Below are 72089 nucleotides of genomic sequence, written 5' to 3'. Positions count from 1 at the left end.
AGTACAAGAACATCGCCAGATTTACAAAGGATCTTTGGAATTGCTCACTTGATAACTTCCGGAAGTCCATTCATGGCAACCTAATCTTTAGTACAGTAAACTGCGATCGCCGTTTAATATTGTTTGTGGCTTTTTGTTGAAAATGGCAGCCAGAAGGAGATTTTGGGGAATTTAGGAATTGTTTAAAGGCAGAAATGGGAATTATTTTCATTTTCTAGGGACAGTCACTGCTCCTCTGCTGTCGCAACTTCACACACATTTTGTGAAAAAAGCACAACTAGGCGCCGGATTCTGCAATCTTCATCCAAATATTCAAAAGTTCAATGTGAAGTCCTTTTTTTTTTTGACATTTTTGTCCAAAATATGGACACTCCCATGCGCCACACCACATGGGCCAGATAAGAATATCACAAAAAAGCTCAATTTGGATGACCCTCCCCAGAGTCCCCACCCCCCCAAAAATATAATCTAATTATGAAAATATAATGCTTTTCTTGCGCATTTAAAATATTTCCTTGAGAATAAGCAAGATATTTTTTCCAAATTTAAGCAACTATTTCTCTCAAAATATATAATTACATTTTAGTAAAAAAAATACACCAAAAAAAGAGAAATTATATAAGAAAATTAAAACATACATTTGTTTTAATTCAATTTTAAAAGAATGTTGCAATATATAATAATAATAATAATAATACATTTAATTCATAAGCAGCTTCCAGAAAACCCAAGGACTCGTTAAAATATACAGATAAAATAATTAAAAGATAATGATAAAAACAATATTTAAAAATTAATTTGTTCTTGGGGGAAAATATGTTTGTGAAAATGTATTTGTAAAGAAAAGTTCTAAATGAAATTTAAAATAATAAGTTGTGTTTTTTGTTTACAAAGAAAAGTGATATTTTTGGTAGGGATTTTTTTTTTAAGTGGCACTTTTCAGGGAGTTGTATTTTTGCAAAAAATCTAAAGTATTTTTGGTGAAAGTATTTCTTGATCTTAAAAAAATATAAATATTTTGGGGGTGAAAAGTTTTATTTTTGGCTTAAAAAATATGTAAAAGCTTGTGGGTATAAAGAAAAGTTTTATTTTGGGTTTTAAAAGTTGTATTTCTTTGGGAAAAAAAGTTGTTCTATTGTTAAAAAATAATTATATAATTTTGATGAAAAATTTTGTATTTTGGGTTTTAAAAACTTGTTTTTTTTAAAACAAGGCTTAAACTTTTTTAGTGATTTAAAAACTTTTTTTGGAAAAAAGTTTTATTTTGGGTTAAAAAAATACATTTTTGGTTAATAAATTAGATTAATTGGTTGAAAAAAGTAGGATATTTAGTTTTTTGGGGGGAAAATGTATCATAATTATTGCAGAAAAATGTACTATACATAAGCTCCTGCGGCTGCTTTGCTAAAAGCTTTAAACTAAAAGTGACTTAAAGGTTATTGGTAAAGAAAAAAAAAAAGTCTTGTTGCTAATGATTGTGTATTGGTCATGTGTCACGGCAGGTATTTATTTCTCAGTGTGCTTGGCCCTCATGGTGATCAGCCTGCTGGAGACCGTGGTCATTACCAATGTTCTCCACAACAACTCCATGAAACACCAAGCCGTTCCACAGTGGGTGAGGCTGGTGGTCCTCAAACACATCGCCAGCCTCATCTGTTACCGTTGGCAGGAGGACAGTCCTCCTCCTTCTGTGGTCCAGGACAAACCTCCAGAAGGTCAAAGTTCATCCATCCAGGCAGCCAGCAGGACATCAGCCCAGAACCCAAGCAGCAATGAGGGTAAATGCACATTTTCTCAAATGTTGTGTAAAACTGGGAACTTCTTGACTGATCCTCGCATGAACTTACCAGGCAGCCCTGCGATGGCCGAGCTACAACAAATCTGTCAGCACCTGAGCGAGCTCCGTGCTCAGGTGAGCTCGACGCAGAAGGAGAGCGAGCTGTACGAGCAATGGTGTCACGTCGGCTACGTCCTGGACTTCCTGCTCTTCCGCATCTATCTGCTGCTCATCTCCTGCTACGCCGTGGTCATCATCACCATGTGGTGCATCTGGATCAGGCAGTTCTAGAAAAACAATGCAAGTATTGTGATGTTTGGACCACCGTCACACATGTTAGGATGCCATGCCATCGGTGGCGCCCCCTACGGGCTGTGGTCAAAGTGCTTTGGAAGACAACCAACTCATGCAGAAATGCTAATAAGTCATCATATATCTTGTGATAATATTATTCCCATTATATTTTCATTTTATAACTTTTTCCCAACCTAATTACCCCAAAACTGCACCTCTGTACTTTGAGTTATTTAATTCTCATGTTACAACTTTAATAAATATTTCCACTCTATTTTACAAATATGTTCTTCCTATACATTTTTCTCACATAATATTCCCATAATATTTTCTCTTACTTTATAGTACAGCAATTTAAAAAAGCAAATATTAACATTAAATGTTGAAAAATTCTAGGGAAAAAAGTCATAATATTAACAGTATTATTAGGAAAATAAAGCCAAATTATCATTGTAATTTATTTTTATGGGAGTTTTGCATTTATATATATATATATATATATATATATATATATATATATATATATATATATATATATATATATATATATATATATATATATATATATATATATATATATATATATATATATATATATATATATATATATATATAGATATAGAGATATATATATATATATATATATATATATATATATATATATATATATATATATATATATATATATATATATATATATATATATATACATTAGGGACGGCGTGGCGAAGTTGGTAGAGGGGCTGTGCCAGCAATCGGAGTGTTGCTGGTTACTGGGGTTCAATTCCCACCTTCTACCTTCCTACTCACGTCCGTTGTGTCCTTGGGCAAGACACTTCACCCTTTGCCTCTGATGGGTGCTGGTTAGCGCCTTGCATGGCAGCTCCCTCCATCAGTGTGTGAATGTGTGTGTGAATGGGTAAATACTGTCAAAGCGCTTTGAGTACCTTGAAGGTAGAAAAGCGCTATATAAGTATAACCCATTTATAGTATATATATATATATATATATATATATATATATATATATATATATACATACATATACATACACATATATATATATATATATACACATATATATATATATATATAATGAAAAATATAATGTATAAGTAAAATATACATAAAATATGTTTGTTTTCTCATTAAATCACACTGAAAAATAACTCAATAAAACACCCATTAAAAAAATAGACAATTGTTCATACTATGACTTTTTACTCCTTGATATTTAAACATTTAATGTTGAATATTAGGTGTTTTTGATTTTACAAGTATTTAAAATTTCTACCCATAAATTATTTTCTCGTAATTTAATATTTCAACTTGTTTGCAATTTTATTCTAGTTTTGTTTCCAACATCATGACAACAAAAAAAACTCAATAAAAGTCCCATTAAAAATAATTACATGCATGTTTGCAGTTTGGAAAGTTGACATTGCAGTTCATCAGCTGTTTACACTTGCACAGTTCAAGGTGTCAGATGTGTGGTTCAATTTCTCACAATCCAATACCTGCATAAAAAAAGAATAATAACCCTCAGTTTTGCTGCTCAGAGGTAGAGAATTGTTGCTATATTTCCTTTATCATATTGTGGTTGGCATTGAGCTGACTTGCATCAGATAACAAAGTCATTGTTATTTTTAAGATTGACATCTTGTTTTTATGAGAATCCTTTAAAGCACTTTTTATAAGAAGATCATTATCTCACCATCGTACGACATAATAAATGAAAATACTGCAGAAAAATCAAAAGGCTGCAGTGCAACACTTTATAGGCTGGAGCACGGCGCAGGGATGTAAAGTGCGACCTGCGGGCATTTTTCTGCTCACATATGGGGTTTTTTAAACCTCAGCAATTAACAAAAAGATATAGCTAAACAGGAAAACTTTTAAAAAACTGGCAAAAAAAAAGAAAAAAGAGCACTAGTTAAATGAGAATATTAGGAGAATAAAAGTCTGTTTTTTTACTATTACTGAAAATAAAAATGTTCTTATTAAATTGTATTTTACGAGAATAAAGTCATAATATCACCAGGGAAAAAGTCATTTTAGAACCATGGAGTTTGAATATTTATATATTGGGGTTTTGTTTCCAGTTGTAATATTTCAAGAAATAAATAATGATGTCAAAAAGTTTTATAAAGTTGGGTTGGTAAAATGTGTTGTACAATAATAAAGTTTAAAATACTCTCTGAGGAATAAAACTAAGGAAAAAACTACCATAGAAATGTTGAAATATTCGTTAAAAAAATAATTTAAAAAGTAGGGAAAATTTTGAAAAAAAAAGCAGTACATCAAGTCGTAATAAGAGGGAAAATTTATTTTAAATCATAAAGATTAAATATTAAAGAAAGAATATGTGTAATATTTCAATAAACATCCAAGTGGTAGGAAATGGATGGATGGAAATATACATAATGTTTTAATTTTTGTAAAGTTAGCATCGGTAAATGTATGATATTACGAGAATAAATTAAAAATATTATGGGGGAAAAGGGTATAACACTACAGGGGTGGAACCTAAGGAGAGGTTAAGTACGAGAAGAATGTTGAAATATCAGTAAAAAAAAAAATTTTTTAAACAGCAACAATTTAAAAAAGCAGTAATTTAACAATAATAAAGAAGTTTAAATATTAACATACCGGTAATAAAAGGTGTGATCTTGAGAGAAAAGTTATTTTACAAGAAAAGAAAATATACTATTACGAGGGGAAAAAGTAATTTTTGAAGCTTTAAAGGGGAACTGTCCTTTTTTATTTTTTTATTTTGCCTATCGTTAACAATCATTATGAGAGTCATGATGACTGTTGGTTTTGAATTGTTAGGTTTTTTTAATGCATCCTAAATGTTAAACAAATGTGAAATCGAAAAGTTCGCTTATAATGGAGCCTAGGGGAGCCGCACAATTCCGCCTACAAAACCCTTAAAAACATCCAGACCCCTCCATTGACCTTTTACATACATGATGTAAGTATATATGTAATGTAATAACGAGTACATTTGTAATAACATTTAATATTTACCTATTTGGATCATTTTAAGCATAAGCCGCACATTAATTTAAAAAACGCATCGCAACGTTTGCTTTTTTTTTTCAACTACATCACTCATTATTACTCATTGCAGACTTCAACAAACATAATAAATGATAAATAATAAATGGGTTATACTTGTATAGCCCTTTTCTACCTTCAAGGTACTCAAAGCGCTTTGACAGTATTTCCACATTCACCCATTCACACACACATTCACACACTGATGGCGGGAGCTGCCATGCAAGGCGCTAACCAGCAGCCATCAGGAGCAAGGGTGAAGTGTCTTGCCCAAGGACACAACGGACGTGACTAGGATGGTAGAAAGTGGGGATTGAACCCCAGTAACCAGCAACCCTCCGATTGCTGGCACAGCCACTCTACCTGCTGTCATCAGGATGCCGACTGATAGGATGTTCATATATTCCCATTTAGATGAAAAATGTCTCAAAATCCTCGCGAAGAAAAGGGAAGTGCAACCAAGCGTCTTTTCGTGTCGTTCTCGCCATTTCCAGGTCTAAATTGGCTGTTAGTGTACCAACTTGTCGGATCACGTCCTCATCCTTCCACTATCCAGGTGAGACAGGTGATTAATGATCTACAATAAAGTTTGACGAGCAAAGAAGCAGCTGATCAGTATATCATGTAAACATCGGCACACAGGAAGTGATCACAAAAGTTTGTCTGCGTTAGCGCTTATAACAATATCACTAATACTTGATTAATATTCAAGTCACCAAAGGTAAATTGGAATATTGTTGGCGCTTTTTGGATGTTTTTAATTGGGTTTTATGGGCGGAACAGAGGACCTCCCACTGGCTCCGCTGTAAGCAGACTTTTATTTAAGAGTTAGAATGCACTAAAAAAAAAATCCATCCGTCGTCATGTCTTTCATAATGATCGTGAACGATAGGCAAATTCCCCCCAAAAAGTGCAGTTCCCCTTTAAGTTGAAATATTGAAGAAAAAAAATACTTTTTTTTTTTTTATAAGTTACAAAAATATACATAAAATTTAAAATTTTGTGGGAATAAAGTCACAATATTACAAAAAAACACATTTACAAATCAAAGATATGACAGCGAAAATATTAAACCGAAGGAGAAAAAGTTAATATGATGAATATCATAATAAAAAGCTTAGAACATGTGTTAGTATACCAATGAAGAATATGAATATATTGTCTGTATTATATGTAATATACAATTGAAACTTGCATCCTTTAATTTTTTTAGTATGGGGCCGTGCTGTAGCTCATTTCTACACGATTTCTTCCTGCATTAAAAAGCAGCGGCAAACACACAGAATCCCTGTTTACCGCTCTTGAGGCGGATTTAGTCCTTCAAAAACTGCTGTCAAAGGTTCTGTGACCTAATCAGCAGAACCATCATCAGAACTGTGTTTTGAAGGGGTGAGTGCACAATTATGGATGATTTACAATCAAAGCTCTATTGAGACTCAAGGTAGTATTGCGCCCTAACCAGGATGAAAAAGACCAGACCTAGACATCATTTAAAACAACAATATCTGCTAAGTTGCTTGTTTATGCATCACAACATATCATAGCACGCAAGTGTGAGGTCGACTGAAGAGCAATCAGCCATGTGAATGGATGATTAGTGATGCTATGAGGTGTCGTAAGAGACATTCCATATTGTTTTCTTTAGTTGATGGTATCCTAAAGTTTAGTTTCAGATTTATCTTCAATCTGCATGTATATGAATAATTCCTAAAACGTGCATACTCCCACCTTTGTGGTTAAAAAGATCGACGTGCAAACGCAACAGTGGCCAATCAGAAGCCCGGAATAGTGTCAGAATAATTGTATCCAAGTTGTCACAAAACTTTGTGTTACATTGAGTTCAGCTCGCCCTGCGAGAGGACAAAAGCTGTCTTTGATCCTACCAAGCAGAAGGCTTGTAAAACTCCACTGTGTACGATGGGAAGCGACATGAAGGCGTCGGTTTCTTACTTCTATTGTAATCCACAGGAATATTTTGTCTTGACCCGAGATCTACAAAGCGGAGAGGAAGCAGGGCCTGACTCCCCTCCAGGCACCTTTTCTTTGAACTGTTTTACGACCTTTTCTTTGAAGTGTTTTGTAACCAAAGGCGATGGCTGTTTACGACCCCCCTCCCTTTGAAACTGCTGTTGCCATGTAATCAGGGAAAGTCCAAATAAAAGAGGAGGCGTACAATCTTTCGTCAGAGCGTGGGACGACACTGAACAAGGGTACAGTGTCTACGCGTTTCTCCTCAATTGAGCTAAATTGAATAATGTCTCTGTTTAATTCCTTGCTTCTTGTCTTGTTTAATAGATATCATCAGTGTTTGAACCTGACAAATAGCAACACATGCTAATGTTTACATTACATTTACTTGTAATATACCCACATTTCTGTATTTTTTGCGGTACGGCGTAGTGGGTAGAGTGGCCGTGCCACAAACCTGAGGGTTGCAGGTTCGCTCGCCACCTCTTACCATCCAAATCGCTGCCGCGTTGTGTCCTTGGGCAGGACACTTCACCCTTGCCCCCGGTGCCGCTCACACCGGTGAATGAATGATGAATGAATGAGTTGTAAAAATAAATGATGGGTTCTCACTTCTCTGTGAAGCGCTTTGAGTGACTAGCAAAGCGCTATATAAATCTAATCCATTATTATTATTATTATTATTATTATATAGGCAAATAGCATTTATGCTAACAGCATGTTGACACTAAGCACAATGCAGTTATTAAACAAAACAATTTATTTTCAAATTAAAGAAATTAAATAATGTAGGTAACAGGAATTTGCTGAGATTCAGTCATTGGGGCTGTGAATCTTCGGGCACCACACGATTTGATTCAATTCGATTATTGGGGGTAACAATTCGATTTAGAATCGATTCTCAGTTCAAAACGATTCTCAACTTAAAATTAATACTTTTTTTTAATAACTTTTGTTGCCAGTTTTATGATTAACTACATTCATACAATAGATAAAAAGATAGATTACCGATCAAATCGGCCCTCTGAGGGCAGCCATAGTCAACATTTAGTACTCAATAAAAACGAGTTTGACGCCCCTGATTAAGGATGTCTTTAGCCAGAGACATAAAATGGGTGATAAAAAAAAAGTTACTGTTAGCGATGATGATGACAGTAACAATACAACAACACATATCAAAATAAACATACCCATTTTTCATTAAATAACATTTTATTTGGCCATAAGCGCTCAACCATGTATGTCGACTTAAGCGGGCACTTTTTAGTGAGAAGAACACAGTGAACCAATATTTGATGAGTTGATGTACGTAGACTGGTGGTCAATGAGGGTGTCACAATCCGATATTAACTTTGGTAAGATAGTAGCAAAAGAAAATCGGATTTTATCAGCTTGCATCTAAAATTGTGGATATAAGCGCCAATAAAAGCAGTCCTGCAGTGTGTTTACTTATGCAAAACTGAACAGCCAGTTAACATCTAAATGTCCTCCAATAAGCACACAAAGTTGGTCTTTTCTTCTAAGTCATTTACATCTGGCCAAAGCTTTTCATTTGGCCCGCCGAACATCACCCAAATAGGCTTGATGAAACCATTAAAACCTGTGTTGGTCATGTATGCAGTACTCTCGCCACCCTGCAGGGGGCAACAGGGAGGCATATGTGTCACAATGAAGCAGCATTGGGCCGCGTAGAACTACTCATTCAACCCTGGACATTTTTAAAAACAAATTGCAAAAATGGGACTTTTAACAACGACTGGACAACAAAGTATAAATGTTCTGCCCCGAACAAGTGCTGGAGTCATTGTTTCCTGTCTGACCTTTTAAGCGAGGGACACATTAAACCAGACAAGCAGCAACAATGGTAGACATCTCAGCGTGTACTCTAAAGGCCTACTGAAATGATTTTTTTTTATTTAAACAGGGATAGCAGATCCATTCTATGTGTCATACTTGATCATTTTGCGATATTGCCATATTTTTGCTGAAAGGATTTAGTAGAGAACATCGACGATAAAGTTCGCAACTTTTGGTCGCTGATAAAAAAAAGCCTTGCCTGTACTGGCAAGGCTGAAGTACTGAAGTAGTCACGCTACTGAAGTAGCGTGACGTCACAGGTTGAAGGGCTTCTCACATTTCCCCGTTGTTTACACCAGCAGCGAGAGCGATTCGGACCGAGAAAGCGACGATTACCCCATTAATTTGAGCGAGGATGAAAGATTTGTGGATGAGGCACGTGAGAGTGAAGGACTAGAGTGCAGTGCAGGACATCTTTTTTCGCTCTGACCGTAACTTAGGTAAAAGGGCTCATTGGATTCCACACTTTCTCCTTTTTCTATTGTGGATCACGGATTTGTATTTTAAACCACCTCGGATACTATATCCTCTTGAAAATGAGTCGAGAACGCAAAATGGACATTCACAGTGACTTATCTCCACGACAATACATCGGTGAAGCACTTTAGCTACGGAGCTAACGTGATAGCATCGTGCTTAAATGCAGAGAGAAACAAAAGAAATAAGCCCCTGACTGGAAGGATAGACAGAAGATCAACAATACTACTATCAGGAGACACTGAACCAAACACTGGACCTGTAACCACACGGTTAATGCTGTGCCGCCTGTCGTAGCCTAGCAATGCTGTTGCTAACAACGCCATTGAAGCTAACTTAGCTACGGGACCTTGTCAGAGGTATGATAAAAACATTAGCGCTCCACCTACGCCAGCCCTCATCTGCTCATCAACACCCGTGCTCACCTGCGTTCCAGCGATCGACAGCGCGACGAAGGACTTCACCCGATCATCGATGCGGTCGGCGGCTAGCGTCGGAGAGCGCGTCTGCTATCCAACTCAAGTCCTCCTGGTTGTGTTGCTGCAGCCGGCCGCTAATACACCGATCCCACCTACAGCTTTCTTCTTTGCAGTCTTCATTGTTCATTAAACAAATTGCAAAAGATTCACCAACACAGATGTCCAGAATACTGTGGACTTTTGCGATGAAAACAGAGCTGTTTGTATTGGGATACAATGTGTCCGAATACTTCCGTTTCAACCATTGACGTCACGCGCAAACATCATCATATCTAGACGTTTTCAACCGGAAGTTTCCCGGGAAATTTAAAATTGCACTTTAAAGTTAACCCGGCCGTATTGGCATGTGTTGCAATGTTAAGATTTCATCATTGATATATATACTATCAGACTGCGTGGTCGGTAGTAGTGGGTTTCAGTAGGCCTTTACTCTAAGCTTAATCACAAAACTTGGTCTAACATATATAAGTAGATATTGTGCATAAAGATATTTAGTCTGTTTTGTATTAAAATTGCTGACTTTGAGATGTATTTTGTCTTTGTGTTATTGTCTGAGAGTAACTACATCGTTTAAAACATGTAGCGCTAAATTTGACCAGTAGAGGGCGATTACCTTACACCTTAGGTTTAATTGTGGTTAGTCACATACATTGTGTGGAATGTTTAGTGTGAAGGTTGTGTAATTTCTATATGTATAAACATTTGTAGTTTATGGTGCGAACATATTAACACAAAACCTTCCATTTTGTTTATGTAAATTAAACAATGGACATAATACTTTTGTCATGTTAATTCCATGTTTATATTTTCAGTCTTGCAAACCTAAATTAGGGAAGTAGTGTAAAGAAATAAACTGAAGAAGGAAAAGAATGCAAAAGAAGGAACATCTAACCTCGACAAAACTTCTGGAGCTACTTTTTCTTCATACTGTTAACTATGTGCACATGCTGGAAAGGAGTAGCGAGGGCAGAATAATACATTTATTGACAGTGCCGTGTGAAAGCCGATGTGTTTACTTTGCAATTAAGTAAAAAAGTCTCAAAGAAATATAACCCGCGGAGGCATTTTCTGACAAAAACATCCACATTTCGATGTCCGGCCCCTGAGCCCTTGGACTCTTGAAACTGCGGCCCTCTTCATTATGTAGTTGAATAGCCCTGTGGTTGGCTACTAATATCAACAATGAGATCTGTTTTGTTTTCTTCAATGAAAGACTGTATTCGTTTTGTACGTTTATTTCATTAACTTCAAGGGAGTAACATCAATGTGACATTTTTTTGACAGCTAGTGACCAGTCAGTGTATTTAATCACAATAACCACCAGCTGTGCTCTTTAAAAGATTAGGCTGATTGTCCAATATTGGCAAAATCTAATAAGATTCCAAGATGAAAATTCTTACTCAAAGACAGCCTGATAAGATCATCCTGATGTCTCTGGCCACAATCACACGTACTTGTGTGAGCAACAGTTAGTTTCGGATTTGCTTATGTCAACAACTGCTGCTTGTGTTGACTAAAGTCAGCTCGTCCGACGGGCGCCTCAAAATGCAGTGTATGACATTCAGGGTGTCAGCAGTAACGTTTACCTGCGTTTGTTGTCCAAAGCCCTTCCCGACCACCACGAGACACCTCTTTCACAACATCTCAACTTGTCACCGTAAGCGTTACCTAAGTGTCGAGAGAAACGTGGCAAATGTTAAGCACATTTTCCTGCTCAAGTAGTGGCGTATTGTTGGTGGTCTGTTGGATTTACCTGAAGAATGATGCTTATACATCAATCGTGCACGTCAGCGCATGTCCAAAACGTGAGTTTCTCGAGTCCTGGGTTACTTACAGTCCATACGAGCTGAACCATTCTGTCAAAATGTGGGATCTGAGCCAAGGATGTTGTTGTGGCTAGTGCAACCCTTGAGACACTTGCGATTAAGGGCTATATAAATCAACTTTGATTGATTAAAAATGAAGATCCGGTTCACAAGCAACAGCTTGTGTGTAAATTACTTTTTAGGCACCAACTCGTCAGTTTCACCTATTTACTTTGTTCTGTTCAAGGACAAAACACAATGAGTACACCTTGTATGGAAGTATTATTGTAGCAAAATTATTTGCAAATGCATATTTCAATCTGTGCATCTGTAATCCACTTCAAATGTCTTGTGCACGAGTGTGTGTCTGTATTTCAATGTGTGTGTGTGTTCTGGCAATGCTTACTTAATTGGGACATCGCTCTGTTTACACAGTCACCTTTAGAGGACCTCTGACGGTATGGGGACAAAAAAACAGGTCCCCTAAAGGGAAACCTTTTTAAATGATAGTCAGATCCATTCTGAAGATGCCTAAGTGAAAAGTGAAACATTTGTTATCCTGGCATTAATAGTACTATGATTCTGTATGGTATCCAGCCTTTGTTAAAACTAATATATTTTTCCAAAAACAAAATCTGGTTTAGTGTTCCTTAGGATGACATTTTCATACAGCATGATTATATAACATTATTACCTTAAAGTATGATTCACATTCAGAATTTTCCATTCTTCTATATATGGTAGTTGGAGTTGCAGACAACTTCATTACTGCTAAATAGCGGTTTTCAGTAATGTCACAGAAGATGCAGGATTTGCTTTAACATTTAAGTGGTGAAACTTCCTATAAGAGGACAGCTGTAGTGCTGTATTCTGAGGATCATGTCATATTTCATTTGAACTTTTTCTTTAATTTTTATAAATGGTCCTCAGTAGTTATGTACAAATTTGTGTGAATTATGCAAAATTATTTAAATTTGGTCCCCATGAACCATATTAACTCTTTTTCCCCAGGGTCCCCAGTAAGAATGATCAGCACATTACTTCATCAATCCAGAGATTTAAACATGTGTATGAGTTAACTGGGCAGTGGCCATTATACCTAAAAAATGTTATGCCTCCACAACCTGTAGAAAAAGGGTGGTCCCCACAGGTGATGATCAAAAACTTGGTTCTCATTCCAAATGATAACCAGTATGTGTGTGTGTGTGTGTGTGTGTGTGTGTGTGTGTGTGTGTGTGTGTGTGTGTGTGTGTGTGTGTGTGTGTGTGTGTGTGTGTGTGTGTGTGTGTGTGTGTGTGTGTGTGTGTGTGTGTGTGTGTGTGTGTGTGTGTGTGTAATCACAGCCACGCGTGCAAGTTTTAAGTTGTCAGTCCGTTTTATGATTTGTCTTTGGGTAAAAAAAAATGTGTTTGTATTTCCAAGTGTGTGTGTAAAAACGTGTGTCCGTATTTGTGTGAAGCAGGAAACTTTCATTGGCTGTCTTTTAACAAGTGACTTTTTGCTAGTTGTTGTGTGTGCGTAATCATATTTGTGTGTGTGTACTAAGAGTTGCATTTGCCTAAAAAAAAATGTGCTTCTGGAATCAGATTCGTGTGAAGCAGGAACCCTGATTGGCTGTCTTTTTACACGTGACTTTTGCGACAATTCTGCCGGGAAATAATTGTGTGTCTGCGCAGGGATCCAAACTTGTAAAAAGACTTGTCTGTTAGCAACTTCACCTTGCCTTTCCCTATACTCACCACTAGTCTGCGTCTTGCACCCACGATTATAATGGACTTTCCATTACTTTATGTAAATAAAAGTTCATGTTTTAGCAGAAACTTAGTTGTCAGAAGTATTTTTGTACTCAAATAAGTTGAGATGTTATGACATGATCGCGTTTCCTCTGTCGGGGGGGCGGTGTTTGAGAAATCTCCATGCTAAATTAACCACAACATTAAAGGCCTACTGAAACCCACTACTACCGACCACGCAGTCTGATAGTTTATATGTCAATGATGAAATCTTAACATTGCAACACATGCCAATACGGCCGGGTTAACTTACAAAGTGCAATTTTAAATTTCCCGCGAAACTTCCGGTTGAAAACGTCATGTATGATGACGTATGCGCGGGACGTCAATCGTTGAAACGGAAGTATTCGGACACATTGTATCCAATACAAAAAGCTCGGTTTTCATCGCAAAATTCCACAGTATTCTGGACATCTGTGTTGGTGAATCTTTTGCAATTTGTTTAATGAACAATGAAGACTGCAAAGAAGAAAGCTGTAGGTGGGCTCGGTGTATTAGCGGCTGGCTGCAGCAACACAACCAGGAGGACTTTGACTTGGATAGCAGACGCGCTATCCGACGCTAGCCGCCGACCGCATTGATGATCGGGTGAAGTCCTTCGTCGCTGCATCGATCGCTGGACCGCAGGTGAGCACGGGTGTTGAGCAGATGAGGGCTGGCTGGCATAGGTGGATAGCTAATGTTTTTATCATAGCTCTGTGAGGTCCCGTTGCTAAGTTAGCTTCAATGGCGTCGTTAGCAACAGCATTGTTAAGCTTCGCCAGGCTGGAAAGCATTAACCGTGTAGTTACATGTCCATGGTTTAATAGTATTGTTGCGTTTCTGTCTATCCTTCCAGTCAGGGGTTTATTTCTTTTGTTTCTATATGCAGTTAAGCCCAATGCTATCACGTTAGCTCCGTAGCTAAAGTGCTTCGCCGATGTATTGTCGTGGAGATAAAAGTCACTGTGAATGTCCATTTCACGTTCTCGACTCTCATTTTCAAGAGGATATAGTATCCAAGGTGGTTTAAAATACAAATCCGTGATCCACAATAGAAAAAGGAGAGAGTGTGGAATCCAATGAGCCAGCTTGTACCTAAGTTACAATCAGAGTGAAAAAAGATACGTCCTGCACTGCACTCTAGTCCTTCACTCTCACGTTCCTCATCCACGAATCTTTCATCCTGGCTCAAATTAATGGGGTAATCGTCGCTTTCTCGGTCCGAATCGCTCTCGCTGCTGGTGTAAACAATGGGGAAATGTGAGGAGCCTTTCAACCTGCGACGTCACGCTACTTCCGGTACAGGCAAGGCTTTTTTTATCAGCGACCAAAAGTTGCGAACTTTATCGTCGATGTTCTCTACTAAATCCTTTCAGCAAAAATATGGCAATATCGCGAAATGATCAAGTATGACACATAGAAGGGATCTGCTATCCCCGTTTAAACAAAAAAAATTCATTTCAGTAGGCCTTTAGCGACGCATAAAACATTGTCGCCAGTAATGCGACATTTCCTTGAAAAAACAAAACAAAACAAAAAACACCTTATGGCCTTGTCCAGCTGTTTTCTGATGTATACTATTCATTTTTAAATAACATTTACTGCAAATGAATATCGGCTTCTTTGACTGCTAATAATCTGTATTGGCCATTAAAAGTTTTGATGGTGAGAAGAGGTGCCAGGAACGAGACAAGGTGAGAGTGGACTGGGGGTGAAACGGGCCACTAAAAACAGCTTTCACTTCACTGTTCGGTCTGAAAAGCACTGACACGGAAAGTTGTCCTGACAATTTTCAGAGTAAAAGTTGGGATAGGGTCGGGCATACCACTAACTTCAAATATGTAGAAAATGAATGCATGAGGTGTGCACGGGATTCTGCTCAATTGTACTCAGATTTCATACTTTGTCAAATTATGGTGAACATAAAGAGCTAATAAAGCCATTTCCCTGGAGTGTTTTTAACAAGAACCTAGCTCTAAATCAGATAGTTTTATAAATGTTATGATATGCAATGGTATTACCTCAAACATAATGTGAATGGACTCCAATAATGATACAAAATTTTTTTTTTTTTTTGTTAAAAAAATGGTTTTGCTATTTTAGAGATTTCCCACCTTCACATTTGACAGCTAAAATATAAGTTGTGTACAGAATGTGTATCCGCATTGTAAAATGTGTGTATCATTGTAGTTTGCAATTGAAAATCCATTTATTAGCACAATTTTAAAAAAGGGTTCCGCTAATGTACGGAGACTTTTTTGTACTTTTAACTTTATTTTTTACTGATTAATATATACATAATTTAAATTATAAACAATTGAGATGACGAAATTGGGGTTTTTACTTCAGTATCCAGTTATGTCATAAAAAAATTATTTCATTACTGAATTGAAAAATAATTACATCATTGTGATATTTTAATTAAAATATTTTCCATTTTGTATGCATTAATTTAGCGCTTTATACATCACATTCACACACTGATGGCGAAAGCCATACCAGGCGCTAACCATGACCCATCAGGAGTAAGGGTGAAGTGTCTTGCCCAAAGGACACAACGGCCTTGACTAGGATGTTGGAAGCTGGAATTGAACCTGGAACCCTCAAGTTGCAAGATGCAATATTATTTTATTGTATTAAACAGAGCAATGTGTTCACTATTGCAGGGATAAAATAAAATAAATGTTTTATACATTGAAATTATACTTTAAAAAAATGACATTACATTTTTGCTAGGCTAACTCTTCTCTTCCATACTTTTAAAATATTGTACTTTAATTTAAAAGAACAAAAAACATTTGTCTGTCCAAGCAGATTTCAAACACTAGATGGCAGTCTTGGAGCTTTTAAAGTTGAACATGAGCTACACCCATGTTTTTGTATGGGTGTGTGTGCAACATGGGTTATGAATATTACAGACAAAAACATTGCGTTGAATAAATAAAATAGGTGTTTGTAGTCATTTCGTCCATAATAATGTAAAAGTCCTTGAACCCTAAAGTGATAAAAGTGTACATTGAATGTGACTTTGTTGTCTCATGTGAATGAAAAAAGCATCCCTCATTAACAGTCTGGCCAGTCTTTTATTGTAAATAGAATTACAAAATAACACAAATAAACAATCTTTATAACAATTTAAATCTCAATAAAAGAAAATAACTTCATCTGCAGTGCACTTGAAATGGTGTCAACACTTTAAAGCCAAAAAGTGTGTGCTAACCACTGAAAAGGAACCGGTCAGCTTGGTTTGCGTCGGTTTTAGGGACTATAGTTTTGGTCTCGTTAACCCCAACAATCAAAGCCGATAAGTGCAGCTGCAAATATGATGCAACTCGAGAGCATGTCTAAACAACCTTACAGTTAGGAAAAGGAGGGCTGGACTTAGGTTGATAGTTTTCTTTTATCGATACTATCGTGTATTTTGAATATCCGTACAGTTGTGCAACCCGAGTGACAGACGGAGGTGTGGAGTAGGAACATTTAAAAGTAAATCAACAAGAAAACAACCTCGCAGTGGCATTCCCCTACCCACACATCAGTGCAAAGACCCGGACGTTCTCCAGGAAGGCCAATAAGTTGAAGTGCTGTAAATGTGTCCTTCTCCCGATTAGGCAAAGTATGACATCACTGCATCAGATAGCTTTAGCTCAACAGCTAAACTCGGTCCCTAATTTAGGATCCCCAGGAGCGTGAACTTTGACAAGGCTCTAGATTTGTCAAAAGATTCCCGTCCAGTTCTACAACTCACCCACTCGTTCTTCTATAGATGAATCTCTTCAGCTAGATTTAGCTGTAGCTTAGCCTGGTACGCTAGCCCTGCAAAAATGTTTTGGTCTTGAGTATCTCTGTGGCTAAAACATTTTAAAACAAAATATTCATTAAAACACACAGTAACTGGCAGGAATATACATTGTAAATCAGCCATAGAATAAATCTTTTTGTAACATGAAAAAAAACAACAACAATTCAGCCATTTTAAATCAAAATCAAACATTTTTGTTACGCCTGCAACGTGTAAATGCAATAGTTGATAGAAGTTAATCACCGTAAATGCTCCAATTAACGCCTCTAATCAACTAACTGTACACAAGCAAATAACTGCAAGGCAAAAACATTAGCGTTAACAGCAGTGGCTGTAGGCAACCTCCTGACGTATTGACTCCACTAGATGGCAGCAGTTGCATTAGCAGTACCATGAGTGGTTTGTCTACCTTTACATTACACATGGTGTGAAAGTCATGCATGCTGTTTACACTACTAATTAGTAGTATTAATGCTGACTCAGCACTTTACTCCTTACCGCTAACACCTTGGTTCTGTGCTGCAAAATGTACTTGTTAAAAACGGACCATGTGGTCCCACTTTCTCATGCACTCCAAACCATTATTAAAGTTATTATATAATAATGCAGTTATTATATAATAAACCAGTTATTGCCTGCTTCCAATTAACGTCCCGGCTATAATTACAGCATTTACGGTATACATTAAAAAAAAAAAAGACAAATATCCAACCTGGGTATTTGATTAGCTGTCATGTATGAGTCTTCCACGGCTAAAGGGGAAGAACTTAAGTGCCAATAAAGTAAGCAATCTTTGGCTATGTTGTGCGCCGCTGCAACATGGCTTGCCCCCGTATTAGAGGAGTTACGGTATCGACGTTGGTCTCACCTGAAACATTTCTTTCCCCCCACATGGGACGCATTCTCCAGTGTTAAGTGCTAAAGCGTCAAAGGTGCTAACAGGGAACACTTGTTGGAAATCAACAGCAGTTAGACACACAAAATCAGGACAGAGTCATTACAATCATGGTCACATTGTGCACTTCTTCTTCTTGCCTCCATGTTTTGGCGCTAACTCCCGCCGCCCTCGTCCTCTTGCTCCTCCATGTTCCTGCGCGCCATCCTCTCTCGGCGCTCTGCCAGTCGTTGACATCGAGGGCATTCCGAGCTGGCCTTAAAGCAGCTGCGGTGGTAACACGCGTGGCACTCTGGGAAAAGAGAGAGAGGGATGATCAAAACTATAAACAGAGCCAAGGAAGAGGGAGCAAAGATCACACGGTAACCAGTCTAACCAGTTCGCCTCGGGGGAACGGCGCCAACCAATCACAACGAGCGGGGCGCTATAAAAGGCGCAGAGGTGAAAAGCGGCGAGGCAGAGGGTAAAGAGGCAGCAGGAGGGTGAGACGGCTGCGAAGCAGGGAGCGGCCGACCACGCCTTTCACTAGTTCAGACACGGAACTGCTACACAAATTCCACGCTTTATGATCCTTTGAGGCACTGACACAAAATGAAACGGACAAGAAAACCATTGCAAAAAATCGTTTATTGCATGCTGAAACTTAAATAACACACACAAATAAAAAATAAATAAAAAAATGAAATGGCTTCGCAGACGGAAAGAACGTGCAAAAAGCTGGAGTGATAAATGTAGGAGTGACGCTGCAGCTTTAATTAACCACCAATTGCCACCGCAGGCGAGTTACCACAACAAACAAAACCAAATAGTCGAGCCACATGACCGCCACCAAGTAAGGAAGTGAAAGAAATGTAAATCCACTCGACCGCCTCAAGCTTGATGGAAAAGCTCAAACTAAAAGGAGCTAAGACAACATAAAGGAGTGCCTCATTAAAAATAACTTATACATCTTATCTGCTACCATTATATAAGATACTCGTTTTTTTTCCTGGATGTCCGTCTGAAAAATAGGAGTCGGTTTAGAGATACAGTGGTGTTGAATATTTGCCTGGGTTTTTGTATACCGTCTTGGTTATTGAACGGCCAAACATTGAACCTCAGGAAAAGCCTTATCCCCGCAGCTATAGCCGCGTACAGCAATGAAAATGAATTTCCCCAACAGGGACCAATAAATCTAAATCTAAAAATCTAACACAGTAGTCAGTTTCCTTCCGGGGAATTTAGTGATTAAACAAAGAATCCCCCACGTTGGTGACTCAGTCTCAGTGCGTTTTTTTTTTATTAGCTGCAAAATAAGCCACCGTGGGGCCAAAGAAAGTTGCGAGTGTCCACACTTTGAATTCAAGAAAGTTGTGGAACATTACAAAGCATAGCTCTGTGCCCCAAAATGTATTTTTTTATCCTTTTCATTTGTTATTTAGATGTATTTTGCAATGTCTTCTACATTTAAAATTTTTCGGCATTAGCAACTCATTTAATTTACATTATTTATTTTGGGCAAAATGGCTTCTGTTTACGTACGATTCGTTTTTTGCATATATGCATACAAACCAAGGGGTGGCACAAAATGACTTCCCTAATGACTTACAGGCAAGTAGGTCTGAGCTTTTCTTCCTGTCACTCACACTAAAGACTTCCCCACAAGTGAATCTGCGCTTTTCTTCCTGTCACTCACACAAATGACTTCCCTTCAAGTGAGTCTGAGCTTTTCTTCCCGTCACTCACACAAATGACTTCCCTACAAGGGAGTCTGATCTTTTCTTCCTGTCACTCACACAAATCACTCGCCTACAAGTGAGTCTGAGATTGTCTCCCTGTCACACAAATGACTTCCCTACAAGTGAGTCAGTGCTTTTCTTCCCGTCACTCACACAAATGACTTCCCTTCAAATGAGTCTGAGCTTTTCTTCCTGTCACTCACACAAATTACTTCCCTTCAAGGGAGTCTGTGCTTTTCTTCCTGTCACCTTTGACGTGCAGCAATTCAACGACTTGCTCAAAAAAAAATCGATGATCGATGAAGCAGAATCATCATTAAGTATTTAAAAATATCAAATCATTTTTAGGTCATTATCAGTTTTTTCCCCCCCAAACAAAATTAATAATACTTTCTTAGAAAAAAACAATAAAAACAAACGGGTCCAGGAAAAAAGATGTGTCTTATAGCCTGGTCAAAACTTTATGTCTAACTATGCTAATAATCCACACATTACTCAAATAACATTTTAGTTTTACCATTAAAGAAAACAATCCATTCTAAACTTAATTTATCTTTCAGATAAAAAAAAAATTGTGCCCGACTCCCAAAAAAGCTGAAGCAATAAATAACAGACAAATCAACGCAAGTTTTTACTGCGTTGCAGCTTTGGTAACACATTCATTTAAAGAACCATCTTTGGGTTCATGTGTTACTACATTTGGTGAATGTGTATCTCTAGCTGGAAATGACACAAGAACGTTGGGTTGCTATTTTCATTATTTTGCTTTTATATTTAAAAAATATAAGTTGGTACGTAGGGGGTGCTATGTCTCCCAGCTGGCCTGGGAACGCCTCGGGATCCCCCGGGAGGAAATGGACAAAGTGGCTGGAAAATAGGGAAGTATGGGCTTCTCTGCCTAAGCTACCGCCCCCGCGACCCAACCTCAGATAAGAGGAAGATGATGGATGGGAAAAAAAATGATACTTCTTAGACAAACATTTTGTACAAAGAATCCTGGTAACTCCTAACATAATATTACCAAAAAATGGCTGTATAATTGCAATAATAAATAATTTTGGCTATGTTTTTTCTGCCGTCTTTAAATACACCCGAGTCTGGTTGCCAGAATATTGCAGGGTGCTACAAACAGCATCTCTAACCTACAAAATGCATTTAAGTGTCCCCCGGATCCTTCGATTTTACTGAATGCGGCCCTCACTGGAAAAAGTTTGGAGCCCCCTGATTTAGAGTCTTCAATTCATTTAAAGTGCATTTTTCAAAGTGTGCGCAGAAACGAGGAGAACAGGCAAATGCCACACAAAGTGTCACTTCCAGCTAAAAGACCAGATAAACATTCTAACCAACTCGAAACGTGCGCTGAGCATGAATTATATTGGGCTTTGCTGTACACAACCTTTATTGCTCGTCTGCACCACCGCCTGTCTCCCCTTCACACGTTTGCCTGCCTCTGGTGACTCTGCGGGCTCGGCGCGTCTTGCGAGCTCGCCAGTTGGTCCGAATGGGAACGGGATCCGCTTGTTCACCTGTCTGCGTCCCCTCCGCCTCTTTTTCAGCTTCCCTGTCGTCCACCTCCAAAGCCCCGCCTCCCACCTCCGACAAAGCTTTCTTGACATTTTTTTCCCTTTCTTCTTCTTTCGCTTCGGCTCTGTCTTCATCCTCAGAGCCTCCTTTAGAGAAAGTCTTGCCTAGCCCGGCTAACCATGTCTCCATTCTCCCTTGTCCTGTTCCGGCGTCTTCTAAACTGTCCTGACTGCTGCATGTCTCGCTGTCACTGCACTTCCTGTCACTCTTCGAGAGGCTCTTTTTCAGTCGCTCTAAATGGAGAATTTTAAGTAAATTCAGCCTTCTTGCCCGCCCATCCTCACTTTCCTCACTCGTTGATCTTTCTTTGCCGCAAACCTCTCCCCCCTCCTTGCTTTCTTGATCACTTTCTTTCCCTTCATCCTTCTCAGACTCGCGCCTTCCGGTCACCTCCTGCTCGTCCTCAGCCTCCTGATGCCAGGAAAACGCTTTTGCTAACTTCCCAGGAGAGAATCCCCAAAAAGCTCCCTCTTTATCCTGTTTGGGGTCGGTTTTGTGTGTGAATGTTTTGTTCCAGCCCTCGGCCCATTCTAAATCCTCCTCGCCCCCCTCCCCGTCCCGCCGGTCCTTGGAGAGGGCCTTCGCCAGCCTCCGAGGCTTAGCGATCTTCCAGTCTTTCCAGATAATGGGAGCGGAGCGGCGGCGAGGCGGCAACTGTAGGCCACCCAGGCCCGCTACCATCTGAGAGGGCTCACCTTCGCAGCGCTGGCACTTGCTCAGTTGAAAGGGGAAGATGATGTCTTTGTCGTTGCCGCAGAATTCGCACACGAAGCCTTTCGCCTGGCACAGCTGGGGAAGATCAGCGGAGACGTGAGCTACAACATTTGTACTGGAAACAGCTGAAAATATGCTTTTGTGACAAATGTCTTTTGCACAACTACAGTGGAGTAGGCGGTTACGTTCAAAGACCAAACCAAATGGCGAAAAAATGTGAACAAAACCCATAAGAAGCCCTAAAAAATGCATATTGTCTATGACCTAAACCATTTAATATGCCTCTCACAGTTATTAAACATTTAAAATTTCAGTATTAAACAATAATGATAAGTCCCGATACAATTTTTTTTTTTTTACTTGTGATACGAAACAGATATAGCAGCCTTTAGTATTGGCCGATATCGATCTCATACTGATTGATCTACATGAGTCATATATACTTGTATTATTTTGTATTGTGGACTGTTAGAAAAAGCTTGATTAAGTGGAATTATTAAAACAGAACAATTGCAGGTAAAATATTAACCTATGTATTATTTACCATCTGGAATGCACTTATGCTGTTGTCAGAAAAATTGTATGTAAATTATCAAAAAACTTTCCGTTCTCTGATTTCCCAGTGAACAGACGAAAGCTGTCTTTGTTGCCCCAAGCCAGAGGCTTGGAAAATTCCGCTGTGTACGATGGGAGGAGACGAGAGGGGTTATCTATTGTGATCCAAGACTTGCCCAAGCTCGATCCAGGACCAGTCCAAGCCTGAGGCATCTTTTTCTTTTGTCTTAATGTGACCAAAAACAATGGCTGTTTACATACCCCCCATTCCTTTAGAAACAGCTGTTGTTATGTAAACAGGGAATATCCAAATAAAAGGAGGAGACGTGAACCTTTTTTTGTTAGAGCGTAATGACACTGTACAAGGGTACAGATGTACACGTTTCTCCTCACTGAGCCAAATTGAATTCTGTCTCTGTTTGAGTCTTTGCTTCTTGTCTGTTTTAATAGATGTCATCGATGTTTAAACCTGACAGGTGTCTTTAAGTTCAAGTGGAGTTGTAATTAATTTTAATTCATTAAGTTAAGTTCATGACGGAGTAAATTGAATGATGTTGACACTTTTTTTACTGGATATTTTTTAATACACCTCTGCCTTGGGAAAAGTTGTACTGTACATTTGGTAAGTTTTTTATATTTATGTTTTAATGCTGTTAAAATTATTTAATATGCTAAACTTCAGGATATTAATAAAAAAGTGGACTGTTACAAAATCCTGCTGATTATCAAGGATGTTAGATAGTTATCTCTCAATTAAAGCTTTTGTTATTCAGGAAATACATTGTGTTTCTCAAGGTAATTTAATTTATATGGTGCTGGGATACCCATGATTTCAGCCTTTCAAAGTTCCTCTTGGACAATCAATTTTTGACCTTGGTATTTGTCAAATCCTAGCTACGTCCCTGAGTACTGCTTGTATCGAAGCGCTTATATTGGATATTTTAGATGCAAGATGATATAGATTGGTACTTTTTTTTCTTTTTTTGCTGATATCGATCGGACAGATATCCGATCTATATCAGATTGGGGCACGCTTAAAATTAGTGCTGTTCAACGACAATTTTTAAATAATCTTAATTGAATTTTGAATAATCGCAATCAATCGCAGAAATTAACTTGCTTGCATAGTTTAAATCAACTTCAAAATACCCACTATATTGACACAAATGCAGTTTTACTGCCAGAATGTGACACACAAACATTTTTTAATTGTTTTACTTGAATGCACGTCATGTCATATATTTGGTCGAAAATTTCTGACAGTTTTGTTTAAAACGTGCATTTTGAAAGTTAGATTTGCCAGGAAGTTCACCAGTCAGTGTTATCACTCATCTTTGCACTGGTGAGGACTGAAAAGCTATGAAATAAAACTACCCAAAATCCTTATGACTTTAAGACCAGCTGTGAGTACTGCCTTGTAAGAAGACAGGCACCATATGGTATCACATAATCAACTGTTCATATGTTTAACAAACTTGACTCACCACACAGCCTGCTACGTGCATGGTGCCGAGTTTAAGCATCTCCTTCATCCGTGGGGCCAATTCCCCGTTGCGCACGGAGGTGAGGTCATTTAGGGAGAACAGGTGAAGGTCCTCTGTCAGGTGACCGGAAAGACTGTCAAAATACTCAAGAACCCTAAAACAGGACAAGCACACAAGACACATGACACAGGACAGCATTTGAACCAAGTCATATAGCAGTTTAACGCTTACTCCTTTGCAAAGCGACAGGTCTTGAAGAGATTTTTCATATGAAACAGCTGCATCCTTAAAACCTAAAAAGGGGAGAAATAAGATGATTTTTAAAAATGATATTTGCTTCACTCACACATTAAAATATCTTTGATAAATAGTAGTACAGAGGAACCTCGATTTACAAACCCCTATATTTGCAAACTTTTTAGATTGCGCCATATATGACTGTGCGCGAACCATGTCTCTGTGTTCATTCATTCATTTGTGTCTGGCTGGCAGCCATTTTGTGCTTGCTCGTATTGAAGAGATTGAGAAAGGTGGCTCTGTACCACAGCAAGTTTTGAATTGCGATGAGAACAGACATTTCTGGAAAAAAATGCCAAAGCAGACTTATTTCACAGCGGAGGTGAAGACTACCTCTTGTTCAGCAACACCTCTTTTTTTTAGGTTTATTTGAAATAGGGACAGATACAGAAACATAGATATCTGAAACAGTCGTCCAATGTATGCATCATAGTGTTTGTAGCCAAAGCTAAATTACAACACAGATTTAACACACACACACACGCACGCACGCACGCACGCACGCACGCACGCACGCACGCACGCACGCACGCACGCACGCACGCACGCACGCACGCACACACACAGCCCCTCCCCCGTACACCTCTCCCTTCCCTCCCTCTGTCGGTCCCTTTTTAAAGGATCAGCTTACAAGAGGATCTTTGCCAATGCTAATTTACTGCCTGTAAGTTGATTTTAGTTATGTAAATAGTTGTTATTATAGCAATATGGCTATTTAAATAAAATATTTTTGTGACTTCGAGTGCAAGGTCACTAAAGGGACTTTTTTCTGTGTGCGCGCGTTGGCAGAGCCGTGCATACAGAGGACAGCAGGTTAATTCATCACCTTCTTGTTATGTTTGTTTAAAATACAGTACTGCATAGCACTTTATATTGTGTTCAAAGTGTGCAAACCTGAACTAAAACATGGACTTTTGTTGAGGCTGAAAAACATTCATATTTACATTGTTTCTTATGGAGAAATTTACTTTACTATACAAACTTTTCGATATACGAACCATGCTCAAGAACCAGCTAAGTTTGTGAATTGAGGTTCCACTGTACTCGTGGCCAAATATAGCAATATTATCTTCTCAGCATCACCTTAAGGGGAACTGCACTTTTTTTTTAATTTTGCCTACCGGTATTGTTCATAATCATTATTAAAGGACGGATGGATTTTTTTTCATGCATTTTAAATACTAAATAAACGGAAATAAAAGTCTGCTTACAACGGAGCCAATGGAAGCGCCACTATTCCGCCTATAAAATCCAATACATAACCATTCAAAAACCGCCAACAATACTCCATTTACAGTTTGTGACTTGAATATTAACCAACGGTTAGTGATATTGTTATAAGCGCAAACACAGACAAACTATTTATAGCGGCGCCGTAATCACTACAGTGTGTCTCTATGTTTACATCATCAAGTGTTCTGATGCTTCCTCGCTTCCTTGGTCTCTGTAAGTTTATTGTAGATCATAAATAATGCATCTTACCTAGACAGAAGAAGTCTGAGTAAGTATTCTGACAAGTTGGTACATTTTGACAGTCATTTAGGACCTGAAAATGGCCAGAACGGCACAAAAACATGCTTGACTATGTGCTCCCCCGGGCCCCACGATCACTTTAATTTAATAGTTAGAATGCAAAAAAATAAAATATAAAAAATACATTCATCGTCATGTATTTCATAATGAATGTGAACTGTAGGCAAAATTTCTAAAAAAGTTAATTTCCCCGTTTAATAACCGCAATCAAGCGCATGAACAGGTTCCTTCACTCTGCTTCCAATATATTTACAGGCCACACAGCTACCATTATTACACGATTACGAACATTCACACCCAGCAGTCGCATTTTGGTCCATATGCTCTTTTCCACTTTAAACATTTGGTGAATTAATAATGCTCAAACCAATCAAATTACAATTACTCACACGGACGGACTCCAGCGCCTTGACCTTCTTGTAGAGACCACTATTGATGTCATTCGGGTTGAAGAGTGGGTCGCCAGCAATCTTGCTCAGCAAGTCACGGGCAAAGTTGCTCACGTAGTATCTGCCGAAGTCCCACTTCATCAGAATTCGACCGGGAACCACAGCCTGGGCGTTCTCGTGGCAGCACTGGCAAAAGTAACGGCCGGTGTACTCGCAGTAGCGCAGTCTCTTGATGTAGTCTGGGCCACAAACACAAGGGTCAGTCGCTCGCTATGGAGGTGTGTGAGAGCGTAAACCTAAATAAGGTAAAAACAGTGGAGTACTGTACCTGGGTCAACACGGGTGCCGCAGCCAGCACAGCGGTAATTCTGTTTAGCCACGATTATCTTCCTCCTGGCGGTGGAAAAGCAAATTATTCTTACCTTGTTGGGTTTCAAATAGGGATGGGCGACGTGGCCTATAATCTGTATTGCGATATGTAATATATATAGCAATACATTTTTTGGCATATAAAATATAATAGAAACATTTCAAAACTCCTATTTTGGCCGCTGACATTTGCGGTAACATATTCTGTCATTTCCAGTTGTATTATTTTTCTAAAAATTAATATTAATGTAATTTAGTTTATTTGCCACCATGAAGGTGAGAATTGTTGACTTAGAAGGGACTTTGCATTTGTCATTAACATGCATTACCATGATATAACGGCCAAGTTTATGTCATTTATATTATATTGTATATCAGCTATATTGTAAGTACATATTAAAGGGGTACCACTGTATGAAGACAGAAGGTCAGTAAAAGCTGGTGCTGACGTACTTGGGTGGCGGGTGAATGTTAAAGATGATCTGCGGTCGTGGCGGCGCCCACTCCAGGTTCCCTCGCACCCGTATTCGTAACTTATAGACGTCGGCATGTTCCCCATCATCGGGTGAGATGGGCAGAGAGTCTGGGATAGGCAGCAGCTGAGGAAACACGGACAAAAAGGGTGTTATGACTTTAGTCGGTGGCATCATCAGCTGTGTAAACAAGAAGGCTTACCTTCTGCGGGGCATCCTGTTCTGGAACCAGCCAGTCGAGCTCGGAGGCTGCGGGGAGCTGCATGCCCTCAAACTGTCGGAGCAAACCCATGGCGACCGACTCAGCTGAGTTGGACTGAAGGAAGGAGGTGGAGCTGCACCAGGAGAAATGATAGAATTGATGCAGGGACGAAAAGATTACTGTACCAATTAGGGACATCCAGATCAGTATTTTTGGCCTCAGATATGATCCTATTCGAGTCCGGATACGATACTTTGACAATAGATAATAGAAATTAAACCGTTTTCTAGCAAGTAACTAAAATGAACACAATAACACATTTTTATAAAGCTTACAGTATCTTATTAAATATAGAATTGGTTAATATTGTTGTGAATCAAGCGTATTACATTTGTAGTATTAAATGTTACATACATTTTTTGACAAAATAAAGTGTTTAATGCACCTATTTAAAATTATTTGGGTTTTGAGCGCAAAGCCTTCCTGTATCTTAGACTTAGACAAACTTTAATGATCCACAAGGGAAATTGTTCCACACAGTAGCTCAGTTACAATGATGGAAAGTGTAAGGATGGAAAGGACAATGCAGGTATAAATAGACTAACTATAGCGATATAAAATATAACATATATACGTAATTTTACATAATATATGTACAGTATATTATATATACTGATATATTATATTATATTATGTTTATATCATATATACAATATATAACAATTACCATGTACAATATTACAGTATATGTGACAGCTGCAGCATAAAATAGAGAGTAAATCCTGCAGAAAATAGACATTAGAAACAAAGAGAAGTAGCTAACATAGAATATGTCAGGTAATAGACAGATATCATCTATTGCTGTGTGGCAAGTGATTATACAGCTGGATGGAGTGCAGAATGAAGGAGTTCCACAGACTTACTCCCTGACTTAGTAATCAATAACAAAAAACACCCAAAAAGTGATTTTCTAATAAGAAGAAGAAGAAAAAGAAAAGGGTCAATCTAATCACTTTAGTATCGGTGCATACTAATACTATACTAGGTATCAAAAGTGTCGACATCTGGATCGATCACCTCTACTTTACATTGAAGCTTTAGCGGTTAGGGTCTTGTGATGTCCTGCTTGGTGAGTTTGTGTCATGCTTAGCCATTCCTTTTTCTCTATGTATGTTTACTTCACGTAGACATGCAAACACTAGGACACAGGTGTGGGCTTTGCAGCTCATCAGCCGATCAGTTAAAAAAGGGCAAATATCAGCCCCCGATTCGATCCCAATGCAAATGCATAAAAACAACGTATTTTTAAAAACAAGTTTTAAGTTTTTTTTAGAGTCGATTTTTGAAAATTATGAATATATTTAGAATTGGAATAAATAAAAATCATGATTAGGATGTGAATCAATGGCAGGGTATGAGAGATGGCTTTAGAAAACATGTTTTATAATGGATTCTTAAAAAAAATATATTTTTCTAAATGTTTTTCTTCAGTTCATTTTTTTTTAATATGAATCGATTTAGAATTGTTAGGCCACTTCCAAACTATTCATGCAATACATCAAAATAGGTCAAAAGTAATGCTCTTAGAAGCATTAATGTAACCGTTATATAATTGTCAATTTATATTGCATTAAATTGAGAGGGAATACTAATATTTTGGTAACCTTAGTGGATCTTGTTAGTTGTGCATGTGTGGCTAATAAACTGTCTGGTGAGCTTCAGGAATGCTCGCAACAGGAGGAACAAAGGCTTTCACTTACATGGACTCTGAGCTCAAAAAGGACCTGCTGCTGGAGCTTACGCTGCGCTTAATGTCTGCTTCTGGAACAAATAGCCACACACCCATCATTGAGACAATATAGTTCATGAACCAGTCAAGTTAATAAAACTGACATTTCAAAAAGGAGAATCAGAGCTCTTCTATACTAACAAGTATCAGCAATCAATCAGCGGAGGATGTTAGTAGTTCACTACTTACTACAGCTCAGCAGCACACAGAACAAGATATTGCAACAATACACACAATATAAAGAGAACTATTTCACGTGCTATGATGAGGACTCTGTTTTGTTCTTCTGAGGCAGAAATCACAGGACAAAAATAAAGGATGGATTAAGTGTGTGAATGCAATGTATGACAGCTAGGGCTAGGCGATAAAACGATATCAATAAATATTGCGATAGGCAGGTAATCAATATCAATAAAAAATGTGTTAAATAAAACGTTAGATTAATTTTTTTCCATTGTCGGAAAAAAATAGAAGTTGCGAAACAAGGTTGGTTGCATTGACAAAGGCACTCGCTCGCTGGTAACCGAGCACAGCAGGAAGTGATAGCCAATCAGGTAGCAGTATCAAGTTTGGTTGCGCCATCTTGTTGTCTCGCGGTTGATTCTTTGCTTGGAGTGAGAAGAGAAACTAAAAAAAACAGTGCTGCAGAGAGCAAAGAAATTGTTATCAGAGGAAAAGTTACCTTGACAGTCTGGCAGATTTTTGGATTTTTTTAAAACGGACAGTAGTTTAAACAATGTGGACCACATTAGCCGCGCTCACCTTTTAGAGCACAGCCGTAACTTCCTGGCACTAAACCTGCAAAAAATATTTTAAAATTTCTTTTTGTTTACATTTTGCACTATTTTGTTACACTTTTTTAAGCCTTTCTTACATATTTGTTATTTTTGCACTTAAATTTTAAGACGTCATTGTTAAGTGTTGTTTACATTGAGTGTTTTCCATGGTTGTGTTGACATTTCCTGTCCTTTCTGCCTTGACAGCCGACGGGATTAAAATCAGAGGAAGGTTACGTTTTAAACAAAACATTTACATTTAATATATTTTTCTACTAATCCTTATTTTTGATAGGTCACAAAAAATAATTATGGATATCGACCGATACAAAACATTTATATCGTGATACCGTTTTTAGCCATATCGCCCAGCCCTACTTCTTGAAAATAAACAGGGTGATCGTGTAGATGAACACGCAGATGGGTGGTACAGCAGCTACATAGATAGACTATCAAATCACATAGACTTTACACAAGCATCCCTAAACACTAGCACAGCACAACAAACACCAACGCAGGCAGAGAGCGGGCTCAACTCCAAACTGAAAACTTGAAATGCGACAATCTCAAACAAATGTTTACTCTTTTACCAGCTGATTGCTGTTAGCCATAGCCGAAAGGCAATTGGCTATGAACTGTTTACCAGGAAGGACTATAAGTTTCAGTTGGGAGTCGAGCAGTGCGTTTTCCTCCAAGAGGAGCCCCGCCCCCTCTTAACAGCCACCCAGCAGATACCTGAAAAAAGGGAGGCAAGTGACAGGGAGAGGCCGTTCTGAGAGACCGCCAGCAGGGACTGACCCTCACAGCCATCTGAGAAACAGAAACTAACACTCAGCACGACCGTCACCAAAAAGCACCAACATTTCAAACAAAGACTGAAGGTGCTGCATGCAAACACACAGGACATATGTGGACAGCACATCGTCACGTGTGGGCCCCAAAGTGCAACAACACCTTATCTGACATGCAATGGGAGATGAGTAAAAAACCTCCAAGAAAGATGTGGACTGAGGTCTACTCCTTTGTACTCCCTTTCGTCACAGGCAGAAAACATTTTACTAAGATAAAAACATTAAAATAGAGCATAAATGCTTGCCTACACCAGACATACCCTATCAAAATAAAACATTCCAAAGTCAGCATGTAAAACTTCACCCCCTGCGAGTCTGCACCCTTTGGGTTACCAGGAAGCACGGGAAATGATTGATGGGGAAACGTTAAGTTAGCAGTATGAAGGCGATGTGGTGATTGGCTTATGACAGCGCACTTATAATTCCAGCTCAATCAGGGTTAAGTCTTTTTACCTCGTAGTTCACACTCCTCCACCTCCTCGGCAGAGTCGGAGTCAGACAGGCCGTGAAGGGAGTCCTGGGAGCTCCTCCTCGAGCCGCCGCTATCGGTGGAGTGGAAAACTAAAACAGCAAACATGGAGAAACATAGTTGAGTATTACATATTAAATTGAATGAGTAGCGGTCTTGGGGTACTTGTAGAGATAGGTACCTTTCACATTTGAACAGATACAATATAAATTCCCGTTACTTTAGTTTGGAGTGTTTATGTAGTAATGAATGTTCATTTGTTAAGAATATATATACCGTATTTTTCGGACTATAAGTCGCAGTTTTTTTCATAGTTTGGCCGGGGGTGCGACTTATACTCAGGAGCGACTTATGTGTGAAATTATTAACACATTACCGTAAAATATCAAATAATATTATTTAGCTCATTCACGTAAGAGACTAGACGTATAAGATTTCATGGGATTTAGCGATTAGGAGTGACAGATTGTTTGGTAAACATATAGCATGTTCTATATGTTATAGTTATTTGAATGACTCTTACCATAATATGTTACGTTAACATACCAGGCACATTCTCAGTTGGTTATTTATGCGTCATAAAACGTACACTTATTCAGCCTGTTGTTCACTATTCTTTATTTATTTTAAATTGCCTTTCAAATGTCTATTCTTGGTGTTGGGTTTTATCAAATAAATTTCCCCCAAAAATGCGACTTATACTCCAGTGCGACTTATAAATGTTTTTTCCCTTCTTTATTATGCATTTTCGGCCGATGAGACTTATACTCCGGAGCGACTTATAGTCCGAAAAATACGATATATATATATTTTTTTAACATTTAATAATGAGCTGATAATGATACTGTGGTGTCCAGTTATAGCTAGTTTTCTTACACCTCATTTCAGTTTGTCAGGAAGTAGTCTTTGCCATTAAAGTTGAATCTAGTAGCCCTGTCTTTTGTTGAGTCCTACAAAGTATTCATACTGTAAGTATTGTACTTTTTACAGACCGGAAGTTTGATTGTAATGTGTATCATAGGCCTTAATCACACTGCAAGTCAATTGCAATATTTTTGGCCACATGTGACCTTCATCAGATTTTTTCATGTCAATGTGAACAGTGCAATTCCGAATTTTTCAAATCCGACCCAAGCCTCTTATGTATGTTATTAATCAGATATGTATCCAGTGTGACTGCAGTGATCATTATTCACCAAAATAGACAGTGGCAAATTATATAGTTGACAAATGAGCAGAAAACAGGGGAAAATAAAGTTTTAGGAACTCACGTCAATTGTCCACCACCTCTGTCTGGCTGCTTGCGCACATGTTCTTTGGAGCAGATGCCGAAGCAAACTGCGAGAGCCAAAATGCTTAAGCCTTTCTTTTTAATCTTTTACATGCAATAACTCGGTTCAGAAGATGTTGACTTTGATTGCATGAAATCTTTTAAATTGCCACAAATGCGCCAGGACTGAGACTTACTAGAATTGAAGCCATTCCATAAACACTGCAGCAGGTGTGACATCATGACATCATTTCTGCATACGGGTCAGATTGTGTTCACATCACACATTGCATTTTCTTTGGTCACGTGAAAATAACCTGAATAGGACATCCTAACCTGCAGTGTGAACATAGCCGTAGTTGTAGTTTTGATGGCCAAATTTGGAGGTTTTAAAATCACCATGTAGCGCTAACGCTAATAAGTAGCATATATATGGCATATCCTATTTAAATTAGCATCGAGCTAGAGCATTTTAAAAAGTGAAGCCTTACTTTGGAGTGCTTTCTATCAGGCATGCTTGCTTTGTCGACATGGAAAACTGCAACATTACTGACAGGCAGCCTGCTACGAATACACCTGCTGAGTCTAGTTCATTTTACGTGAATAGGTTGGTACCGATTAGGGCTGCAACAACTAATCGATTAAATCGATTAAAATCGATTATAAAAATAGTTGCCGATTAATTTAGTCATCGATTCGTTGGATCTATGCTATGCGCATGCGCAGAGGCTACTTTTTTCTTTTCTTTTTTATATAAACCTTTATTTAGAAACTGCAACATTTACAAACAGCTGAGAAACAATAATCAAAATAAGTACGGTTGCCAGTATGCTGTTTTTTTTCCAATAAAATACTGGAAAGGATAAAAATGTAGTTTGTCTCTTTTATCCGATTATTAATCGATTAATCAAACTAATAATCAACAGATTAATCGATGATCAAATTAGTTGTTAGTTGCAGCCCTAGTAACGATAAAAGTACAGTGACCAAATGAACCTGGTTTCTATCTGCAACAAGTCTAGGACTGTATCCAGCAGCGTTACATGTATAATTCAACACAAAATGTGCCTAAAATAAAGAATGTTTTTCCATTAATAGTAGTATTTTTGTAGTTAACATCAACACACTTTTGTCAACATTAAATTTGAAGCACAAAAGGGTAATTTCTATTTAAAATCGGATTGTTTGTCAACATGTTTTGTTATCAAAGCCTTAAGCGTGTTTGCTGATGGAACAAGAATTTCCCCAACATTTTATATCATGTTGATCAACCATGTGTAAGTGTCAGGGGACTGCTGCTTACTGTGCTGGGAGGCCGTGCAGGGCGGCAGGCGGCTGCGTCGGATCTGCTGCCTTCGAAGGCGGATCTTCTGCTTGAGCTGCTGAATCTCAGAGTCACTATCTCCTTCCTCCTCGCCATCATCCTGCTGCTGCCGATGCTGCAAGTTATACTTCATCAGCTCGATGGCCGCGATAAGTGACTCGGAGATGCTAAAATGAGCGTTCTCCTGCAGAGAAAGAGAGTCATAATAATATTAAGACTGACTTCGTAGAGAGTTCTGCTGTTAATTATGTACCTTTTCAAGGTCCGCACAGCTGCCAAAGTCCTGCTCTGACAAGTAGCTGATGAGGCTCTGGCCCTCTGAGGGCTTCCTGAACAAACCATCTGATGCCCTGCTGTACTGAGACCCATCTGATGCAAACACAATAAATAGTAGGAATGATTAAAATAAACGATTGACATCCGATTTGCGATTCTTATTTATTTAGATTCTAAATCGATTCATAATTTTTATAAATCGACTGTGAAAAAAATGAATGAAAACAATTTTCTTTTAAAAAGCATTTTTTAAAATATGTTTTTAGGACATCTCCAATACCCTGTAATTGATTCGCATTCGAGTTTCTATAAGTGACTAAGAGGGTTTCAGGCGATGGTTTCGAGTCCTCTTAGGCTGCTGATTATTTACCTGCATCAGTGCAGATTTGGGTGTAATTTGAAAGGTTTGGAGGCAAATATATAAACAATCATGAAACAAATACTTAAAATGGGATGGAGTGGAGTTACACACTCTTAAGAAATTTTTTTTTTTTTTAAATCACACTGTCTATTTCTAGTCGCATTTACGAGACATAACGAGTGCCGTGCTGCTGTGATGGTGACGCTAATGAGAAAAAGGATACCTTTGTTTGCAGTTGATTTCCTGCTACAAATATTAGTCTCTTAAACAATTCATGTCAGCAGTTGTTTTTATGCTGTGAAGTTCATATTTGATCTCATTATTCAGCTATAAATGTCCCTGTTGTTCAGCAATGTTTGCTAGCGATATCAAGATTCAGTGTATGCTGTTGTGCCTACCAGAGATTTATTCATCTAGTTAATTATTACTATTAAGGATATTTTCTTGATGCTAACAAACATCACCTAAGATGCTATAATGTGGTCATCCGTGTCGAATAAAGCACTCGGCTTTCCTGCACAACAACAAAGCTTTTAGTTACGGTTATGAAAATGGACAGTGAAAATACGGTGGATAGGACCAACAATCACAATACTTATTACTAGGACTTATCATGACAGTTTATTTGCACAAACAGGTCTTCGTAGTTATATATAGGCATAGAAACCACAAAGGAACACACAAAACAATGCGTTCTCTTGTCCTTTCTTTACATTAAGTTCTGCTCTCAAACACTACTAATATAGTAGAGAATAAAATTGATTACATCACAGAATTTTTTTTCAAACAAATCAAATGTTCAAAAATATTTTACAAAGTGATCACTGCAGACACAAGCTTGGTCCGATTGTATTCCACAAGATGATGAAAGTGATTATTTTTAAGAGCCATTTCCTTTGACGCACTTTTGTTTTTTCCCTGACTATATTACCTTTATGAACCACTTCTTTTGTGACTTTATGAAAGCTCTTCCCTAACTCTCTATTTGAACGACTGGAACACCCAAGTATTTTCTGCTCAGACGCTACACTCACTCTCACTTGTTTTAATGCTACGCTTAAGATGCTTGACCGTCATGTGAATTAAGCCGCGAAAAAGAAAAACAGACGTGGCGTCATATGCAACCCAGCAAAGGTGATCCTTATTTATTTCAAATCTAAATCTAAATTACTTATGGAGTTTATTGTGAATAAATTGTGAACAGGAAGTGAACAAAAAGTTTTGCAACTGTTATGTAAAGAAAAAGGGTAGGATTAAATAAGCTCTGCTGGTTCCTACTCCTTTTCGAACATGTTGAAAAGAGAAACTGGAAATTGTGATGATCATGTTGTATGCTTGCATGTTCGAAATAAACTCAAACTCAAACCAATTTATTATTTTAGCAAATGTATAAATATATGTATATACAAAAATTTTAATACTCCAATTAAAAATAAATTCATAATTTTCAAAAATCGATTGTTGAAAAAACAAAAATAAATTTAACAATCAATTTTTTTAAAAACATGTTTTTAGGCCATCTCTCATACCCTGTACTTGATTCACATTCGGATCGCGATCCTTATTTATTCCGGTTCTAAATTGATAAATTTTATATATATATATATATATATATATATATATATATATATATATATATATATATTTTTTTTTTTTTTTTTTTTTTTTTTTTAAATACAGTATATAATTTTAATTTTCAATAATTTTTAAAAATAGCGTTTTTAGTCCATCTTTCCTACCCTGTAACCTGTTTCAAACTGATTTATCAGGTTCATACCAAATAATACATTGAGAGAATCATGTTGAATGTAGAATCAATTCTCAATTGAATCGTCACCCCTAAGAACCGAAAAAAAATCAAATTGTAAATTGTTGTAATCCCTAATAAAAAGCATCTAAAACATAACTGAATAATTGATGTCAGGAGGTTAGAGTTGCTGTTTGGGTATTCTATGCCTAACTTTGACTATAGCTCATTTGCAATACAGACAAACAGAATCTCATCTTTCTCCTATGCATGCAGAATGAGATATGCTGAGTCAGGACATATGGACTCACGAGAATCCATGTAAAGGGAAGCGGGCGTGCTGGCATCACTGTGCTGAGGTGAGAAAGGGTTGTAGTCCTTCATGCAGCAGTCATCGCTTGTCGATTCTGTGAAATAAAGTGTTCTCCCATTAGCCGTGTCTCAAATCTCATTCATGGAAACATGCATAAAAATGATGATGACTGGCTTCTGTTGGGTCACAAAACGAAACGCATGGATACAGTTGATCTGATTACATGCGGCAACAAACTATGGCTGTGGACCTTTGATATGACAGTGACTGAGTGTAAAAAGCACTTTTCCTCCTTCATATACAAGGCCTAAACTTGGGCTCCGGCTTCCTTAATGCATACATTACTTCTTAAACTCAGAATGGGACTCAGATGGATACAGAACTTGCACATACAAAAACAGACGCCGCACAAAATGAACAAATCATAAAAAAACACATGCAACTTGAAGGATGTAAAGAGTGCATTCACATGCAGTGGGAAACAAAAATAAGGGAAGAACGGGTTGAAGTGATGGAGTACAGTGGAACTGCACTGCCAACCTGCTACCGGATCCTCTATTATTATGGTGATTTTCCGGTGGGCCGCTCCTTCGCACAAAATGGCAGAAAAGGAAGTAGAGCAAACAAACAGCATGTTACCTCAACCAAGAAGGAAAAATGGGTGTTAAGTGAGCAGCTTTGGATTTGGTCAGATGGATTACAACTTGCTATTGGGGTGAACTTTCATCAACCATTTAAAAATATACATATATTAAAGGCCTACTGAAACCCACTACTACCGACCACGCAGTCTGATAGTTTATATATCAATGATGAAATCTTAACATTGCAACACATGCCAATACGGCCGGGTTAACTTATATAAAGTGCAATTTTAAATTTCCCGCTAAACCTCCAGTTGAAAATGTCTATGTATGATGACGTATGCGCGTGACGTCAGTAGTTAAACGGAAGTATTTGGACACCATTGAATCCAATACAAAAAAGCTCTGTTTTCATGTCAAAATTCCACAGTATTCTGGACATCTGTGTTGGTGAATCTTTTGCAATTTGTTTAATGAACAATGAAGACTGCAAAGAAGAAAGTTGTAGGTGGGATCGGTGTATTAGCGGCTGGCTGTAGCAACACAACCAGGAGGACTTTGACTTGGATAGCAGACGCGCTATCAGACGCTAGCCGCCGACCGCACGGATGATCGGGTGAAGTCCTTCGTCCTTCCGTCGATCGCTGGACCGCAGGTGAGCACGGGTGTTGATGAGCAGATGAGGGCTGGCTGGCGTAGGTGGATAGCTAATGTTTTTATCATAGCTCTGTGAGGTCCCGTTGCTAAGTTAGCTTCAATGGCGTCGTTAGCAACAGCATTGTTAAGCTTCGCCAAGCTGGAAAGCATTAACCGTGTATTTATAGGTCCATGGTTTAATAGTATTGTTGATTTTCTGTCTATCCTTCCAGTCAGGGGTCTATTTCTATTGTTTCTATCTGCATTTAAGCACGATGCTATCACGTTAGCTCCGTAGCTAAAGTGCTTTGCCGATGTATTGTCGTGGAGATAAAAGTCACTGTGAATGTCCATTTCGCGTTCTCGACTCTCATTTTCAAGAGGATATAGTATCCGAGGTGGTTTAAAATACAAATCCGTGATCCACAATAGAAAAAGGAGAAAGTGTGGAATCCAATGAGCCAGCTTGTACCTAAGTTACGGTCAGAGCGAAAAAAGATGCGTCCTGCACTGCACTCTAATCCTTCACTCTCACTTTCCTCATCCACGAATCTTTCATCCTGGCTCAAATTAATGGGGTAATCGTCACTTTCTCGGTCCGAATCGCTCTCGCTGCATTGTAAACAATGGGGAAATGTGAGGAGCACTTCAGCCTGTGACGTCACGCTGCTTCCGGTACAGGCAAGGCTTTTTTTTACAAGCGACCAAAAGTTGCGAACTTTATCGTCGATGTTCTCTACTAAATCCTTTCAGCAAAAATATGGCAATATCGCGAAATGATCAAGTATGACACATAGAATGGATCCCCGTTTAAATAAAAAAAAATCATTTCAGTAGGCCTTTAAATGCAGTACTTGGCTGCAAGCGGCAGAGGCGCTGTTGGTGCAGTCATGCATTAAGATGTCAAAAAAGTCTTCGAAAATGTACAGTAGGGAAGGGAAAGTTGGTCAGGGGTCATTTGCTGAAAATGATGGAAACTGCCACTCTACATAACAACTGACGCTGTGGTCCCAGTTAAAATTGCCACAAATTTTTTTTTAAGACATTCAGCACTGTACTGGCGCCTGGCGGCTTAAGTGGATAGTGCACCCCCTCAATTTGTCACGTTTCATGCACCAGGTAAAACGCGACAAATGAGGCAATATGAATCCCCTTGCTACTGTATATGTTGTGGAGGAAAGTTTTTTTGTAATACTATTGTTATGCATGTTGATGCCACGTTCTAGTTGTGTCTGCAAATTTGACAGCGACAAGCATGTGAAAGTGACCTCAACGCACTGTAGCATTATTGCTCGCGAGCTGGCGGCAAACGTCCTTGAACAGTGCAAAGCCGTTTTTAAGTCCGCAATCCTCGCCTCCATGGTGGCAAGTAAACAACATTTCTGATAAGTGTTATCCGTGGAGGATAAGGAATAGCTAAATATGCTACACTACACACTGTAGGAGGATAAGCTAACCACTATATGCCAAAGGTCTTGAAAGTAAACAAAGGTGGGCGGATAGATAGATACAAATATCTAAAGTAACGATACCAAGTATAGACTGAGCATATGGTCGATACAACAGTAGTTAGAGCATTTTTTTTTTAAATTTAAAATAATTAAATGGTCAATGGATTATACTTATATAGCGCTTTTTTACCTTCAAGGTACTCAAAGCACTTTGACACTATTTCCACATTCACCCATTCACACAGTGATGGTGGGAACTGCCATGCAAGCCCAAACCAGGACCCATCAGGAGCAAGGGTGAAGGGTCCCGCTTAAGGACACAACGGACGTGACTAAAATGGCGGAAGCTGGGATCGAACCTGGACCCCTCAAGTTGCTGGCACGGCCGCATTACCATCCGAGCCACGCCGTCACACATCTTTTGTTATTGTTTAACGGAAATAAGTCTCTGCACGTAGGAGGGTTTTAAGAGCAAAGACCAAATTATTTAAATTCCAGCCAACAGTAAAACATAACTTAAATATTTAATTGATATTGTTATACCACCATCCCGTGTTTTGTTTGATTATAACTGATCAAAAATGTAATCATTCATTGGTCTTAAAACTTTGGAGTATCAAGCTAGGATTGATATGACCAATACTTCTCCTGTAACTACTTGGCATTGGATCGGTACGCAATTTTGAAGTGTCCCCCAAAACTAATGTAAAGTAGCCAAACAACAGATGAATAAGTGCTTATTACATTTTAACTGGAGTGTAGATAGACATGTTACAACAGAAAGCACCGGCCGAAAATGCATAATAAAGAAGGAAAAAAACATAAGTCGCACTGGAGTATAAGTCGCATTTTTTGGGGAAATGTATTTGATAAAAGTCAACACCAAGAATAGACATTTGAAAGGCAATTTAAAATAAATAAAGAATAGTGAACAACAGGCTGAATAAGTGTACGTTATATGAGGCATAAATAAACAACTGAGAATGTGCCTGGTATGTTAACGTAACATATTATGGTAAGAGTCATTCAAATAACTATAACATATAGAACATGCTATACGTTTACCAAACAATCTGTCACTCCTAATTGCTAAATCCGATGAAATCTTATACGTCTAGTCTCTTACGTGAATGAGCTAAATAATATTATTTGATATTTTACGGTAATGTCTTAATAATTTCACACATAAGTCGCTCCTGAGTATAAGTCGCACCCCCGGCCAAACTATGAAAAACACTGCGACTTATAGTCCGAAAAATACGGTATTAACAGTAAATTAACAAGTAGAATAATAAAAGTAAAATCAATTTACCAATAGTTTTGATTTTAAAAAAATACAACTGGTAATGAGGCAATATGTTGCCGCATACGTCAGCAGCTAAGTTAGGAGTCTTTGTAACCCGTTTTGAAATGGTTCTATTATCATTTACATACCAAATTATATATATCGTGATTTATATCGTTATCGCAGGAGGCTGTGATATATGTTTTAGGCTGTATTGACATTCCAAAGAAACCTATTAAATCCCTTCAAAAATCAACTTACCTTTCCTGAGTTTTTGGGTAAGGCCTGTGTCAGAAAAAGAACGCGTGTGTCCCCGAGAGCCTCGGCTCGGCTCTCTCTGGCCCTCCGAAAAAGAGGAGCGCCTGGGCGCGGCCAGGCCCTGGGAACCTCCCAAAGCGGTCCGGCCCTTGCTCTCTCCGGGCTCGCTGCTCGGCGTGGAGCTCTGGGTGCTGCGGCGACTGCGTTGCCCCAGGTTACCGATGGCCAGGTACTCCGGACCGTCGTCATATTCACAGTCGCCTGAATCGCCCGTGTCAGGCTGAGGGGAGGGGAGCGAGGGACACCCGGAAAGAGAGATGGAGGGTATGGATGCGTGTCCAGGAGGGGGCGTCACGCCCCGTTCGCTTTCCTCCGGCTTGGTCATGCTCACCCAGGGAGCGCCCAGACTGCTGGCTGGTGAGGTAGAATCTGCAACAGTACAAAGTAATTTCTGTTTAATGACAGGACCGAAATGATGATGAGAATCCCACATTCTACCTTCATTAATAACAAGCAGTCCTGTTATGGCTCATCAGTCTATTCCTACACACACTGTGTATTATTCATCGTCCTACAATGATGTTCTGTGTATGGAACACAACAACCAGCATTTAGCAGCAAATCCTTAACAATTAGTAAAACAGAGGACACTTGTATGTATGATAAATACTAACCTATTCAATACTAACAGTCTGGAATGGACGTATGCGGTCTTTAAACTGATGTGGAGTGGTAATACCTAGTGAATAACTCATGAAGCTAAGCTAATGGCGCAGTAAGTTGAATGATGCAGAGACGTTTGTTACTGCTGGATACTTTGTACGGGTAAGAATAGGCAACTTTAATTATTTCATACGCGCTACATTTTAGACTTTATAATGTTGTTCAATTAAGGACACTTTTTACGCATGTCTAGCTTGTGCGCTATTGTGTGCTTAGCTGTTGTGTAGCTGCTATAAGCCTATAGCTTGACATGTTTACCTTTTGTCAATTTACTAAAATACAAGAAAAACCACTGTTGTGTTTATTGGAAGACATTTAGATGTTAACTTGCTGCCCACCTCTGCTTGTATGGGAACGCTTTTAAATGCAGGGTGTAATCCAATACTTGTTTTTGGCTGTATCGGATCGAAACATCCCTAAAAAAAGCTACTACATTTCTTAGCTGCTTCATTGTTCACCATTATCTTAAAATAGCACATCATATTCAACCTTTTTACTAACTTGCTCTATTTTTGAGCTACTCTCATCTCTCCAAATCAGAGGTTTGTGTATGCGTGACCGGAAGAAAAGCTCCGACTTGTGTTGTCATTTAGTGTCGCTTATAGATTTGCATTTACGATTCTTTAGAATCTTTTCCAGAGTATTTTCTTGGTGAAAAATACTGTCCCACAGTATTTCCCAGTCAAACTATTATTATATTATTCAGTTACCATACCATACCAGCTTTATTTATAAAGCCCTTTAAAAACAACCACAGTTGAAGAACAAAGGGCTGTACACCACAAAGAAATACAGGCAAAGGACAGACTAAAAAATAACATTTAAAACAGAGGTAAAATACAGATTGAAAAAGCAAATACAAATTATCTTAAGAACAATTTGTTAGATAAAATCAGTTAAAAAGTTAAAAAAGTTAAAGCAGTTTAAAACCTCATGCTGGGTTAAAAGCCAGTGAATAAAAAAAAGGGTTTTTTAAGAAGGGTCTTAAAAGTAGCCAAAGAAGGGGCCTGTCTCACATGGAGAGGGAGATCGTTCCAGAGTTTGGGACCCGCAACAGAGAAGTCTCTGTCCCCTCTAAGCTTGCACTTTGATTTGGGTACCTCCAGGAGCAGCTGATCAGCTGACCTGAGGGACCGGTTGGAGGCATAGAGGTGGAGCAGCTCAGAGAGGTAAGGTGGGGCAAGACCACGTAAGGATTGAAAAACGAGTAAAATAATTTTTAAATGGACTCTAAAAGACACAGGCAGCCAGTGGAGGGAGGCTAAAACAGGAGTAATGTGCTCTCTTTTTCTTGTGTTAGTTAAAAGTCGGGCAGCTGCATTTTGGACCAGCTGCAGACGTGAGAGGGAGGATGGACTAATTCCAAAATACAAAGAGTTACAGTAATCCAGGCGAGATGTGATAAAGGCATGGATTACTGTCTCAAACTGTTGGCTAGAAAGAAGGTTTTCAAGTTATCAAACATTCCTTACTTGTGCTGTTACTGTTTGGGGAGCCAACTGCTGTCATGTTCCCATAGGTGGCTGTAGCAGCCACATCTCGGAGGGAGCAGTGTGAAGTGGTGAGCCTCCGGTTTAGAAACTCTCCAGTCGGTGCAGTGTCGGCAGTTCTCCATGCCCCGCCAGCCCCCGGCAACACACACAGGCTCTGGCTCTTTAACAGGCCGAGGCACGGCAGGGTCTTCAGAGGGGACAGCTGCCGGGTGAAGGGAGCAAAGATGTTAGGAGGTCGTTTCTAGGCATGTATCGGACGATTTTTGTGAAGAAGTATGTGACCGGCCATTACCGATTTATGTCTTTGATCACAAATACCGATCTTGTCTGACTGACACTCTTTATTTTTGGTCCCCCGGATGACAAGCGGCCAGTAGCTAATTTTGTGTCTCCATACTAAATTGATAATAATCGCCTCCATCACAGAGAATAAACTGCATTTTCTAGTTTCTTAGGTGTCATTATCACTGGAGGCTGAGGCTAAACATGTTACACGCTGAGAGCAAGCTAGGAGCAGGCATGCTAATAGCTAAGTTAACCGCTTAATAAGTGCTGATAAAATGTAGAAGGAAGCTTGTTACAGCAAAACAATAAGCAGATATTTATCGGACGGCGTGGCGAAGTTGGTAGAGTGGCTGTGCCAGCAATCGGAGTGTTGCTGGTTACTGGGGTTCAATTCCCACCTTCTACCTTCCTAGTCACGTCCGTTGTGTCCGTGGGCAAGACACTTCACCCTTTGCCTCTGATGGCTGCTGGTTAGCGCCTTGCATGGCAGCTCCCGCCATCAGTGTGTGAATGAATGGGTGAATGTGGAAATACTGTCAAAGCGCTTTGAGTACCTTGAAGGTAGAAAAGCGCTATACAAGTATAACCCATTTATCATTTATCATTTATTTATATTTACATGAAATGAACAAGTAGATCAGTATGAGTCGAGAGCAGAATTGTCCAAACTTTTCCCACCGAGGGCCGCATACTGTGTGGGGCCCATTTTGATGATTTTTAATTTAGAAAAAAAAAGAAGCTAAAAACAGACGGACAAAACGTTGTGTTATACATGAAAAGGTGTGTTATTATTAGTTTTATTATCAACATAGCAGCTAACCCGTTTTATTTTTCTTCTTTTAATATTGTGCCTTTTTGCTCTTCCTACATTTTTATTAGATTTGTCCGATAATGGCTTTTTTGCTGATATCCGATATTCCGATATTGTCCAAATCTTAATTACCGATTCCGATATCAACCGATACTGATATATACAGTCATGGAATTAACACATTATTGTGCCTAATTTTGTTGTGATGCCCCGCTGGATGCATTAAACAATGTAACAAGGTTTTCCAAAATAAATCAACTCAAGTTATGGAAAAAAATGCCAACATGGCACTGCCATATTTATTATTGAAGTCACAAAGTGCTTTTTTTTTTTAACATGCCTCAAAACAGCAGCTTGAAATTTGGGACATGCTCTCAATGAGAGAGCATGAGGAGGTTGAGGTGGGCGGGGTTGAGGTGGGTGTAGCGGGGGGTGTATATTGTAGTGTCCTGGAAGAGTTAGTGCTGCAAGGGGTTCTGGGTATTTGTTCTGTTGTGTTACGGTGCGGATGTTCTTCCGAAATGTGTTTGTCATTCTTGTTTGGTGTGGGTTCACAGTGTGGCGCATATTTGTAAAAGTGTTAAAGTTGTTTATACGGCCACCCTCAGTGTGACCTGTATGGCTGTTGACCAAGTATGCTTTGCATTCACTTGTGTGTGAAAAGCTGTAGATAATGTGGGACTGGGCCGGCATGCAAAGGCAGTGCCTTTAAGGTTTATTGGCGCTCTGTTCTTCTCCCTACGTTTGTGTACACAGCGGCGTTTGAAAAAGTCATACATTTTACTTTTTGAAACCGATACCGATAATTTTGAAACCGATACCGATAATTTCCGATATTACATTTTAAAGCAATTATCGGCCGAAAATATCGGCAGTCCGATATTATCGGACATCCCTAATTTTTACTGTTGGCGGGTCAAAAAAAACTCATGGCGCGTGCCGCAAAGGGCCTCCGGGGCCACACTTTGGACACCCATGTTCTAGAGGGAGGATAATACAACAACTGTTGGTGTGACAGCATTGTCAAAGTCAGTAGACGCCACGTGAGAGGAGGTTGAGTCCATCCATAAAGATGTGGCGTCAATATTAAAAGGTAGTATCAGTATACGAGCGATACTACACTCATCAATGGGATATTTTTTTAAAGGCATTTTTTTGTTAAGGTGTACAAATTCAGGGAATAATTCCCTGGACACACGAGGACTTTGAGGTCAAAAACAATATGATTCACATGAATGAGTAATAGCACTGTTGACTTTGTTTTGATCAAACAATTGTATTTAATAAAAGAGAATAAGGATTTGTTTAAATATTGACACACTGTCAATAGCTCTCACCATAAATACATGGAAATACTCCTGGATGATGGGTAATGGAATAAGGGGCATAAAACCCTCATTGAAACATCCCTCGTCTTTTCATTGTATTATAAATGTCTGCATGGTGTTCTAAAAGCTTGCACATAAGAGACACCCACCCCGACGGCGTCTATCTGAGCCAGCAGTTTGGGATTATTCTGCTCCACAGCTTCCAGACACTGGAACATGGCAGTGACATGTGGCTCACTGAGCAGGAAGGCCTCATCTGAAAAAAAAAAATCGCAGGAGGAATGAAGGAACAACCTCAAGAAAGTGACAATAAAAACAGCATGAAAGGCGGATGACCCGCTTACCATTGTAGTATTTTCTTGTGTGCGTCACGTGCCGGAGTAGAGGTTTGAGCTGCGCTGACAGCATGTGCACCTGCAAGCTGTGCAGCAACCAGCGTTCGGCCTTGTAGGTCTCGCCGCCGCTTTGCATCCTGCTGTTGACTACCGGCTCCAGTTGACTGAACTATGGCCAGACCAGGAAAAGAAGGTGAGGAACATGGCCTCAACATGGACAACAAAGAGCGCGTGACTGTACCTGTCAGAATAATTGTATCTAAGTTATCACAAAACGTTGTGTGTCAATGAGTTCCCGGCGAGCAGACAAAAGCTGTCTTTAATCCTACCAAGCAAAAGGCTTGTAAAACTCCACTGTGTAGGATGGGAAGCAACATGAAGGTGTTCTGTTTCTTTCATGTATTGTAATCCACAGAAGGATTTTGTCTTGACCCAAGAACTACAAAAGCGGAGAGGAAGCAGGACCAGACTCCCCTCCAGGCGACCTTTTCTTTGAACTGTTGTAATCAAAGACAATGGCTGTTTACGACCCCCGTCCCTTAGAAACAGCTAGCGCCATGTAATCAGGGAAAGTCCAAATAAAAGAGGAGGCGTACAATCTTTCGCCAGAGCGTGTTGAGACACTGTTCAAGGGTACAGTGTCTACGCGTTTGTCCTCATTGAGCTAAATTTAATTCTGTCTCTGTTTAATTCCTAGCTTCTTGTCTTGTTTAATAGATGTCATCAGTGTTTGAACCTGACAGTACCTGTTCGACATGAGAGGCGAGGTGAGGTCTGATGCCACGGACAAACCACACAAACGGCCAGTAATCTCTCTGCTTGTAGTACACCTGCGATTTCAAACAAAAACAAAAAAAGCTTTTAAAAAGGATAGTAAAAACATCTTGAAATTAAGCAAGCACACAATCTTGGTTTTCAGTTAGCAGTGCTAGCAAGTTAGACATGATCATGTCACTAATGTTTACTTTGGCACATAAGATGGTCACTTTGCTTTGTTTTACAAGCAAATATTGATCTAATCTTAAAATGAAAAAGGGAGTAATAGCTGACCCTTTATCTGCATCCATGGCCAATTATGCTAATAGAAGGCTGGAGATAAATTGCGGTCCTGTCTCGCATACAGTATAGCGCCTGAGTCCCAGGGTGGATACTGGGATAGTGTTCTCTGATTGGTGTGCTATGATCTTCTAAATAAAAAAAAAAGACAATTTAAAAAGGAAGGAGCATCCCTACTTTACTTCCTTGTTTTGTCTTTGAGATTCAGCAAAAAGTTCACTACAGTGAAGTTGATTGGGTCAAAAATCAAACCGCGATTTCAGTCGTGAAATAGGAATAGACAAAAACATATCGCGATACATATTGCTGCTTCCTGTGATACCTGTATATCAACATATATTATGTAGTATGTAAATGATAATAGAAGCATTTAAAAACGGGTTACAATGGCTCCTAATTTAGCTGCTGATGTATACAGTAACATATTGCGTCATTTCCTTCCGAATTATTTTCTCAAAACTATTATTACCGTAATTTACTTGTTAATTTAGTGTTGCTTTCTGTTATAACATGACACTATCTACACCTCTGTTAAAAAGTAGTAATCACTTATTATTTTGTTTGGGTACTTTACATTAGTTTTGGGCACTACTACAAACTCACACAAGTAAATCCGCTGCATGACTGCTTCTATCGGAAAGTTTAGTCGCAAGCCACTGTTTTTGTTGACATCGGCCTGATATCAACATTGGATCGGGATACCACAGTTAAAATGTAACTCAATACATTGCCTGTACAGTTAATAATTCCCTCTAATTTACAATAATGACACACTGCAGAACTGATTATTTTAGTATACCGTAAATTCCTTTTTTCCTATGCTTTGAACCTTGCGGCTTATAAAACAACGCGGCTTAGATGTGGATTTTTATTCGCTGACGGTCATAATGCAAATAGTTTTCAAAAAAAAAAACACACACACAAGCTAAAACCCTGAAAAGGTGTGTTATTGTTTGTGCTCTGGCATTATCTTTTGGACAAGTTCGTTCAATGCAGGTGCTGGGGAGTGAACGTCTACAGTATTGCCTTCGGTCTAGTGCTTTCAACCGGAAGTAGAAGTGCCATTCTGTCTTCTATTCGTCCATTGCGTTGCTACTTGTATGGATATTTCATTCAAAGCAACAATTATAAGTTTTACAATATGACTAAAACTGTTCATACATACTAAACCGTCCCATTTGTGACGTCTGTAGGAGTGTTCGCATATTTGTTCGTGTTAGCGTAACGTAATCAAGCTAGCGTAGTATTAGCTAGTAGGCTAACACGTTTACGAGTGTCTGTTTTTAGTATAATTAACTTACAATGGCATTCTTATTGTATTGTTTCAGTTTCACAAATTCCTCAGTAAATCCACCAAAACGTCACCATGGAGTTATTGAGTCTGTTTAGCTAGCTTCCGCAGCTAATGGACCTATGGCGATGACTTCTGTTTTGTTTGATCAGCCGTTGATATGCAAATAAACATCTACAAAATAATTTTGTGTAAATAACTAATTTCACAACGTATATATTAGAGATGTCAAATAATATCGGACTGCCGATATTATCGGCCGATAAATGCTTTAAAATGTAATATCGGAAATTATCGGAATCGGTTTTAAAAAAGTAAAATGTATGACTTTATAAAACACAGCTGTACGGAGTGGTACACGGACGTAGGGAAAAGTACAGAGCGCCAATAAACCTTAAAGGCACTGCCTTTGCGTGCCGGCTCAGTCACATAATATCTACGGCTTTTCACACACACAAGTGAATGCAAGCATACTTGGTCAACTCAACAGCCATACAGGTCACACTGAGGGTGGCCGTACAAACAATTTTAACACTGTTACAAATATGCGCCACACTGTGAACCCACACAAACAAGAATGACAAACACATTTCGGGAAAACATCCGCACTGTAACACAACATAAACACAACAGAACAAATACCCAGAACCCGTTGCAGCACTAACTCTTCCGGGACGCTACAATATACCCCCCCACCTCAACCTCCTCATGCTCTCTCAGGGGGAGCATGTCCCAAATTCCAAGCTGCTGTTTTGAGGCATGTTAAAAAAAAATTATGCACTTTGTGACTTCAATAATCAATATGGCAGTGCCATGTTGGCATTTTTTTCCATAACTTGAGTTGATTTATTTTGGAAAACCTTGTTACATTGTTTAATGCATCCAGTGGGTCATCACAACAAAATTAGGCATAGTAATGTGTTAATTCCACGACTGTATATATCGGTATTGGTTGATATCGGAATCTGTAATTAAGAGTTGGACAATATCGGAATATCGGATATCTGCAAATAAGCCATTATCGGACATCTCTAGTCTATGGCGATGACTTCTGTTTTGTTTGATCAGCCGTTAATATGCAAATAAACATCTACAAAATCATTTTGTGTAAATAACTAATTTCACAACGTACATATATGTGGCTTATAGTCCAGTGCGGCTAATATATGGAAAATATTTTTTCTTCAAAAATTTAGTGGTTGCATTTTATATGCCGATGCGCTCTATAGTCTGGAAAATACGGTAATTTGTTAATAAGAGAAAAAATATATAGACCAGTGAAAAATAGAAATTGTGATGTCTGAGTGGACCAAATGGATTGACTATGTGATGTAAACAGCAAGGGAACTAATATTCAATTATGAAATAGATGAGTTGGCAGATTGTTTTGAAGTAAAAAAAAGTGGAATGTGAAACAGTGAACGTTATCTTTGGGCACTCTGACCTGCTCGTTCTTCAAGCCGTGGCTGAGAATGTTGTTCATGTCCTTGTGGAGGCGCTGTAGGCCGCCGTAGCGGGACCAAACGTTGGGGTTGTTGGTGGACAGCAGACCCTCCACTGTGGTCTTCAGGCTGGACAACAGCTTCCAGAGGTCCCTCCTGCCGTGATGGGGTAACAACGTGAGAGGAGGCCAGGAAGTTGAGGAATGAGGAAGGACACGGTAGAAGTGCTGGCATTAGCATCGCGGTGGCAGGATTTATGACTCATGTCGAGTCAGATCTTTTCCAAGAATGAGGTGAACTCAACGGCAAAGTTTAAGTAACTTTCTGAAATATGCAGCAACAGCAGAAGCATGAATAATAACAATGGGCTAATTCATTGATCGTTATTAATAGGTTATTGCGATCATTTCTAAACAGGACTTCCTGCCTTTTGCCAGAAGTCAGCAGGATGAGTGCTGTTTGGAAGCGCTGGCTTAAAAATACCAACAATTAAATGTCTTATCTGCAGGCGTGAGCACCTGATGGTAATTAACACTGGTCATGCAGCTCAGCTGACTTGCTCTTTAACAGCCAGTCTTAAAATATGTTATGAGGACAATCAGTAAGTTTTGTCTTTGATCAAAATGCAGACTTATGACACAGGGAGCAAGAGGTTCTAACATAGGGCCGGGCAGTATGGCTGAAATCTTTATCAGTCCTTGTATCGGTCGATGGATTTTTTTTGTTTTTCACTATTTTTATTAAAAAAATGTATGACCTATTGAAAGCAAAAAAAAAGTATATTAAATGCAAGCAATTTTTTTTTTTTTTTTTAAATGTAACTGATTATAATCCCCTCAGCTATCAGGGCAGAAAGGAATGGAAATGCCACCCCCTCCCCATGGAAAACAATCAATGTAAACTAAATTGTAAAATCACATTGAACACTTAATACCTCTTAAAATAAAGGTGAAAAAATAAGGAACCTGTAAGAAATGCTTAACAAAGTAACAAAACAGTGCAAAGCGTAAAAATGCAACAAAAAAAAAAAAAGGGTGAGCGCGGCTAAGGTGGTGTGGTATTACCGATCTTGGTAGGGACAGTCCACATTGGTCTGACTATGGTCCCTTTTGAAAAATCAAAACAAACTGCCATACTGTTGAGGGGATTTTTCCTGTCTTATGGACAATTAATTTGTAGTTTCTCTTCTTACTCCATGCAAAGAAAGAATCAACCGCGTGTCAATAAGATGGCACAACCGTACCTGATAGTTGACACCGTTACCTGATCGGCTGTTTGCCTGTCACGCCCACTGAACACCTTCTGCGTTGCTCGGTTACCAGACAGCAAGTGCCTTTGTTCATGCAACCAACCTTGCTTCGCAACCTTTGGTTTCATGCGACGAAGAAGAAAAAAATGTTTTATGGAACGCATTTTTTATTTATATTGACATGTCTAGCGCGATAGACAGTACAGGTCAAAGGTTTGGACACACCTTCTCATTCAATGCGTTTTCTTCATTTTCATGACTATTTACATTGTAGATTGTCAGTGAAGGCATCAAAACTATGAATGAACACATGTGGAGTTATGTACTTAACAAAAAAAAAGGTGAAATAACTGAAAACATGTTTTATATTCTAGTTTCTTCAAAATAGCCACCCCTTGCTCTGATTACTGTTTTGCACACTCTTGGCATTCTCTCGATGAGCTTCAAGGAGGTAGTCACCTGAAATTGTTTTCACTTCACAGGTGTGCTTGTAGTTTTGATGCCTTCAGTGACAATCTACAATGTAAAATAGTCATGAAAATAAAGAAAACGCCTTGAATGAGAAGGTGTGTCCAAACTTTTGGCCTGTACTGTATATTGATATGGTTTTATCGCCGAGCCCTATTCCAACATCAAATTTGTCATTTTTATGTTGTGTATATTCTTGAAGAAAAATGCGGACCACCGCAAGGAGTCTCACAGGAACAAGGGTTGTGTTGTACGTATAGAATGTGTAAGAGGAAACAAGATGGACATTGTAGGCTCAATAAGATGGCTGTGGTTAAAGATTAACACTGTCTTTTTATAGTTGGGCCAGAGTGCGTGTAGGTGTGTGTGTGCGCGTACATGTGTTCCTCACAAGACAGGCCTGACCAGTATAGTCCCTTGTAGTAGGGTTGGACGATACGATGACTAAATACAGTAGCAGTACTGGCGATACTCTCTTATTATGGATGCACGATTTATAGGGATGTTCCAATTAAGGTTTCATGCTGCCGATTCCGATCATCCATGAGTGAGATTGGTCGATATCAATACCAATAACATGTATTAATTGTAATTATTTCCGTTTATTTATGGTGAGTGCTACTAACAGTGTAACAATATCAACACAATATTTAAACTAGTTCCTTATTCACTTTATTACATGCAAATGATAAATACTACAGAATTATTATCTACTACTAATTTACATACATCCTTTAGTTTTTGCCCTCAAAGTCCTCCTGTGTCCAAGGGATTGTTCCCAGAGTTTGTAAAACATTGACAAAAACAACAAAATTATAGTGAAAATGTGGTACACTTGCATTGATTATATACTGATACTACTGCTGTGTACTGACTGTGACACTGCTGACACATCAACACTTGCTGTTATATTCATCTACTTATTGATTTTCTGTTCAAATCTGCTTACTTTCTGCTGTAAAATGCTTTCATCGCTGTGATATGTTTAGCCTCGTTCTCCAGTGATAATGGTACTTAATAATGATACTTGAACTAATTTAAAAAAGCAGTTTATTTGCCATAATAGAGATTATTATTATTAATTATTAATGTATAGAGAGGCACATAATTAGCTGCTAGCCACTTGTCAGCCGCGAGACAAAAAAAAAATAGTCGGATGGGATCGGCATTAAAAGACATAAATCGGCAGTGATCACATACTTTCCCCCCCCAAAAAAGTGATATACTTATACTTACTGATGATACTTAAACTAATAGAATGTTTTCCATGATTGTGTTGACATTTTCTTCCATTTCAATACTGATAGCTGAAGGGATTTTATTCAGAGGCAGGTTACATCCATCCATTAATCCATCCATTTTCTACCGCTTGTCCCTTTTGGGGTCGCGGGGGGTGCATTGAAATAAAAACATATTTTTCTCCTGGTCAAAAAATATCAATAATCAACCAATATAAAAATAAACTTATATACTTATTAAACAGTTTTCAGCCATTTGGCCCAACCCTACCATCACCATACTAAAGCAGTATTTTTCCACTAAAATACACGACTTTATTGGTATAAAACAAAGTCTTGAGTCACTTAAAGTGTAAATTCAGTCCCACTACGAATACAAGTATCAACAAACAATATCAATGAATGAATTTAGATGTTTTTTTGTCTTTTTTCCCCCAAAACGGACTGCATACCTTAACCACGCTCATCTTTTCTTTTCAACCCTCGTCCGTTCCCTATACGAATGTACGGAAACAACAGGTAGGAACAAAAGTGCAGGACTGAATAAATAAAATTAATAACATAAAATAAAAGTTTAGTCCAATAATATTAAAATAATAAATACTGCATAAATTAATTTCCATTCTTATACATTAACTACCTGGCAGTAAATCTGCAAAAATTGCTCTTCTTCAGGTTTCTCTCTGTTTACACTTTTTTATTTTGTTACACTTGATCATGCATTTCTTACACAATCCTTATTTTTGCACCTTAGAGAGGTTATTGTTAAGATTTTAGAATTTAGTTTACATTGAACGTTTTCCATGATTGTGTAGACACGTTCTTCCATTTCAATACTGATAGCTGAAGGGATTTTATTCAGAGGCAGGTTACATTTGAAATAAAAAACATATTTTTCTCCTGGTCAAAAAAATATCAATAATCAACCAATATAAAAAACAAAACGTATATACTTATTATACAGTTTTCAGCCATTTCGCCCAGCCCTACCATCACCATACTAAAGCAGTATTTTTCCACTAAAATACACAACTTTATTGGTATAAAACAAAGTCTTGAGTCACTTAAAACCTCTAAAGGCCTTAGTGGCCACATGTGTGGACAGCACCTTTTAGCTCTTATTTCCAAAATTGTGTACACTACTGAATTGGGGTCTTATGGCCGCTTATGTGGACACTTATACTGCCGTCTGGTGGTGTCAGAAGAGTATAACATACAATGGAATAGGGCTGCAACTAACAACTAATTTGATAATCGATTAATCTATCAATTATTAATTCGATTAATAATCAGATAAAAGAGACAAACAAAATTTCTATCCTTTCCAGTATTTTATTGGGAAAAAAAACAGCGTACTGGCACCATACTTATTTTGCCGATATTATCGGCTTTAAAATGTAATATCGGAAATTATCGGTATCAGTTGTTTTTTTTATCGGTATCTGTTTTTTTTTATTAAATCAACATAAAATCACAAGATACACTTACAATTAGTGCACCAACCCAAAAAACCTCCCTCCCCCATTTACACTCATTCACACAAAAGGGTTGTTTCTTTCCGTTATTAATATTCTGGTTCCTACATTATATATCAATATATATCAATACAGTCTGAAGGGATACAGTCCGTAAGCACACATGATTGTGTGTGCTGCTGGTCCACTAATAGTACTAACCTTTAACAGGTAATTTTACTCATTTTTATTAATTACTAGTTTATATGTAACTGTTTTTATATTGTTTTACTTTATTTTTTATTCAAGAAAATGTTTTTAATTTATTTATCTTATTTTATTTTTTAAAAAGGACCTTATCTTCACCATACCTGGTTGTCCAAATTAGGCATAATAATGTGTTAATTCCACAGTATCGGTTGATATCAGTATCGGTATCGGTAATTAAAGAGTTGGACAATATCGGAATATCGGATATCGGCAAAAAGCCATTATCGGACATCCTTAGTTGCAGTTTATAAATAAAGGTTTATAAAAAAAAATTTAAAAAAATAAAATTAAACTATTAAAAAAAGTAGCCTCTGCGCATAGCATAGATCCAACGAATCGATTAATAAATTAATCGCCAACTATTTTTAAAATCGATTTTAATCGATTAGTTGTTGCAGCCCTACAATGGTATTTGGAAAAAAAAGTGTAAAAATAAAAATTAGCATGTCACTAAACATGAAGTACACGTTTGTGTACTTAGGGACTAAGTACATCATATCAAAAGATGATTCTTAGTTTTTATTCTAATTAGGGTTCAATAATTGCGATGAGGTGGCGACTTGTCCAGGGTGTACCCCGCCTTCCGCCCAAATGCAGCTGATAACCGTTTCGTCTTGTCTCATAGTAACAGTGGTACTATTATATTGTTAGTGTACAGGAGCTTTTCTTGTTTTTGTTTGTATAGTATTGTTCTTGTATTATATTGTTTATGTTAAATGTGGAATGAGTGAGAGGGGTTGGGATATTATAAGCATCTGCTTCATCCAACCCCTTTTCAAGCCTTGCATAAATGTCTCTGCCAAAATGTAAAAAAAAAAAAAAAATGTGTGTTGTTGTACTGTGCAGGTTTGAAACAAATACTTCAATTCAATTCAATTCAGATAGGCTCCAGCACCCCTCTCCGCGACCCCAAAAGGGACAAGCGGTAGAAAATGGATGGAAGGGTCCAATAAGCCCAAATAGCAAAGAGGAATAAAAAAAAGTATGTAAACAAACAGCTTGGGCCTTGAGAGGTTGATAAAGTGTCAATTCAGTCCCGCTACGAACACAAGTGTCAACAAACAATATCAAGGAATGAATTTAGAAGTTTCTAAATGTCAACATTCTGTCAAATTCTGACAGCTAGCGTTAGCTAAGTGGAAGAGCGTCTTGTTTTTTAATGATTCTGATGATATAGTCGAATAAGTAACGCCAATTTCCACGCAGGAATATTTGTATTATTCGTGTTTAGAACAATAAAAAATGGGCATTGTCCTGTAAATATTCACAATTGATATAGTGGATATAGCTTAGCTTAGCTTAGCCTAGCCTAGCAGCTACCGTGTAACTCACCTGTGCTCCGCCGCCTCGCCCTCCGAAGACAGCTCCATGTCTTCCGGGCGTAGGATGTGCAAATCGTCCTGAGCGAAGCTAGCTGCCAGAGAACGCGTGTGAGTTTCTGAATGTTTTAAATGAGCAGCATTGTTTCCCACTCAATAAACACACACATCCTCTTGTCCGCCATGACGGCCCCGCCCGCTGCCCAACAAGCCCCGGATGGAAACAGTGGAGGAGTAGGAGGAGCCTCATATGATTAAGTCACACCAGAAAGTGGGCGGGGCCTCAGGTCTTCCAACGATTGATCCTAATATCGACAGTAAGGGTGATATCAGTATTAACGCAATACAAACATACAACATAGCAAGCAAAAATACTGAAATTCCACGACATAGTGAATTTGCAAAGAGCTGAAATTATGCACAAAGTAAACAACAAAAGAGGAGAAATATAATCTTAGAGAAAAATGCATTTTAAAATATTTGTACGCACGTACAACACTTTAGACCTTCAGTACAACAGTATGTGGAATTAAATGATGGAATGGATTAGGCAAAGAAATCCAACAATGTACTAATATGATCCACTTCAAGAAACTCTTTCATTTCATTTCATTTCATTTTGTATTCATCTCCTTAATTGATGTGCATCTTTGATCAATAGACAATTAAACCTCAGCAACTAAACACACATTTACACACCAATGCCTGAGAAGGAGCAGGATGAAGAAAATCTTATATTTTCCTGCCCCCTTCAACATAATACGTAGTCTTACTTAATGGATAACATACAAACCAAACAAATGCATCCAAATATAATGAAAATAAACAAAAAACACACAAAAAACACAACAAGTGCAAAACTTCATGAAGTACAAATACATTAGTACAAAGCCAGACCAAAAAATAAGTAAAATAATAAATACCTATAAAGCAAAATGTAAACACTTATGGCTGTCCATAATCCAATTCAATCCACTTTATTTATATAGCACATTTAAACAAAACTTAAAGTGTTTACAAAGTACAAAGAAGAAGAACCGTGATAACAATTCTGAATTTATTTCATCTATCCATCCATTTTTAAGATAATCTTACTCATATCACAAGATGAAATATAACTTACTTCACCAATTATTATTTATTTATTTTTATTGTTACTACTTATGGAGTATATTGTGATTTATTTTTTTTTTTTTATTGTTATTACGTCTTATGGAGTGTATTGTGAATTATTTATTTATTTTTATTGTTATTACTTATGGAGTATATTGTGAATTATTTATTTATGTATTTATTTTTATTCTTATTACTTATGGAGTATATTGTGAATAAATTGAGAACAGGAAGTGAACAAAAGTTTTAGCAACTGTTATGTAAAAGAAAAGGGGTAGGGTTAAATAAGCTCTGCTTCTTCCTACTCCTTTTCGAACATGTTGAATAGAAAAACTGGAAATTGTGACGTATCATGTTGTATGCATGCATTTTCCAAATAAACTCAAACTCAATCCCTCTCAACTCAACACTACCTTTATTGACATGAACATATTAATGTATCTCCGTTTACTTCACAAATATCAGTGTTTTGATTATTTTCATATTGTCACATTGTTGATATCGTTGCATTTACTTATTAAAAGAAAATCTCAAATGCATTTCATAATCTGTAAAAAAAAAAAAGAAAAAGAAAAAATTGGTAATTTTGGCCTTGAATGTACAGCGTTGGATTGATATCAAAATCAGCAGTATCGCCCACCCCACACTCTCGAATAGCACTCAATTGTGTTAGCTAACACTGCCATCTGCTGTTCTTAAATCATATTACAAAATTAATTAATTTAAAAAAACGTTGCAATTTGTTTAAAGTTCAAACCAATAATATTTATGAATCCATATTAAAAATGATATCAATATCAATATAGGATGGATACGACGTTTACGTTTACGATACTCATATTGACCACTAGAGGCCGCTATTTCCTACTTATGTTACGGCAACTAACACATGAGACCGACGTACAGTCTTAGAATAGAATAGGCTTTTATTGTCATTGCACATGAGCCGTTTTAGCTTTATAATGACAAACATTACCGCACAATTCTCAGACAAGAGGATTGAGAAATAATACACTTTTCTTAGTATGATTATGATTATTATTGTTGTATTTATCTATTTACCAAAAAAATACAAAACCTTTAAATACCCTGTAGAAAAAAAACAAAAGTATTTTGTATCAGTATTAGTAATATTGGCCTAGATTGTACAGTGTTGAATTGATATTATAAAATTGTAGTATCGCCCAGCCCCACTCTCCAGAATAGCACCCCATTGTTTCAGCTAATACTGTCATCTACTGTTTTAGATCATATTACAAAAAAATAAAATACAATAAAATAAACATATTGCATCATCATCAACTTGTTTAACCCGTGAATATGCATATATGCATATATCTGTGTTATTATTAGTAGTATTATATCATAATGATAATAACATGAATTAATACTATTATTATTAGTAGTAGTAATAATAGTATTATAGGATGAATACAACGTTTACGTTTACAATACTCAAATTGACCACTAGAGGCTGCTATTTACTCCTCATGTTATGTCAGCTAATGAATAAAAAGGACGTACAGTATTGGAATAAAATAGGCTTTTGTTGTCATTGCACATTAGTCTTTTTAGTTTTATATTGAAAGAAATTACCACATAATTAACCGAGAAGACAACTGTAAATATATTTTTACGAAAAATTATTGAAAAATAATAAACTTTTCTGAGTATGATGATGATGATAATGATGATGATTATTATTATTATTATTATGATTATTGCTGTTGTATTTATTTATCTAAAAAAATATATGTTAAACCAAAAAATATATATATATATCTGTATCAGTATTGGTTATGTTGGCCCCGATTGTACAGTATTGGATTGATATGAAAACATTGAAACATTAAAAAACTACTATTCTTAAATAATATTGCGAAAAATAACAATATAAAAAAACACATTCAAGTTAACTCTTCTTCATGAACTAATAATATGCATACATGTATTAATGACGATAATGGTAATAATGCAAATAGTGATAATAATAAAGGATGAATACAACGTTTACGTTGTGTCTTAATAGAAAAAGGTGAGGACGATACTCAAAATGACCACTAGATGCTGCTATTTACTCACTATGTAACGTCCACCCATTAATGAGACGGTAAAGTACAGTTTCATAGTTACAGTAAAAAAACACATAATTCGCCAAGAAGAGATCTGTGGATGTATTTTTATTTATTTATTTATTTCAAAAAGTGTTATAAATAATACACTTTTCTCATCATCATTGTTGTATTTTTTTAAATGACAAATTAATTTTTTTTAAAATCTGTAAAAAATAGATAAATACATCAGTATCATTATTGGCAATATTGACCCTGGCTGTAAAGTATTCAATTGATATCAACATTTACTGTATCGCCCACCCAACTCTATTGTAAAAAATAACACTGTCCTTTGTTGTTTGTAAATTATATTGCAAATACCTACTAATAATGTGTATATAATGTGTGTTTACAAATAATAATAATAATTTACATATATATACATTGTGTCTTACAAGAAAGAGACGAGGGCAGTACACAACTTGACCGCTTAGTGGTGCTATTTACTCCTTGTGTCAATGAGACAACGTGAAATACAGTGTTGGTCTCAAATTAATCATTTCCATATATTCAAACCGAAAAGAGAACTGTGGCTACCTTTTTTTTATAATAATAATCAAAAATAATAAAAGATTCTGATTATAAAAATAATAATTATTTTTGCTATTTAACAATGACGTTTGTGGTATTGAGAAATCCACATCAACAAAATACATGAAAATTATCGTGTGGCATTAATGTTTTTCCTTTTAATATTCAATATTTCTCTCTATAGGTGGAAAAGCACCATAGAAAGTTGGCTTATCGGCATTATTTTGAACAGTAAATAATGTAGTAGTTTTGTTGTTGCACTATATATGCACTGTACTATATTTTGTATGCAAAATATTAGAACACACACATTTTGCACATGTACATTCCCTCCAGGCATTTTACTTACAGTTTGCCGTGGACATATCTGTACAGTACGTTTCCTTGGCAACAGTAAAGCCACATTACATTTTCTTCACTGTAATTATTAGGTGCGGTCCCAATGACAGAAAGCTGAGCAAGTCATTTCCCAACACGCGTACAGTATGTGCAATATACACTAGGACACTGATTGCGTAAGACCTTGTGATATTTCACATTCTGTATCGCTCTGATGCGATACTTGTGATTTGTCTGAAATGAAATTACATGTTCCTTCCTTTCTGGATCCAAATATATGAAATGGATTTTCCTACCATGAAATTTCCAAAGTGTTGGTCATGGTTGTTACGTCAGCAGCTATTGAAAGATTAAAATAGTTTAGTTTTTGTTGTTGTTCATACTTTAATGTCACAGTGTGGACATTTTTACTTGATACCAACATTTGCAGTATTGCTCCCCCACCTTAAATAAAATATTATATAAGATAGGTTTAGCTTCTTATATAGGATCCATATGTCGCCTGACTGGTGCAGTATCCGGACTGGGTAGATACTAACCTGATGAGATCAATATTTTCAGTTCTCTTCTATTCATGCTGTTACATTGTCGATATATTTATTTATTTCAGAAATCACAAAATCATTCAAGGATCTTAAAAAATGTTCAATCAAAAAGTATCGGTATGGGCGATGTACCATATCGGTACTAAAATAAGCAGTATTGCCCAAACCCAGGATAATATACTGTATATGTACATGCTACATGTGTAAATACGTGATACATGTGTCAATATATGACAATTATCATGTATTTACAGTTATCATGTATTTACACATTTGTCATGTATTGACACAATTACCATGTATTACACAATTATCATGAATTACACAATTATCATGTATTTACACAATTGTCATATTTTGCCACATGTATCATGTATTTACACATTTATCATATATTTACACAAATATCATGTATTGACACATTTATCATGTATTTACACAAACGTGTATTTACAAAATGATCATGTATTTACACAATTATGTATTGACACATTATCATGTATTTAGATTTATCTTGTATTTACGCAAATATCATGTATTTGCACAATTATCCTGTATTTACACGATTGTCATATATTGACACAATTATCATGTATTTACACAAATATCATGTATTTGCACAATTATCCTGTATTTACACGATTGTCATATATTGACACAATTATCATGTATTTACACATTTATTTTGTATTTACACAAATATTATATGTTTACACAATTATCATGTATTTACAAAATTATCATATATTGACACATTTATCACGTATTTACACAATTATATACACTGACAAATGTGTAAATATGGGATAAATGTGTCAATACATGATAATTGTGTAAATACATGATAAATGTGTCAATACATGATAATTGTGTAATACATGATAATTGTGTAAAAACATGATAATTGTGTAAATACATGATAAATGTGTAAATATATAATTGTGTAAAAACATAATACTTGTGTAAATACATGATACTTGTGTAAATACATGATAACGTGTAAATACATGATAATTGTTTAATACATGATAATTGTGTAAATACATGATACTTGTGTAGTGTGTGAGTGTGAATGTTGTCTGTCTATCTGTGATGAGGTGGCGACTTGTCCAGGGTGTAACCCGCCTTCCGCCCGAATGCAGCTGAGATAGGCTCCAGCACCCCCCGCAACCCGGATAGAGAGAAGCGGTAGAAAATGGATGGATGATCATTGTGTAAATACATGATAAATGTGTGAATATATAATTGTGTAAAAACATAATACTTGTGTAAATACATGATACTTGTGTAAATACATGATAACGTGTAAATACATGATAATTGTGTAAATACATGATACTTGTGTAAATACATGATAATTGTGTAATACATGATAATTGTGTAAATACATGATACAATGCGTAAATACATGATGATTGTGTAAATACATAATAATTGTGTAAATACATGATACAATGCGTAAATACATGATGATTGTGTAAATACATAATAATTGTGTAAATACATGATAAATGTGTAAACACATAAGTGTGTAATACATGATAATTGTGTAAATACATAATAATTGTGTAAATACATGATAAAATGCGTAAATACATGATAATTGTGTAAATACATGATAAAATGTGTAAATATATGATAATTGTGTAATACATGATAATTGTGTAAATACATAATTGTGTAATACATGAGAATTGTGTAAATACATAATAAATGTGTAAATACATAATTGTGTAATACATGATAATTGTGTAAATACATGATAATTGTGTGAATACATGATACATGTCTAAATATATGATAATTGTGTAAATACATGATACATGTGTAAATACATGATCATTGTATAAATACATGGTAATTGTGAAATACATGATAATTGTGTAAATACATGATAATTGTGTAATACATAATTGTGTAAATACATGATAATTGTGTAAATACATGATACTTGTGTAAATACATGATAATTGTGTAATTCATGATAATTGTGTAAGACATGATACCTGTGTAAATACATGATATTTTTGTAAATACATAATGCATGTGTCAATACATTATAATTTTGTAAATACATGAAAAATGTGTCAAAACATGATCATTTTGTAAATACAAGATACATGTGTAAATACATGATAAATGTGTCAATACATGATAAGTGTGCATGACACTTTTGTAAATACATGATAATTGTGTAAATACATGATAATTGTGTAATACATGATAATTGTGTAAATACATGATAATTGTGTAATACATGATAATTGTGTAAATACATGATACTTGTGTAAATACATGATAATTGTGTAAATACAAGACAATTGTGTAATTCATGATAATTGTGTAAGACATGATACCTGTGTAAATACATGATATTTTTGTAAATACATAATGCGTGTGTCAATACATTATAATTTTGTAAATACATGATAATTGTGTAAATACATGATAATTGTGTAATACATGATAATTGTGTAAATACATGATAATTGTGTAAATACATGATACTTGTGTAAATACATGATAATTGTGTAATACATGATAATTGTGTAAATACATGATAATTGTGCAATACATGATAATTGTGTAAATACATGATAATTGTGTAAATACATGATAATTGTGTAATTCATGATACTTGTGTAAATACATGATAATTGTGTAAATACATGATAAATGTGTAAATACATAATTGTGTAATACATGATAATTGTGTAAATACATGATACTTGTGTAAATACATGATAAAATGCGTAAATACATGATAATTGTGTAAATACATGATAAAATGTGTAATTATATGATAATTGTGTAATACATGATAATTGTGTAAATACATAATTGTGTAATACATGAGAATTGTGTAAATACATAATAAATGTGTAAATACATAATTGTGTAATACATGATTGTGTAAATACATGATAATTGTGTGAATACATGATACATGTGTAAATATATGATAATTGTGTAAATACATGCTACATGTGTAAATACATGATCATTGTGTAAATACATAGTAATTGTGAAATACATGATAATTGTGTAAATACATGATAATTGTGTAATACATAATTGTGTAAATACATGATAATTGTGTAAATACATGGTAATTGTGTAATACATAATTGTGTAAATACATGATAATTGTGTGAATACATGATACATGTGTAAATATATGATAATTGTGTAAATACATGATACATGTGTAAATACATGATCATTGTGTAAATACATGGTAATTGTGAAATACATGATAATTGTGTAAATACATGATAATTGTGTAATACATAATTGTGTAAATACATGATAATTGTGTAAATACATGGTAATTGTGTAATACATAATTGTGTAAATACATGATAATTGTGTAAATACATGATACTTGTGTAAATACATGATAATTGTGTAAATACAAGACAATTGTGTAATTCATGATAATTGTGTAAGACATGATACCTGTGTAAATACATGATATTTTTGTAAATACATAATGCATGTGTCAATACATTATAATTTTGTAAATACATGAAAAATGTGTCAAAACATGATCATTTTGTAAATACAAGATACATGTGTAAATACATGATAAATGTGTCAATACATGATAAGTGTGCATGACACTGTTGTAAATACATGATTACTTTGTCAATACATGATAATTGTGTAAATACATGATAATTGTGTAATACATGATAATTGTGTAAATACATGATACTTGTGTAAATACATGATAATTGTGTAAATACAAGACAATTGTGTAATTCATGATAATTGTGTAAGACATGATACCTGTGTAAATACATGATATTTTTGTAAATACATAATGCGTGTGTCAATACATTATAATTTTGTAAATACATGATAATTGTGTAAATACATGATAATTGTGTAATACATGATAATTGTGTAAATACATGATAATTGTGTAAATACATGATACTTGTGTAAATACATGATAATTGTGTAATACATGATAATTGTGTAAATACATGATAATTGTGTAATACATGATAATTGTGTAAATACATGATAATTGTGTAAATACAAGACAATTGTGTAGTTCATGATAATTGTGTAAGACATGATACCTGTGTAAATACATGATATTTTTGTAAATACATAATGCATGTGTCAATACATTATAATTTTGTAAATACATGAAAAATGTATTTATCATTTTCACATGATCATTTTGTAAATAAAAGATACATGTGTAAATACATGATAAATGTGTCAATACATGATAAGTGTGCATGACACTTTTGTAAATACATGATTACTTTGTCAATACATGATAATTGTGTAAATACATGATAATTGTGTAATACATGATAATTGTGTAAATACAAGACAATTGTGTAATTCATGATAATTGTGTAAGACATGATACCTGTGTAAATACATGATATTTTTGTAAATACATAATGCATGTGTCAATACATTATAATTTTGTAAATACATGAAAAATGTGTCAAAACATGATCATTTTGTAAATAAAAGATACATGTGTAAATACATGATAAATGTGTCAATACATGATAAGTGTGCATGACACTTTTGTAAATACATGATTACTTTGTCAATACATGATAATTGTGTAAATACATGATAATTGTGTAATACATGATAATTGTGTAAATACAAGACAATTGTGTAATTCATGATAATTGTGTAAGACATGATACCTGTGTAAATACATGATATTTTTGTAAATACATAATGCATGTGTCAATACATTATAATTTTGTAAATACATGAAAAATGTGTCAAAACATGATCATTTTGTAAATAAAAGATACATGTGTAAATACATGATAAATGTGTCAATACATGATAAGTGTGCATGACACTTTTGTAAATACATGATTACTTTGTCAAAACATGATAATTGTGTAAATACATGATAATTGTGTAATACATGATAATTGTGTAAATACATGATAATTGTGTAATACATGATAATTGTGTAAATACATGATACTTGTGTAAATACATGATAATTGTGTAAATACAAGACAATTGTGTAATTCATGATAATTGTGTAAGACATGATACCTGTGTAAATACATGATATTTTTGTAAATACATAATGCGTGTGTCAATACATTATAATTTTGTAAATACATGATGATTGTGTAATACATGATAATTGTGTAAATACATGATAATTGTGTAATACATGATAATTGTGTAAATACATGATAATTGTGTAAATACATGATACTTGTGTAAATACATGATAATTGTGTAATACATGATAATTGTGTAAATACATGATAATTGTGTAATACATGATAATTGTGTAAATACATGATAATTGTGTAAATACATGATACTTGTGTAAATACATGATAATTGTGTAATACATGATAATTGTGTAAATACATGATAATTGTGTAATACATGATAATTGTGTAAATACATGATACTTGTGTAAATACATGATAATTGTGTAAATACAAGACAATTGTGTAGTTCATGATAATTGTGTAAGACATGATACCTGTGTAAATACATTATATTTTTGTAAATACATAATGCATGTGTCAATACATTATAATTTTGTAAATACATGAAAAATGTGTCAAAACATGGTCATTTCGTAAATACAAGATACATGTGTAAATACATGATAAATGTGTCAATACATGATAAGTGTGCATGACACTTTTGTAAATACATGATTACTGTGTCAATACATGATAATTGTGTAAATACATGGTAAATGTGTCAATACATGATAATTGTGTAAATACATGATAAATGTGTAAATACATAATTGTGTAAATATGTGATAAATGTGTAATACATGGTAATTGTGTAAATACATAATTGTGTAAATACATGATAAATGTGTAATACATGATTAATGTGTAAATACATGATACATGTGTGAATACATGATAATTGTGTAAAAGTATGATAATTGTGTAAATGTATGATGATTGTGTAAATACATGATAATTGTGTAAAAGTATGATAATTGTGTAAATGTATGATGATTGTGTAAATACATGATAATTGTGTAAAAGTATGATAATTGTGTAAATGTATGATGATTGTGTAAATACATGCTAATTGTGTAAAAGTATGATAATTGTGTAAATGTATGATGATTGTGTAAATACATGCTAATTGTGTAAAAGTATGATAATTGTGTAAATGTATGATGATTGTGTAAATACATGGCAAATGTGTAAATACATAATTGTGTAAATATGTGATAAATGTGTAATACATGATAATTGTGTAAATACATAATTGTGTAAATACATGATAAATGTGTAATACATGATTAATGTGTAAATACATGATACATGTGTGAATACATGATAATTGTGTAAAAGTATGATAATTGTGTAAATGTATGATGATTGTGTAAATACATGATAATTGTGTAAAAGTATGATAATTGTGTAAATGTATGATGATTGTGTAAATACATGATAATTGTGTAAATGTATGATGATTGTGTAAATACATGGTAAATGTGTCAATACATGATAATTGTGTAAAAGTATGATGATTGTGTAAATGTATGATTGTGTAAATACACGATAATTGTGTAAAAGTATGATAAATGTGTAAATACATGATAATTGTGGAAAAGTATGATAAATGTGTAAATACATAATAATTGTGGAAAAGTATGACAAATGTGTAAATACATGATAATTGTGGAAAAGTATGATAAATGTGTAAATACATGATGATTGTGTATAAGTATGATAATTGTGTAAATGTATGATGATTGTGTAAATACATGCTAATTGTGTAAAAGTATGGTAAATGTGCAAAGGCAGTATGTGTTGGAGGAGGATGGAGTAGTGAGGAGGGAGGGAGGGCAAGTGTAGTGTGTGATACAGAAGGTGACTCATCACAGTGTCATGTCTGAACAAGATCAACTTCAGTTTGCAATAATTCCACTGCAGGTCCCAGTAGAAAGATTCTTTATCTGCTGCATAACATCTAGCATGAAATATTGTTACCACATAACGAGAACCTTCTAGATGTGAAATAACACCTTTACACTCTTTGAATCCAACATAGTAATGCTGCCTGAAGCTGAGCCAATCAGTCACCAGGATACTGACCTGCGTGCTCTTCCAGTGGTCAGTACTCCAGTAGTGTTCATGTTTTTACATCATTTAGACATTTTCATGCTTGAACATGCATCATTTAGGCCCAACATGGTGCTTTCAAAAAGTTCACGGACGCTGAGGCGGCATATTTTGAAACAGGTCGTAACTGGCTGTGTGATTGATTGGCTGGTATTTTGAAAAAAGTAGGCCCCGCCCACAGGGGAAAAAAATATTCAAAAATAAACATGATAACTTATAACTTGAGTTTGGCATAATATGACCCTTTAAGTTGATCTATTCAACTGTATTGTAATACAATCATGTTATATATATATATATATATATATATATATATATATATATATATATATATATATATATATATATATATATATATATATATATATATATATATATATATATATATATATATATATATATATATATATATATATATAGAGTCATGGTCAAAAGTTGACATACACATGTAAAGAACATAATGTCATGGCTGTCTTGAGTTTCCAATAATTTCTACAACTCTTATTTTTTTGTGATTGGAGCGCATACTTGTTGGTCACAAAAAACATTCATGAAGTTTGGTTCTTTTATGAATTTATTATGGGTCTACTGAAGATGTGACCAAAATCTGCTGGGTCAAAAGTATACATACAGCAATGTTAATATTTGCTTACATGTCCCTTGGCAAGTTTCACTGCAATAAGGCACTTTTGGTAGCCATCCACAAGCTTCTGATTGAATTTTTGACCACTCCTCTTGACAAAATTGGTGCAGTTCAGCTAAATTTGTTGGTTTTCTGACATGGACTTGTTTCTTCAGCATTGTCCACACGTTTTAAGTCAGGACTTTGGGAAGGCCATTCCAAAACCTTAATTCTAGCCTGAGTTAGCCATTCCTTTACCACTTTTGACGTGTGTTTGGGGTCATTGTCCTGTTGGAACACCCAACTGCGCCCAAGACCCAACCTCCGGGCTGATGATTTTAGGTTGTCCTGAAGAATTTGGAGGTAATCCTCCTTTTTCATTGTCCCATTTACTCTCTGTAAAGCACCAGTTCCATTGGCAGCAAAACAGGCCGAGAGCATAATACTACCACCACCATGCTTGACTGTAGGGATAGTGTTCCTGGGATTAAAGGCCTCACCTTTTCTCCTCCAAACATATTGCTGGGTATTGTGGCCAAACAGCTCATTTTGTGTTTCATCTGACATCACATGGACAAAAATAAAACCTTCTGGAGGAATGTTCTGTGCTCAGATGAAACAAAAATGGAGCTGTTTGGCCACAACACCCAGCAATATGTTTGGAGGAGAAAAGGTGAGGCCTTTAATCCCAGGAACACCATACCTACCGTCAAGCATGGAGGTTGTAGTATGCATATATGTATATATATGTGTATGTATATATATATACATATATATACACTGTATATAAGTATATATATATTTGTATATAGTGAATTTTTTACTGCATTTATACATGGGCAAAATAAATGATAATTTCTTGTCAGTGTCAGTATCGTGTCAGTGTTTGGGGTTTTTACTGGTGTTTTTCCTTCCTGCTCGGGGCAAACACTCAGCAAAAAACCGGTTGCGCGTTTTTTTTTACTGACTTTTACGAGAAGGAAAGCGTGTTGAGAGATTAATGTGAGTGACAGGTAACAACTCGACTGTGAATGATAACATTATGCAACTGAACGAGGGGTGTTTTTACCCGAGCCAGACAGACATGTCACGGGGTGACCGTCATCCAGGACATAATGTGGTTATAAACGGATGCTTGCAGCGGAAGTGAATAAAAATAAAACACCAAACCGTAAATAAACTGTAATGGAAATCAGCAGATTTCACTCATCCTAACCGGGTGGTTGTCTGTTGATTTGTGCTTGTGTGTATGAAGAAACATCCTCGTTTCATGCATTAACACAGGCTTTTATTTTGAAAAACAGGCCATTTCAGGGTTCTTTGACAGAGCTCTTAACTCAAAGCATTTGTATCTCTAATTTAATTGTAAAAAGTGAAACTAGCTTTTAGATAATAAGGAATGGAATGTAGTGCAAACAAGTACAGTAGGTTTAGGAAGTAATGTAATAATAATGGACAGCATTTCTGCAGTATCTCTTCCCAGCGGTTTCTCCGTCAAACACACCATCGGCAGCTTTTCCATAAATTTATGAATAAATGTCCGCCGTTTAGGTATTACTCCTTACATTCTTGGCTTAAATTGGAGCACTCTTAAGTTGAGGTACCACTGTGTAATATGTATAATACCAGGGGCGTCACTAGCTTTTAAGGACAGGGGGGGCTTAGCCCCCAGGAGATGCACAGGATGCGAGCGAACGTAGCGCACGAGCACAAAACTTCACAAACGGCTAACAAAGACTTAGAAATTATTCATTGTTATTATTATTATTTCAGTGGGTTTATTTTCAATCTGTGTTCAGTACAACAACAAACATGGGTTTGCACAGTCACATTTTGTTTACAGCATCAACAAGAAACAATTACTTGCATGATCCTTCAAGATACACTGAAACACAATGACAGTCATGGCATTAGCCTCTATGTTATTCATTCACAACATAGAGGCTAATGCCACCACTTTCGCTCACAATACAATAATTGTTTGTTCCCAAATATTTAGAAGTTGCACAGATTACATTTTGGGCACATATGTGACTAAAATGGTTGTAAATTCAAGCCCTGGAAATATTACTTAATTATTTGAATTAAAGTAATATCTGGATCGGGATAATTTGGCTTGTATATAATATATTTATATATATGCATTTTATGGCAAGCCGTTAAGGAAATTAAATATACATGGAAGTCTGAATAGAAATGAGAAACATTTATATATACTGTAAATAAGAAAGACTTAGTCTGCTGATCTGAAAAAGAGCCAAAGCTGTCAAAGAGCTGGGGGACCACCTTCAAAGTGCAATGCTGAAACAAATAATGCAAACAATAAAATGTAACTTCCAGGGCTTGAGATTAACGTAGTCCAGTCGTTCCGGGGACGGTAAAAAAAAATGCACAGGACGAAATGAAATGCTCCCCGGGATGATGGTTTTTAACAAATTTTTTTTCTTTTTCTTTTTATGTATTTATTCATTTTACATTTTGTATTAAATGTCTTGGTTTTTCCCCCCTCTGAAAATCCTATGAAATGTTTAACAAGCCATCCTATAATAATACAACAGCTATTAATGTAACAATACAATAAAACAAATATATTTAATGATGTTGTTTTCATTATTTTAACAATAGGCTAATGTATATTACTTTATATAGATTCTACAAGAAACACAAAACTTAAAAACTAAATTATTTACAATTGCAGACACAAGGTTCTTGTTCTGCAGTGCTGTGTGCTAATGTGCTTCGTACACCTGCAGGACCGCAAGCAAGGTCGCAGAGAAAATGCGGACTGGATTTTGAGTGATGTGGGCATTTTCTATATGAACAAGTGGAATGGATTGGATACCGACGCACTAAAGGGGCTCTCTACCTTACACTATGAAGTGAGGGGAAACTGAGTGAATAATGACAGGTTATATGATTATTTATTTAAACTCATATTCGGGCCACTTTATAATGAATATGTCGGCATGTATTTGTAAAAAATAAATAAAAATAAAAATATATATGTATTTTTTTAACACCAAATTATTTAGGGGGGCTTAAGAACATTTTAGGGGGGCTTGAGCCCCCCTAAAATAGGCCTAACAACGCCAATGTATAATACAGTAAATAATTACAGTAAAAAAAAACAAAAAAACCTTGTTGTTTTCCAATTAACTTAAAATTGTCACGACGAGGTTTTCGCAGCTTACTGTTCGTTCTCCCGAAATGCAGACGGACCACTCCGGACACGGCGTGCAGGTTGGAACATGATTTATTCCTCAAAATATCAAAGTAGTACAAAAAAATGGAAAACGAGTCGCACCCGAAGCTAATGCTACTATTTAGCATGGGCTATGGACAAGAAATAATCACGTTAACTTTGGCATGAAACAAACAACTTACGTAGCAGGTTTGTGAAGCAAATAATGACGCCGGCCCGACTGACCGGCAAAGGCAGGATTAAATAATGCCTCTGATTAGTGCTCGGGAAGCAGGTGAGCGGGCGAACACTAATCAGAGACAGGTGGAAATAATAAGTAACCATGGTAACTAAAACAAACAAGGGTGCACAAAAACAGGAACTCATGGAGCCCAAAACTAACAGAACATAACAAAACATGATGCGGACAACGGATCATGACAAAAATTGTATTAAAACAGAATAAAACATCTAAAATAGAGGTTAAACAAAATATTTTTTATTTTTGCTAGCAGGTATAGTTTTTTGTTACTAGTTCACTTTGTTACTAATAATTTAATGAATATATATATCACAGATTGTACTTATATTTACAACGGAATTCCCTTTTTTTTTGTTCAATAATTCAAAATGTAAATATGACTAAAACAGGTTATGTATCTGAAATGAAGGCGTACAAAATACAGTATTTGCTAACAAGATAGTTTTTTCTTACTAATTCAGTGTGTTGATATTTGAATAAATATGCTCAGAACCAGCGTCCTCCACAGTGGACATTTTTGCATGAGTTTTAAGGACACTGTGGTTCTCCGCAGGATATATAGCCCAGATTGTACCTGTGGGGGTCCTGTCGCTGGCCGGC

The 72089-nt window shown here is 36.5% G+C and overlaps 2 protein-coding genes across 4 annotated transcripts in view; one reads left to right on the top strand and one right to left on the bottom strand.

Moving 5' to 3' along the window:
* The window catches only part of LOC133635464 (5-hydroxytryptamine receptor 3A-like), a 13856-nt gene extending 11788 nt beyond the window's left edge, over positions 1–2068 (top strand). The window contains exons 7-8 of the mRNA XM_062028681.1: positions 1503–1800; positions 1855–2068. Of these exons, the coding sequence (XP_061884665.1) occupies positions 1503–1800; positions 1855–2068 (512 nt within the window). The remainder of the gene's footprint in view (positions 1–1502; positions 1801–1854) is intronic.
* Positions 2069–16554: 14486 nt separating this feature from the next.
* On the bottom strand, positions 16555–55870 carry rubcn (rubicon autophagy regulator). 3 transcript variants are annotated; one of them, XR_009822024.1, is made up of 22 exons: positions 55672–55870; positions 49663–49816; positions 46618–46701; positions 45881–46040; positions 45686–45792; positions 43092–43314; positions 40900–41325; positions 36681–36776; positions 34239–34354; positions 33965–34169; positions 31376–31483; positions 30807–30881; positions 29267–29327; positions 27507–27639; positions 27285–27430; positions 26791–26855; positions 26463–26701; positions 24475–24536; positions 24244–24397; positions 22186–22279; positions 18162–18480; positions 16555–17307 (listed from the first exon to the last, which is right to left on the bottom strand). XR_009822024.1 is itself a non-coding variant. In XM_062028010.1 (21 exons), the coding sequence occupies exons 1-21, from the start codon at positions 55707–55709 to the stop codon at positions 18344–18346; spliced, it is 2883 nt and encodes a 960-aa protein (XP_061883994.1). In that variant the 5' UTR covers positions 55710–55870; the 3' UTR covers positions 16555–18343. The 3 variants fall into 3 exon arrangements, 2 of the variants coding, with proteins under 2 accessions (XP_061883994.1, XP_061883995.1); XM_062028010.1 differs by having other exon boundaries at positions 16555–18480; XM_062028011.1 differs by lacking the exon at positions 30807–30881 and having other exon boundaries at positions 16555–18480.
* Between the last annotated feature and the right edge of the window lie 16219 nt (positions 55871–72089).

This window comes from Entelurus aequoreus, linkage group LG19, assembly GCF_033978785.1.
Source record: "Entelurus aequoreus isolate RoL-2023_Sb linkage group LG19, RoL_Eaeq_v1.1, whole genome shotgun sequence".
In the NCBI taxonomy this organism is placed as follows: domain Eukaryota; kingdom Metazoa; phylum Chordata; class Actinopteri; order Syngnathiformes; family Syngnathidae; genus Entelurus; species Entelurus aequoreus.
The sequence above is the reverse complement of the archived record's forward strand: the minus strand, read 5'-3'. Positions and strand labels throughout refer to the sequence as shown.

Coding starts and splice junctions, on each gene's coding strand:
- rubcn (XM_062028010.1), bottom strand. CDS start 55,709: ATGGAGCTGTCTTCGGAGGGCGAGGCGGCGGAGCACAG. Junction 34,355..36,680: donor TTCCCTTTACATGGATTCTC/GTGAGTCCATAT, acceptor TGTTTGCATCAG/ATGGGTCTCAGTACAGCAGG. Junction 34,170..34,238: donor GCTGTGCGGACCTTGAAAAG/GTACATAATTAA, acceptor CTTTCTCTGCAG/GAGAACGCTCATTTTAGCAT.